General features: G+C 48.5%; 1 protein-coding gene and 1 pseudogene across 2 annotated transcripts; both read right to left on the bottom strand.

Annotated features, from left to right (window-relative positions):
* Positions 1–36,356: 36,356 nt before the first annotated feature.
* Positions 36,357–37,234, bottom strand: LOC119309124 (annotated as a pseudogene).
* Positions 37,235–45,889: 8,655 nt separating this feature from the next.
* LOC119307454 (VAN3-binding protein-like) lies at positions 45,890–50,393 on the bottom strand. 2 transcript variants are annotated; one of them, XM_037583531.1, is made up of 7 exons: positions 50,037–50,393; positions 49,495–49,608; positions 47,145–47,532; positions 46,750–47,055; positions 46,600–46,649; positions 46,457–46,514; positions 45,890–46,325 (listed from the first exon to the last, which is right to left on the bottom strand). In XM_037583531.1, exons 1-7 carry the CDS (start codon positions 50,313–50,315, stop codon positions 46,117–46,119), a joined length of 1,404 nt encoding a protein of 467 aa, XP_037439428.1. In that variant the 5' UTR covers positions 50,316–50,393; the 3' UTR covers positions 45,890–46,116. The 2 variants fall into 2 exon arrangements, with proteins under 2 accessions (XP_037439428.1, XP_037439427.1); XM_037583530.1 differs by having other exon boundaries at positions 47,145–47,538.
* Positions 50,394–72,089: the final 21,696 nt, after the last annotated feature.

Consider the following 72,089-nt stretch of genomic DNA (forward strand, 5'->3'; position numbering starts at 1 on the left):
ATTAGTGAACTGTTTCTAATTTATGAACATTTTTAATTCTCGTAAGCTTTTGTCAACTTATGAACCTTTTTATTGTGAAAAATTTCGAGAACTTTTTCTTTTAATCTGTGAACTTGTAATTTTTCGGACAGCGTGGCTGCAAATGTGAACCGCGTATGGGCTATTTAGCGTCGTGAGTTCGAATCCTCAGCTTAACAAGTTTTTATGGTTTTTTTTGGCTGCTGCAGTGTGTGTTCGTGGGCCGGCCCACCAAAGCGCCGCAGTGAGCGCCAGTTTTGTTCGGCGGCGCTGAACGCGCTGGATAGGAGGGAATATCCTATTTGACGCTAGTTGCGTCAAGATGTTGGGCAACCAGAGGCGAGCGATTTAAATGGGCGGGCCTGTTTAACACGTTTCACAGATTCCGGTTTTGGGAACCTTCTAGACTTTCTCAGCCGGTTTTTTCCGGTTTGGGGTTCCCAGAACCATTTTTTTCTTTTTTCGTTTTCTTTTCTCTTTACTATTTTCTGCTTCTTTCTTTTTCTGTTTCTGTTTAAAAAATGTTTTGAATTCTCAAAAAAAGTTCAGGATTTTCGAAAAATGTTCTTGATATTTGGATTTTTTTTGCTTTTTAGAAAAATGTTGTTGATTTCCATAAAATAATCTGAGGTTTCAAAAAATGTTCTTCAAATTACGAAAATGTTTCCGCTCTTTTCAGAAAAATGTTCTGGATTTTCAAAAAATCTTAGGTATTCTCAAAATTTGTTCCTCAAGTTTTTGCTTTTTAGAAAAAATTTGCGGATTTGCAAAAAAAATGTTCTGGGTTTTCAAAAATTCTTCTGGATTTTCAAAAAAGTTTCTTGTTTTTCGAAATTTGTTCTCAAAATTCATTCAATGTTCGTATTTTCAAAAATTGTTCATGTTTATGAATTTATTCAGGATTTTTTAAAAAGGTTCGCAGTTTCAAAGTTTGTTCTCAAGATTCAAAAAATGTTTGTGCTTTTAAAGAATTGTTCACGCTTCCAAATTTGTTCGGGGTTTTTTTAAATGGTTCTCATTTTCAAAATTTTCTTGTTAAGATTCAAAAAAAATTCATGCTTTAAATTTTTTTTGTGGTCCCAAATTTGTTTAGAACTTTTCAAAATTATTCTTTGTTTTAAAAAAATCAAAATTCAAAAAAATTTCGTGCTTTAAAAAACTGTGCACGTCTTCATATTTGTTCTCTGTTTTAAAAAACGTTCATGTTTTCAAGAAATGATTGAGAAATTCAACGTTTTTTTGTTTTGATTTTCAAAAGAGAAAAAAAGGAAATAAGCAGAAAAGAAAAAAAGAAAAAAGAGAGAAAAAGGATACTATCTGTTTGTTTACACAAGAAAAACAATTGGGCCGATGGGCTCCGTCGGAAAGACTACGGCCTAATTGAACGTCTATGTATTAGTATTTCCCAAGGTTTGTCTCAAAAGAAAAAGTATTTCCCAAGGTTGATTCGCCTTTAGTACCACCCGGCTTACATGGACGACACGCATGACATTTATAAGCTGGTTTCGGACGGTGGATTTGCATCCCGCGGAAAGGGTGATCAGCAATCTACAAATCTTATATATATATATGATTGATTGATTTCGGTAGCTTACTTCCCGTACTGCATGCATTTGCACTCCGACACGGCGTGTCCAGCTTTTTTTCCTTTTTGACATTTTTGCAATTTTGCTTACTTGGGCGGTGTACAAAATGTCTTGAAAGAAGACCATCGAACTGTACATGGGCAGTAGCTCAAATTTCGAGAAGAGCCATCGTACTGCATACATTCCACATGCTTCCAACGTCCAAGATCAGTGTCTCTGCTACTCTCTTGCAGCTCCTCCCAAACCAACTTTATACGTCTTTCTTGCATTCGTGGTCTGCATGCATCAGCAACAAAGCTAGTACTACAAGATTTCACTCAAAAGAAGGTTGTGGTAAGGCCAACTCCACCGCGCGACCCCAAACAGACGTCCGTTTTGTCCGGATTCTGTCCGTTTGGGTAGGGCAATGGGGTCGTGTCCGGCCAGTTTCCGGGATGCGGTGGCCGTGCGCCCAGCGCGCGGATGCATCCCGGCCGCATCTTGTCCGTGTGCACATTTCTTTGCAAGTCCTTAAACTTTTTTTATCATTCATTTTTGGTACATGACAATACATCATTACATTTTGACTAGTAAATCAAGGCCAAATAAAACAAGAACATAAGAATACATTTGAGAAGATACCCAACTTCCATAACTGCTCCCTTGAGTTGGGTTAGGGCCTTCTCGATGCACTCATTGTTGATCTGTGGAGGAGGCTCGACGTTGCACCCTCCTTTTTTCTTCAAGCTAGAAGTCGACGTTGCTTCCTCACACGTAGTATCGTGCCTTATTGCTTCTTCGCACGTAGTATCGTGCCTAGCCTCTAATCTAGCAACAAGGGCATTTGTCTCATCTAAAGCCTCTAGGCTAGCTAAAAGTGCACGAACATGTACTAAATTTCGCTCTATCAATATATCGATGTACTATTCTTCCCAATACCAAAACTTGCATCCATTCTACACAATAAAACTTAAAATTAGCACAACTAAGTCTAATTCGAGAGCACAAATCGAAGCTAAAAAAAGTGCATACCCCATCGTTTAAGCACTTGATGAACACCCATCCGGGATGCTCCGGCGTTGTAGACACGCGGCGCACGACCACCCTTGGGCAGTGGGCACACTTGATGAGGGGCAACGGTGCGCCGACGAGCTTTTGGGCAAGCACCGAGCCCGGCCGGCCGCCATTCGTGTATCTGCCGGCGGACCACCAACAGTGCACCGAGCGGCTAGAGGACGATCCACTGCCTGCATGTGGCCTTGCGGCCCTGCCAGGGCCTTCAGGCGAGGTGTCCGGCCAGTCCATGGTGCGGCCCGGCCTCCCACAGTCGGGCGAGCTCAAGACCGATCGGATCCGCCCCAAATCCGGCCGGCGGGTGCGCAAACCAGGTGGCCATGCTTGGGTAGCTCGGCGACGACGAGGGGAAGGGGCTGGGCGAGCGCGCGTCCGAGTTGCACGGCTGCAATGGCAGCGGGCGGCGGCGGCGACGAGGGAAACAGTGGGGAAGAGTGGAGAAGAGTGGAGTGGGATGCGGCCGGAGGGAGGGAGGAGGGCGGATATAAAAAGGCCCGTCCTGTGCCACCGACGGGCGGGCCAGGAAAGGACACGCGCAGACGGCCGGCGCGTCCGCGTGGTGTCCGTTTCACCCCCAAATGCGGCGCAAACTTGGGCCACAGATGGGTCGAAAGCGGACACAAAACGGACAAAAGTCCGTTTGCTCCCGCGCGCTGGGCCGCCCCGTTTGTCCGTTTTACCCCAAACGGACGGGTCCGGACAGGATGGGGTCGCGCGGTGGAGTTGGCCTAACTTTCATTTTGTGTGTGTGGTGTGTGTACGAGCCGCGGAGGACCGACAAGGGGAACTGGTCCTTCAGATCGACCAGAGGGCGCAAGCGGGGTCAGCAGGAGCGCGTCGCCTTCACCGCTGTCGTCCTCTTCCTGGCCCGGTGCCTCTCACGGCGTGCAGTCCGCGCCTCAGATTCGGGCGTCTGTGTCCACGCAGCGCCGATAGCGCAAGGACCTAACGGTTGCCGGGGACGCCATCTGGAGCAGGTAGAGAAGGGCGTGGGGGCGATCGGCCGAAATTGATGCGGAGCACCGGAGCTACGCAGATGCGACGAGCGACGTGGGATGACACGGAGCTAGAGCTTTCGCTTTTGTCCCTGTCCAGCCGCGCCCAGCGTAGCAATGTGGACGGCGAGCTCCTCCACGTTGTCCGGCTACACCTCGCACAACAACGACACCTAGTCGTTGTCGTCGCCGGGTCAGTCACCGGACGTTGCTCTGTTGTCGGAGCTCGACATGGATCGGAAGGGGCGGGACGGGGAGAAGAGGAGACTGAGAGTAGAGTGAAGTATGCTTTGACTATGGTCTAGGGTTCGCCCGGAGTGGGGATACTTGTGAGGTCCAGGTGGGCTGGTCCAACGTGACGGACGTGCCCGGACGCATCCGGGCCTCCCATAACTGCCCTAGATTTGGGCTGGGTTTGAGGGTTGCAAATCTGCCCGGATGTCCGGTTTGGGGAGGCCGATTGGGTCACGTTTTTGTGATCATGCACTGACTGGTCCTCCGCCTGGTCAGTTTGGGGATCCGACTGCAGATGCTCTTATCCACATACCTCAAACATCCAAGAAGATTAGCGCTAGTTTGTTAGAGTACTCTCTTACAGCTCCTCCCGAACCAACCTTGCATAGTTTTCTTGCATTTCTAATTTGCATGCATGAGGATAGAAGTTAGTATAATAGATTTAAGTTGTTAACTTTCATTTTTTATGTGTTCTTGCCAAAAAATAAAAAGCACAATCTGTGCTTCCACGGGAAGCTGGCTCGTCGGGCGGTCATCACTTAATTTTCACTTTTTTACTCTTATTTACATTTCTAACGCATTTAGTTCAAAATTTTAAATTTACTTAGAAAACTTTAAAAATATGTTAACCTAGAGTAGAAATATTGTTAGCACAGTTCTAATAAAATGTTTATAACTTTAAAAAGAATGTTCATGCCAATCAAAAAAGTTCCTGTGTTCCAAAAAAAGCATGCGAAACTTGCAAAAAAATGTGTACACCCTGTAGCAAACATGTTTGTGTTGGAATATTTATACTATTTTTAAAATATGTACATACTATAATATACACCCTCCATCCCATAATATAAGAACGCCTTTTAAGCTAAAACAGGTTTAAAAACATTCTTATATTATGGGACAGAGGAGTACGTGACTTTTTATGAAAATATGACAGAATTTCAAAGAAAGTTCATGGAATTTTTAAAAATGTAATTGACAATGTAAAAAAATTCCTTGTAGGTTAATTTTTTTATTTCCAATGAAAATATAGATGCATTTGAAAAAAAATCACCTGTTCAAAAAAAATGTACGTGCATTTTTTTCAAAATGTTTATCCAATGAGATCAATTCTTTTGCATAGTTTAGAAAAAAATTATGGGCATTAAAAAATGATCAACTGTACATGGTAAAATGTTACCGTGTATTCAAAAAGGTTTTTTAAACAATTATTTTCTTAAATGTACTACATCACGTGATTAAAAACTATCCAACATATATCCAAAAAATATTTGCCATGTGCTCTATAACTGTGCATTGTGTATTGAGAAAAAAGTAAACATGTGTTGAAGAAAAGAAAGCAGACAAAAACTGACAAAGAAACCAAGAGAAAAGCTAAAAAATCAAAGTATGATAAAGAAAAAACAAAGAAACCAAAGCAAAATGAGGAAAATAGAAAAACCATAGAAAACAAGTGATGAAAACAAATAAAACCAACGAAAAAATAGACCGGAGCAGCACAAACCTACAAAGTGTAGCGGACAAACCGTGTTACTGGGCTAGCCCGCTAGATGTGGAGGGCTTTTTTCTGAAAGCCATCTCTCTTATATTTTGTTTAGACACCGAGCCGGTTCTGCTAGTGGGCCCCGGCCGAATATGGCCCAATTTAACGCCTAGATACATTTCGAAAGGTTGATTGGCCTTTTGTACCACACGGCTTACATGGACGATGCATATGACGTTTATAAACTGGTTTCGGATGCACAATGGCATCCTGCTGCACGCGTGATCAGCAATCTACAAATTTTAATACTCACTCCGTCTCAAAAATTCTTGTCTTAGATTTGTCTAGGTACGGATATATTTAACACTAAAACGTAACTAGAATTTTGGGACGAAGGGAGTATTTAGGTATGATTGATTTCAGTAACTTACTTTCCGTACTCCATGCATTCGCACTCCGACACAGTGTGTACAGTTTTTATTTCCTTTTTGACATTTTTGCCTACTTAGGCGCACAGCCGTGTACAAAATGTCTTGAATAGAAATAGAGCGATGCAGTATCACGTAGCAATCAAGAAGAGCCATCGAAATGCACACGAGCCTCCCATCTCATCCAGTGTCCTTGCAAAGCAGTCGCCCCCGGCGCCGTCTCTCGAGCGCAACCAAGCTCAAGTTTTCAAGGTACTATTAGATTCCACATGCTTCCAACATCCAAGATCAGTGTCAGTGTGCTACTATCTGCAGCTCCTCCCAAACCAACTTTATACATCTTTCTTGCATTCGTGGTTTGCATGCATGAGCAACAAAGCTAGTACTACAAGATTTAGTTCGAACAAAGGTTGTGGCAACTTTCACTTTGTGTGTGTGTGTATGACAGAACGGAAGGAAGAAGCTAAGTAGTACTAATATATATAATAAAATGAGCAGTAACCTCAGTTCGACTGCACTGTTCTATTCTATTGTACTAGTTCAGTAGCTAGTAAAGATATTGCAGAACCTCTAGATGCCAATGCTTTTGCTTTGCAGGAGACGGCATCGGATCACGTCGGGCTTGCTGAAAGAAGCAGCACCGCTAGCTAGGTGATCTTTGCTAACTTTCAGTTAAGACTACTTTCTCATGAAAGGAATTCAACAGCAATCTTAGCGGATCATGCGTATCAACTAGCATATCGAATTTTCCTCCGTAGGATTTTTTTAAAATGGAGGAGGACTCCCGGCCTCCGCATCTGGACGATGCATGGAGCCATTTTATTAATTATTCACACAAGACCTTATAAAGTCATACAACAGTAAGACTGAAGTCACCGTCTAGACAACAAAACTATCGCTACTCCTATCCAATTGATGAAGAGATGCTGATAGTCTGGGCCTAATACCAAACAGACCTCGCAGCAAACCTAAACATCTAAGACCTGAGATCCAAACCAGGACGTCTACCGGGTATGGCATCCACCAGTCCGGCGTGCTCCTCAACCAGGACGCCTGCCGGGTATGAGGCCGCCGCGTCCACCTGCCACCAATTCATCTTCAGAGCTGTATTGCTGCACCTACCTTGCCCGGTCTAGCTGCTGCCGACGCCACCACAACGCCAGGCAGCGTCAACCTCCTGCACGTGTCCATCGCCATATATCTGACGCCAAGCCTCCATTGCTCCATGCCGCCAAGAACCTCCGCCATGAATATGTAGAAAGAAACACCGCTCCACCGAAGAAGCCAACCGATGGTCCCTCGAGACCGAGTGCATCTCCAAGAATGCCGTCCCCAAGGGGGTAACGACACATGAATGCCGTCGTCATCCGATCAACTGATTTAGGGTTTCCCCCGGAGGTATTGGGTAGGGTTGGGAGTTTCACCTCGATGATGCCTTCATGAAGGAAACGATGATAAGGGCATCATCATCACCGACTCCGGTGAACGACCGAATACCAGGTTTTCACCCGGATCCGTCCCAAGGAATCCACCCGACAACCTGTGCACCGTCTTGACTGAAGGAAATATGCCCTAGAGGCAATAATAAAGTTATTATTTATTTCCTTATTTCATGATAAATGTTTATTATTCATGCTATAATTGTATTAACCGGAAACATAATACATGTGTGAATACATAGACAAACATAGTGTCACTAGTATGCCTCTACTTGACTAGCTCGTTTATCAAAGATGGTTATGTTTCCTAGCCATGGACAAAAGAGTTGTCATTTGATTAACGGGATCACATCATTAGGAGAATGATGTGATTGACTTGACCCATTCCGTTAGCTTAGCACTTGATCGTTTAGTATGTTGCTATTGCTTTCTTCATGACTTATACATGTTCCTGTAACTATGAGATTATGCAACTCTCGTTTACCGGAAGAACACTTTGTGTGCTACCAAACGTCACAACGTAACTGGGTGATTATAAAGTTGCTCTACAGGTGTTTCCGAAGGTACATGTTGGGTTGGCATAATTCGAGATTAGGATTTGTCACTCCGATTGTGGGAGAGGTATCTCTGGGCCCTCTCGGTAATACTCATCACCTAAGCCTTGCAAGCATGTAACTAATGAGTTAGTTATGAGATGACGTATTACGTAACGAGTAAAGAGACTTGTCGGTAACGAGATTGAACTAGGTATTGGACACCGACGATCGAATCTTGGGCAAGTAACATACCGATGACAAAGGGAACAACGTATGTTGTTATGCGGTCTGACCGATAAAGATCTTCGTAGAATATGTGGGAGCCAATATGAGCATCCAGGTTCCGCTATTGGTTATTGACCGGAGACGTGTCTCGGTCATGTCTACATTGTTCTCGAACCCGTAGGGTCCGCATGCTTAAGGTTTCGATGACAGTTATATTATGAGTTTACATGTTTTGATGTACCGAAGGAGTTCGGAGTCCCGGATGAGATCGGGGACATGACGAGGAGTCTCGAAATGGTCGAGACGTAAAGATTCATATATTGGATGATATGGTTAGGCCAAGGGGTCAAGCCCATGAGGCTTTAGGTCGGTGCAAAAGGAGTTTTGCGGAGGCCAGGGGGCCAAACGCCGGAGACCCTGGCGTCTGGCCCTGGGCCAGACGCCGAGGCCCATGGCGTCTGGGCCAGACGCCAAGGATTGTGGCGTTTGGTCCTGGAGTCCGAGAAGGACTCTTGCCTTTCGGGCAAAACCAACTTTGAGGAGGCTTTTGCTCCATGTTTCGACCCCGGGGCTCAACATATAAATAGAGGGGCAGGGCTAGCACCAAAGACACAACAATTGATTCCTCGGATCTCTTAGCCGTGTGCGGTGCCCCCCTCCACCATAGTCCACCTCGATAATATCGTAGCGGTGCTTAGGCGAAGCCCTGCGACGGTAGAACATCAAGATCGTCACCACGCCGTCGTGCTGACGGAACTCTCCCTCGACACTCGGCTGAATCGGAGTTCGAGGGACGTCATTGAGCTGAACGTGTGCTAGAACTCGGAGGTGCCGTAGTTTCGGTGCTTGATCGGTCGGGCCGTGAAGACGTACGACTACATCAACCGCGTTGTGCTAACGCTTCCGCTTAGCGATCTTCAAGGGTATGTAGACAACACTCTCCCCTCTCGTTGCTATGCATCACCATGATCTTGCGTGTGCGTAGGAAATTTTTTGAAATTACTACGTTCCCCAACAGTGGCATCCGAGCCTAGGTTTTATGCGTTGATATTATATGCACGAGTAGAACACAAGTGAGTTGTAGACGATATAAGTCATACTGCCTACCAGCATGTCATACTTTGGTTCGGCGGTATTGTTGGATGAAGCGGCCCGGACCGACATTACGCGTACGCTTACGCGAGACTGGTTCTACCAACGTGCTTTGCACACTGGTGGCTGGCGGGTGTCAGTTTCTCCAACTTTAGTTGAACCGAGTGTGACTACGCCCGGTCCTTGCGAAGGTTAAAACGGAGTCTATTTGACAAACTATCATTGCGGTTTTGATGCGTAGGTGAGAACGGTTCTTGCTAAGCCCGTAGCAGCCACGTAAAACTTGCAACAACAAAGTAGAGGACGTCTAACTTGTTTTTGCAGGGCATGTTGTGATGTGATATGGTCAAGACGTGATGAGATATAAGTTTTTGTATGAGATGATCATGTTTTGTTGAAGTTATCGGCAACTGGCAGAAGCCCTATGGATGTCTTTTTGTTGCATAAGATGCAAGTGCCAAATAATTGCTTTACTTTATCGCTATACGATAGCAATAGTTGCAAGAGCAATAGTTGGTGAGACAACCATGTGATGACACATTGATATAGATCAAGATGATGAAGATCATGGTGTCGTGCCGGTGACGATAGAGATCATGACAGTACTTTGGAGATGGAGATCAAAGGCGCAAGATGATCATGGCCATATCATGTCACATATTTTGATTGCATATGATGTTTATCTATTATACATCTTATTCTTGCTTTGATTGACGGTAGCATTTTAAGATGATCTCTCACTAATTATCAAGAAGTGTTCTCCCTGAGTATGCACCGTTGCCAAAGTTCGTCGTGCCCAGACACCACGTGATGATCGGGTGTGATAAGCTCTACGTCCATCTACAACGGGTGCAAGCCAGTTTTGCACACGCGGAATACTCAGGTTAAACTTGACGAGCCTAGCATATGCACATATGGCCTCGGAGCACGGAGACCGAAAGGTCGAGCGTGAATCATATAGTAGATATGATCAACATAGTGATGTTCACCATTGAAAACTACTCCATCTCACGTGATGATCGGTCATGGTTTAGTTGATTTGGATCACGTGATCACTTAGATGACTAGAGAGATGTCTGTCTAAGTGGGAGTTCTTAAGTAATATGATTAATTGAACTTAAATTTATCATGAACTTAGTCCTAGTAGTATTTTGCAAATTATGTTGTAGATCAATAGCTCGCGTTGTTGCTTTCATATGTTTATTTTGATATGTTCCTAGAGAAAACTATGTTGAAAAATGTTAGTAGCAATGTTGCGGATTTGATCCGTGATCTGAGGTTAATCCTCATTGCTGCACAGAAGAATTATGTCCTTAATGCACCGCTAGGTGACAGACCTATTGCAGGAGCAGATGCAGACGTTATGAACGTTTGGCTAGCTCAATATGATGACTACTTGATAGTTTTGTGCACCATGCCTTATGGCTTAGAATCGGGACTTCAAAGACGTTTTGAACGTCATGGACCATATAAGATGTTCCAGGATTTGAAGTTAATATTTCAAGCAAATACCCGAGTTGAGAGATATGAAGTCTCTAACAAGTTCTATAGCTAAAAGATGGAGAAGAATCGCTCAACTAGTGAGCATGTACTTAGATTGTCTGGGTACTTCAATCGCTTGAATCAAGTGGGAGTTAATCTTCCAGATAAGATAGTGATTGACAGAATTCTCTAGTCACCATCACTAAGTTACTAGAACTTCATGATGAACTATAGTATGCAAGGGATGACGAAAACGATTCCCAAGCTCTTCGTGATGTTGAAATCGACGAAGGTAGAAATTAAGAAAGAGCATCAAGTGTTGATGATTGACAAGACCACTAGTTTCAAGAGAAGGGCAAAAGGAAAGAAAGGGAACTTCAAGTGGAAAGACAAGCAAGTTGTCACTCCCGTGAAGAAGACCAAAGCTGGACCAAAGCCTGAAACTGAGTGCTTACACTGCAAAGGAAATGGTTACTGGAAACGGAAATGCCCTAAATATTTGGTGGATAAGAAGGATGGTAAAGTGAACAAGGGTATATTTGATATACAGGTTATTGATGTGTGCCTTACTAGTGTTTATAGTAGCCCTTGAGTATTTGATACTTGTTCGGTTGCTAAGATTAGTAACTCGAAACAGGAGTTACAGAATAAACAGAGACTAGTTGAAGGGTGAAGTGACGATGAGTGTTGAAAGTAGTTTCAAGATTGATATGATCATCATCGCACACTCCCTATACTTTCGGGATTAGTGTTAAACCTAAATAAATGTTATTTGGCGTTTGCATTGAGCATGAATATGATTTGATCATGTTTATTGCAATACGGTTATTCATTTAAAGTTAAAGAATAATTGTTATTCTGTTTACGTGAATAAGACCTTCGATGGTTATACACCCAATGAAAATAGTTTGTTGGATCTCGATCGTGGTGATACACATATTCATAATATTGATGCCAAAAGACGCAAAGTTAATAATGATAGTGCAACTTATTTGTGGCACTGCCGTTTGGGTCATATCGGTGTAAAGCGCATGAAGAAACTCCACAAAGATGGATTTTTGGAATCACTTGGTTATGAATCATTTGATGCTTGCGAACCGTGCCTTTTTGGCAAGATGACTAAAACTCCGTTCTCCGGAACAATGGAGCGAGCAACTAACTTATTGGAAATAATACATACTGATGTATGCGATCCGATGAGTGTTGAGGCTCGCGGCGGGTATCGTTATTTTCTGACCTTCACAGATGATTTGAGCAGATATTGGTATATCTACTTGATGAAACATAAGTCTAAAATAGTTGAAAGGTTCAAAGAATTTCAGAGTGAAGTGGAAAATCATCGTAACAAGAAAATAAAGTTTCTGCGATCTGATCATGGAGATGAATATTTGAGTTACGAGTTTGGTCTTCAATTAAAACAATGTGGAATAGTTTCACAGCTCACGCCACCTGGAACACCACAACATTATGGTGTGTCCGAACGTCGTAACCGCACTTTATTGGATATGGTGCGATCTATGATGTCTCTTACTGATTTACCAATATCGTTTTGGGGTTATGCATTAGAGACAGCTGCATTCACATTAAATAGGGCACCATCTAAATCTGTTGAGACGACACCGTATGAACTATGGTTTAGCAATAAACCTAAGCTGTCGTTTCTAAAAATTTGGAGTTGCGATGCTTATGTGAAAAAAGTTTCAACCTGATAAGCTCAAACCCAAATCGGAGAAGTGCGTCTTCATAGAATACCCAAAGGAAACTGTTGGGTACTCCTTCTATCACAGATCCGAAGGCAAAACATTCGTTGCTAAGAATGGATCCTTTCTAGAGAAAGAGTTTCTCTCAAAATAAGTGAGTGGGAGGAAAGTAGAACTTGATGAGGTAATAGTACCTTCTCCCGAATTGGAAAGTAGTTCATCACGGAAATCAGTTCCAGTGATTCCTACACCAATTAGTGAGGAAGCTAATGATGATGATCATGAAACTTCAGATCGAGTTACTACAAAACCTCGTAGGTCTTCCAAAGTACAGTCCGCACTAGAGTAGTACGGTAATACTATTCTGGAAGTCATGTTACTAGACCATGATGAACCTACGAACTATGAGGAAGCGATGATGAGCCCAGATTCCGCAAAATGGCTTGAGACCATAAAATCTGAGATATGATCCATGTATGAGAACAAAGTATGGACTTTGATTGACTTGCTCGATGATCAGCGAGCCATGTTAAATAAATGGATCTTCAAGAGGAAGACGGACGTTGATAGTAGTGTTACTATCTACAAAGCTCGACTTGTCGCAAAAAGGTTTTTTGACAAGTTCAAGGTGTTGACTACAATGAGATTTTCTCAACTGTAGCGATGCTTAAGTCTGTCCGAATCATGTTAGTAATTGCCATATTTTATGAAATCTGGCAAATGGATGTCAAAACTGCATTCCCTAATGGTTTTCTTAACGAAGAGTTGTATATGATGCAACCAAAAGGTTTTGTCAATCCTAAAGGTACTAACAAAGTGTGCAAGCTCCAGCGATCCATCTATGGACTGGTGCAAGCATCTCGGAGTTGGAATATACACTTTGATGAGTTGATCAAAGCATATGGTTTAATATAGACTTTTGAAAAGGCATGTATTTACAAGAAAGTGAGTGGGAGCACTACAGCATTTCTGATAAGTATATGTGAATGACATATTGTTGATCGGAAATAATGTAGAATTATTCTGCAAAGCATAAAGGAGTGTTTTAAAGGAGTTCTTTAAAAGAAATACCTCAGTAAAAACTACTTACATATTGAGCATCAAGATCTATTGAGATAGTTAAAGACGCTTGATAAGTTTTTCAAAAGTACATACCTTGTCAAGATTTTGAAGTAGTTCAAAATGGAACAGTCAAAGAAAGAGTTCTTGCCTGTGTTGCAAATGTGTGAAATTGAGTAAGACTCAAATCCCGACCATGGCAGAAAATAGAAAAGAGAATGAAAGTCATTCCCTATGCCTTAGTCATAGGTTCTATAAAGTATGCTATGCTGTGAACCAGACCTATTGTATACCTTGCTCTGAGTTTGACATAGGAATACAATTTTGATCTAAGAGTAGATCACTGGACAGCGGTCAAGAAAATCCTTAGTGAGAACTAAGGAAATATTTCTCGATTATGGAGGTGATAAAAGAGTCCGTCGTAAAGAGTTACATCGGTGCAAGCTTTTACACCAATCCAGATGACTCTAAGTCTCAATCTGGATACATATTGAAAGTGGGAGCAATTAGCTAGACTAGCTCCGTGCAGATCATTGTAGACATAGAATATTTGCAAAATACATACAGCTCTGAATGTGACAGACCCGTTGACTAAGCTTCTCTCACGAGCAAAACATGATCACACCTTAGTACTCTTTGGGTGTTAATCACATAGTGATGTGAACTAGATTATTGACTCTAGTAAACCCTTTGGGTGTTGGTCACATGAAGATGTGAACTATGGGTGTTAATCATATACAGATATGAATATTGGTGTTAAATCACATGACGATGTGAACTAGATTATTGACTCTAGTGCAAGTGGGAGACTGAAGGAAATATGCCCTAGAGGCAATAATAAAGTTATTATTTATTTCCTTATTTCATGATAAATGTTTATTATTCATGCTATAATTGTATTAACCGGAAACATAATACATGTGTGAATACATAGACAAACATAGTGTCACTAGTATGCCTCTACTTGACTAGCTCGTTTATCAAAGATGGTTATGTTTCCTAGCCATGGACAAAAGAGTTGTCATTTGATTAACGGGATCACATCATTAGGAGAATGATGTGATTGACTTGACCCATTCCGTTAGCTTAGCACTTGATCGTTTAGTATGTTGCTATTGCTTTCTTCATGACTTATACATGTTCCTGTAACTATGAGATTATGCAACTCCCGTTTACCGGAAGAACACTTTGTGTGCTACCAAACGTCACAACGTAACTGGGTGATTATAAAGGTGCTCTACAGGTGTTTCCGAAGGTACATGTTGGGTTGGCATCATTCGAGATTAGGATTTGTCACTCCGATTGTCGGAGAGGTATCTCTGGGCCCTCTCGGTAATACTCATCACCTAAGCCTTGCAAGCATGTAACTAATGAGTTAGTTATGAGATGACGTATTACGTAACGAGTAAATAGACTTGTCGGTAACGAGATTGAACTAGGTATTGGACACCGACGATCGAATCTCGGGCAAGTAACATACCGATGACAAAGGGAACAACGTATGTTGTTATGCGGTCTGACCGATAAAGATCTTCGTAGAATATGTGGGAGCCAATATGAGCATCCAGGTTCCGCTATTGGTTATTGACCGGAGACGTGTCTCGGTCATGTCTACATTGTTCTCGAACCCGTAGGGTCCGCATGCTTAAGGTTTCGATGACAGTTATATTATGAGTTTACATGTTTTGATGTACCGAAGAAGTTCGGAGTCCCGGATGAGATCGGGGACATGACGAGGAGTCTCGAAATGGTCGAGACGTAAAGATTCATATATTGGATGATATGGTTAGGCCAAGGGGTCAAGCCCATGAGGCTTTAGGTCGGTGCAAAAGGAGTTTTGCGGAGGCCAAGGGGCCAAACGCCGGAGACCCTGGCGTCTGGCCCTGGGCCAGACGCCGAGGCCCATGGCGTCTGGGCCAGACGCCAAGGATTGTGGCGTTTGGTCCTGGAGTCCGAGAAGGACTCTTGCCTTTCGGGCAAAACCGACTTTGAGGAGGCTTTTGCTCCAAGTTTCGACCCCGGGGCTCAACATATAAATAGAGGGCCAGGGCTAGCACCAAAGACACAACAATTGATCCCTTGGATCTCTTAGCTGTGTGCGGTGCCCCCCTCCACCATAGTCCACCTCGATAATATCGTAGCGGTGCTTAGGCGAAGCCCTGCGACGGTAGAACATCAAGATCGTCACCACGCCGTCGTGCTGACGGAACTCTCCCTCGACACTCGGCTGAATCGGAGTTCGAGGGACGTCATTGAGCTGAACGTGTGCTAGAACTCGGAGGTGCCGTAGTTTCGGTGCTTGATCGGTCGGGCCGTGAAGACGTACGACTACATCAACCGCGTTGTGCTAACGCTTCCGCTTAGCGATCTTCAAGGGTATGTAGACAACACTCTCCCCTCTCGTTGCTATGCATCACCATGATCTTGCGTGTGCGTAGGAAATTTTTTGAAATTACTACGTTCCCCAACAGTGGCATCCGAGCCTAGGTTTTATGCGTTGATGTTATATGCACGAGTAGAACACAAGTGAGTTGTAGACGATATAAGTCATACTGCCTACCAGCATGTCATACTTTGGTTCGGCGGTATTGTTGGATGAAGCGGCCCGGACCGACATTACGCGTACGCTTACGCGAGACTGGTTCTACCAACGTGCTTTGCACACTGGTGGCTGGCGGGTGTCAGTTTCTCCAATTTTAGTTGAACCGAGTGTGACTACGCCCGGTCCTTGCGAAGGTTAAAACGGAGTCTATTTGACAAACTATCATTGCGGTTTTGATGCGTAGGTGAGAACGATTCTTGCTAAGCCCGTAGCAGCCACGTAAAACTTGCAACAACAAAGTAGAGGACGTCTAACTTGTTTTTGCAGGGCATGTTGTGATGTGATATGGTCAAGACGTGATGAGATATAAGTTTTTGTATGAGATGATCATGTTTTGTTGAAGTTATCGGCAACTGGCAGAAGCCCTATGGATGTCTTTTTGTTGCATAAGATGCAAGTGCCAAATAATTGCTTTACTTTATCGCTATACGATAGCAATAGTTGCAAGAGCAATAGTTGGTGAGACAACCATGTGATGACACATTGATATAGATCAAGATGATGAAGATCATGGTGTCGTGCCGGTGACGATAGAGATCATGACAGTACTTTGGAGATGGAGATCAAAGGCGCAAGATGATCATGGCCATATCATGTCACATATTTTGATTGCATATGATGTTTATCTATTATACATCTTATTCTTGCTTTGATTGACGGTAGCATTTTAAGATGATCTCTCACTAATTATCAAGAAGTGTTCTCCCTGAGTATGCACCGTTGCCAAAGTTCGTCGTGCCCAGACACCACGTGATGATCGGGTGTGATAAGCTCTACGTCCATCTACAACGGGTGCAAGCCAGTTTTGCACACGCGGAATACTCAGGTTAAACTTGACGAGCCTAGCATATGCAGATATGGCCTCGGAGCACGGAGACCGAAAGGTCGAGCGTGAATCATATAGTAGATATGATCAACATAGTGATGTTCACCATTGAAAACTACTCCATCTCACGTGATGATCGGTCATGGTTTAGTTGATTTGGATCACGTGATCACTTAGATGACTAGAGAGATGTCTGTCTAAGTGGGAGTTCTTAAGTAATATGATTAATTGAACTTAAATTTATCATGAACTTAGTCCTAGTAGTATTTTGCAAATTATGTTGTAGATCAATAGCTCGCGTTGTTGCTTTCATATGTTTATTTTGATATGTTCCTAGAGAAAACTATGTTGAAAAATGTTAGTAGCAATGTTGCGGATTTGATCCGTGATCTGAGGTTAATCCTCATTGCTGCACAGAAGAATTATGTCCTTAATGCACCGCTAGGTGACAGACCTATTGCAGGAGCAGATGCAGACGTTATGAACGTTTGGCTAGCTCAATATGATGACTACTTGATAGTTTTGTGCACCATGCCTTATGGCTTAGAATCGGGACTTCAAAGACGTTTTGAACGTCATGGACCATATAAGATGTTCCAGGATTTGAAGTTAATATTTCAAGCAAATACCCGAGTTGAGAGATATGAAGTCTCTAACAAGTTCTATAGCTAAAAGATGGAGAAGAATCGCTCAACTAGTGAGCATGTACTTAGATTGTCTGGGTACTTCAATCGCTTGAATCAAGTGGGAGTTAATCTTCCAGATAAGATAGTGATTGACAGAATTCTCTAGTCACCATCACTAAGTTACTAGAACTTCATGATGAACTATAGTATGCAAGGGATGACGAAAACGATTCCCAAGCTCTTCGTGATGTTGAAATCGACGAAGGTAGAAATTAAGAAAGAGCATCAAGTGTTGATGATTGACAAGACCACTAGTTTCAAGAGAAGGGCAAAAGGAAAGAAAGGGAACTTCAAGTGGAAAGACAAGCAAGTTGTCACTCCCGTGAAGAAGACCAAAGCTGGACCAAAGCCTGAAACTGAGTGCTTACACTGCAAAGGAAATGGTCACTGGAAACGGAAATGCCCTAAATATTTGGTGGATAAGAAGGATGGTAAAGTGAACAAGGGTATATTTGATATACAGGTTATTGATGTGTGCCTTACTAGTGTTTATAGTAGCCCTTGAGTATTTGATACTTGTTCGGTTGCTAAGATTAGTAACTCGAAACAGGAGTTACATAATAAACAGAGACTAGTTGAAGGGTGAAGTGACGATGAGTGTTGAAAGTAGTTTCAAGATTGATATGATCATCATCGCACACTCCCTATACTTTCGGGATTAGTGTTAAACCTAAATAAATGTTATTTGGCGTTTGCATTGAGCATGAATATGATTTGATCATGTTTATTGCAATACGGTTATTCATTTAAAGTTAAAGAATAATTATTATTCTGTTTACGTGAATAAGACCTTCGATGGTTATACACCCAATGAAAATAGTTTATTGGATCTCGATCGTGGTGATACACATATTCATAATATTGATGCCAAAAGATGCAAAGTTAATAATGATAGTGCAACTTATTTGTGGCACTGCCGTTTGGGTCATATCAGTGTAAAGCGCATGAAGAAACTCCACAAAGATGGATTTTTGGAATCACTTGGTTATGAATCATTTGATGCTTGCGAACCGTGCCTTTTGGGCAAGATGACTAAAACTCCACAAAGATGGATTTTTGGAATCACTTGGTTATGAGATGACGTATTACGTAACGAGTAATGAGACTTGTCGGTAACGAGATTGAACTAGGTATTGGACACCGATGATCGAATCTCGGGCAAGTAACATACCGATGACAAAGGGAACAACGTATGTTGTTATGCGGTCTGACCGATAAAGATCTTTGTAGAATATGTGGGAGCCAATATGAGCATCCAGGTTCCGCTATTGGTTATTGACCGGAGACGTGTCTCTGTCATGTCTACATTGTTCTCGAACCCGTAGGGTCCGCACGCTTAAGGTTTCGATGACAGTTATATTATGAGTTTACATGTTTTGATGTACCGAAGGAGTTCGGAGTCCCGGATGAGATCGGGGACATGACGAGGAGTCTCGAAATGGTCGAGACGTAAAAAGATTCATATATTGGATGATATGGTTAGGCCAAGGGGTCAAGCCCATGAGGCTTTAGGTCGGTGCAAAAGGAGTTTTGCGGAGGCCAGGGGGCCAAACGCCGGAGACCCTGGCGTCTGGCCCTGGGCCAGACGCCGAGGCCCATGGCATCTGGGCTAGACGCCAAGGATTGTGGCGTTTGGTCCTGGAGTCCGAGAAGGACTCTTGCCTTTCGGGCAAAACCGACTTTGAGGAGGCTTTTGCTCCAAGTTTCGACCCCGGGGCTCAACATATAAATAGAGGGGCAGGGCTAGCACAAAAGACACAACAATTGATCCCTTGGATCTCTTAGCCGTGTGCGGTGCCCCCCTCCACCATAGTCCACCTCGATAATATCGTAGCGGTGCTTAGGCGAAGCCCTGCGACGGTAGAACATCAAGATTGTCACCACGCCGTCGTGCTGACGGAACTCTCCCTCGACACTCGGCTGGATCGGAGTTCGAGGGACGTCATCGAGCTGAACGTGTGCTAGAACTCAGAGGTGCCGTAGTTTCGGTGCTTGATCGGTCGGGCCGTGAAGACGTACGACTACATCAACCGCATTGTGCTAACGCTTCCGCTTAGCGATCTTCAAGGGTATGTAGACAACACTTTCCCCTCTCGTTGCTATGCATCACCATGATCTTGCGTGTGCGTAGAAATTTTTTTGAAATTACTATGTTCCCCAACATTGACCGTCTTCAAAGTCCCAAATCTAGCCACCAAGATCCGGTGACTAACCGCAACAGCAGTGCCACTGTAGGAGCCCTGGCGCACCGGCCACTGTCAGAGTGTGCCACCACTGGAGCCTGGGAGGAGGGTTCCCACCCCTACCTCGCCAATCCGCGAGAGTCGCCGAGATGGATCCCGCGCGCTCGTCACCGTCTCTGATCCGAACCAATCCACAAACAGATCGCCGTCACAGATCCGCCTTGGACACGGACTGCACCACGCCATGCCGCCGCGGGAAGCCCGCCACCACCATCCAGGGCCGCCACCCAGGGATCCAGACAGAACATCGCCATTGCCACCGGCCCTGTTCCGCCGCCGACCGGCCGAGCCGCCGGCCACTGCGACCTCCGCCGCCATGCCGCCGACGGATCTGGGCAAGGATATCCATCCTCCCCGAGGGCACACGCCGCAGCCTCTTCACCGCGTACCTGATGAGATCTGTGTCGCACGGGAAGCCACGGAAGTCGCGTCCCCACCCCTCACCGGATGCCGCGCATGTGCCGCTCTGCCACCGGCGAAGGCCGCCGCCACGAGGAGCCCCGCACGCAGCCGCCACACAGCTAGACGTCGACCCATCTGCAGTCGCGCCATCGAGCCCGCCGCCGTCAAGATCGTCGCCGCCGCGTCGCCAGGATCTGCGCGTCCCGGCGCCTCCGCCCGGCCTGGCCGCCCCCGCAGGCCACGGACGCGAGGAGGGGAGAAGGCCCCGCCGCCAGCCACCGCGGGGGGCTTTGCCCCGGCGGCTCTGGCCGGCGGCGGCGGGGAAGGGGAGGAGGGGGAGGGCTAGCGGCAGGAGGTGGCGGTGCCGCCCGTGTCTCCCGCGGGAGGGGCGAGGCGGGGGCTAGGGTTCAGAGCCCATCCTTATCCCTATCGTATACTATCGCAGCAGCCGTGAAGCTTGTGTGGCGGCGTGCGTCGTCTGAATGACCAGATGCACAATCAAAATTTGATCTCTGCATTACTGTCACCAATTCGATGAAATAAGCCAAGAGTAGCTGCCTCCAACTCCAATCCTCCAAGACACCAGCTGATGATCAGAAGCCGTTGTTTGAGTAGTTTTTTTTGAGAAACTTGATGTATAGTAGTTGGACCGCTCAACAACGGCTCGTTCCTACCAGCCCGGTTTTTCCCATGGGCTCCGTTAGAATACGGCCCAATCAACGCGTACGTAGTTCCCTTCCCGCAAAAGGAAAACGCCTAGTACGTGATTCCCAGGTCGATTCGTGTTTAGTACAACACGGCTTGCGTACACGACGGGGACGACGTTTATAAGCTGGTCTCGAAGGCCCAACGGCATCCCGCGGCAGGCGGGATCAGCACTCTATAAATCTTTCTATGATATATGATTTAACTAGCTTAGTTTAGTGTGTTTTTGTCTATTTGTTTATCTCTACTTTTAATGTCTCAGTTGGTAGTCTCCGTTCCGGGTTTATTTTCATCCCACCTATCATGGTTTATTTTCGTCCTCCCTCCCACCTCCCACGTATCAGTGACCTCACCCCGGTTCCAGCGCCGAACCAAAAAAAAGACGATGCCTAGGTAGCGATGCCTCCAGCCTCTAGCGAGCGAGGCCTCCACGTCAAAGAAATCCTACGAAAATAAACCTACGAAACAAAACCGTCGAAAAAAAACACGAGCGAGGGCTGCGGGGTGCCCTCGAGCGAGAACCACGCGGCCGCCCTCGCGCTCGCAGGATCGAGGCCTCCCCTCGATCCCTGCGCTACCTCCGTTCCCTGCCGCCGATCCCTTCCCCGCCACCGATCCCTTCACCGCCGCCGATCTCGTCGCTACGATCCCCTAGGGAGCCGCCGCCGATCCCTTCGCCGCCGCCGATCTCGTCGGTACGATCCCCTAGAGGAGCCGCCGCCGATCTCGCCCGATCTCCAACCGCCACCACGCGCCCCGCTCGGCCTCTGCGCTGCCGCGCGCCTCCTCCTTGATCCTCAGTCACGGCAGGAGGCGTCGACTAGGACGTGAGCGTGGGTCGCCCCCGCCGCACATGAAGCAACCTCGGACCGCTGCCACGACCGGCCACTCCTCCTCTGATGGACGCAAGTGCAGGCCGCCGCCAGCCGCTCCTCTGATGGACACAAGCGCAGGCCGCTCCTCCTCTGTTGCCCCATGTACGGTGCCGCCCTCCTCTATTGTCGCGCGCCTGGCCGCCAACCTGATCCGTGAGCCAGAGAAGCTAGTAAGTTTCCTCCCTTCGTCGTTCACCCCACGCATCGGCCACAACACAGGTGCCTACGGAGCTTCAACTGGAACAGGTAGGACATATACACGAGATCATATGCTGCAGAGTTTAGACATGCTTCTTTGTTTTGTGTAGAGCAGTATGCGAGAGGGAGAATGCACCTTGGGTGCTCCCGTTCTGTATACAACAATATATAGTACAAGTACATGGCGCAATGGTGCTCAAAGAGAGAGAGAGAGAGAGGGGAGTGGAGCGACGTGCGCAGGAGTGGAGATCGTGGCGAGTACGTGGGCTAGCACGTACGTGCATGCGATCGCCATGCAGCTGCTAACACCCCGCCGCAGCTGTAGCATCCGGTGGCCGGATGCATAAGCTGGACCCGAAGTCGTGGAACGCTGGCGAGGGGAGCCCCTTGGTCAGAACGTCGGCGAATTACTGCGTGGTCGGGAAATGGAGAACACGGAATTCGCCAAGGGCTACCTTCTCGCGGACGAAGTGGATATCGAGCTCGATATGCTTCGTGCGACGGTGGTGAACTCGATTGGCGGCCATGTAGACGGACGAGATGTTGTCGCAGAACACCACCGTGGCCTTTGGCAGGGGGACACGGAGCTCGCCGAGGAGTTGCCGGAGCCAGCAGCACTCCGCAACCGCGTTGGCGACAGCACGGTATTCGGCCTCAGCGCTCGAGCGCGAGACCGTGGCCTGGTGCTTGCTGGACCAGGACACGAGGACGTCACCGAGGAACACCGCATAGTCGGAGGTCGAGCGGCGCGTGTCCGGGCAACCGGCCCAGTCAGCGTCAGAGTACGCCACGAGGTCGAGGTTGGAGGAGCGTTGGAGATGCAGGCCGAGGTCCGTCGTGCCACGGAGGTACCGCAGGATGCGCTTGACCAGGGCGAGGTGGGCAGCGCGCGGATCGTGCATGACAAGGCAGCACTGGTGCACGGCGTAGGCGATGTCAGGGCGCGTCATTGTCAGGTATTGGAGTGCTCCGACCAGGCTTCGATACTCCGAGGTGTCTGAGACCGGCGCGCCGTCCGTGGCGGACAGCTTCGAGTGCGTGTCGATGGGAGTGGACACGGCCTTGCAGTCGACCATGTTCGCGCGCTCCAGGAGCTCCTCGGTGTAGCCATGCTGCGACAGGAAGAAGCCAGTGGCACTCCTGGTGACAGCGATGCCCAGGAATTAGTGAAGGGCGCCCAGGTCCTTCATGGAGAACTCCGTCGAGAGCTGCTGTTGTAGACGATGGAGTAGAGCTGTGGACAACGCGACCAAGATGATATCGTCAACGTAGAGTAGCAGGTAGGCCGTCCCGCCGTCGTGGTGCAGCACGAACAGGGACGGATCCGAGCGGGAGTCACGGAAGCCGAGTGTGCGGGCGAACGCGGCGAACCTGGCAAACCATGCGCGCGGTGCCTGCTTGAGGCCGTAGAGCGATCTGTCGAGGAGGCAGACGTGATTGGGGCGGGCGGCGTCGATGAAGCCAGCCGGCTGCTGGCAATACACGCGCTCGGTGAGGTGACCGTGGAGGCCGCCACGGTGAGCACGGCGCGGATCGTGGCCGCCTTGACGACCGGCGAGAAGGTCTCGTCGAAGTCCACACCGGGCCGTTGTGAGAAGCCCCCGACCACCCATCTCGCCTTGTAACGCTCGAGGCCGCCGTCAGCTTTGAACTTGTGTCAGAACAACCATTTTCCGGTCACAATGTTAGCTCCAGGGGGCGAGGAACGAGGCTCCACGTCTGGTTCTGCATCAACGCCGAGTATTCATCCTGCATCGCAGTCAGCCAGTTTGGATCACGCAGAGCAGCCCGCACGGACTTGGGTACGGGAGAGATGGAGGGACCGACATTGGTGTGGAGATTTTGGTGATACTTAGGGTTAGGGAAGAACTTGCCCGCTCGGGCTCGCGTGACCATGTTGTGGGGCGGGGCGAGTGGGGCGGGAGTTGGTTCGGTTTGGTGATCCGGCGGGGAAGTGCTCGGGGAGGCGGAGGGTGGGGAGTTAGGGTTTTGGGAGGTGGATGGAGGTGGTGGTGTTGTGTGGTGGGGAGGGGAGGCGGCCGGGGAAGGTGATGATGGCACGGGTGTGGCGGTGGGCTCGCTCGGGGCAGGGAGGGGGAGTGTGCGTGAGGGATTTTGGACGCAGGGCCGCCGAGGAACAGATGGGGGGACGACATGATCGGTGAGATCCGGCGCCAGGGAGGGGGCACGATCGGTTTGGGGTTGCTGAAAGGGGAACGTGTTCTCGTCGAACACGACGTGGCGTGAGATGATGACTCGGCCGGTCGTAGAGTTTAAGCAACGATAGCCTTTGTGATCCTGTGAGTATCCGAGGAAGATACAGGGGACCGAGCGCGGTGCCAGCTTATGTGGGGTGACCGCGGTGATGTTGGGGAAGCACTGGCACCCGAAGACCCGCATGTGAGAGTAGTTGGGGCGGACGCCGTAGAGTAGGAAGAATGGGGTGTGTTGATGACGGGGGCGACACGGCCTATGGTTCAGGAGAAACGTAGCTGTCTGAAGAGCTTCCGCCCAATATGAGTATGGCATGGAGGCGTGCACGAGCAGAGCGCGCATGATGTCGTTTAGAGTGCGGAGAGCATGCTCCGCGCATCCGTTTTGCGGCGATGTATAAGGACAGGACATGCGCAAAACAATGCCTAGAGAGGAGAAGAATTGGCAGGTAGCATGATTTTCAAACTCCCGCCCATTGTCTGTTTGGACCGTCAGTACAGGCAGGTTGAAGTGGGTGCAGACGAGGCGTACAAAGGTACGTAGTGTGGGCAGAACATCAGATTTGTGCTTGAGGGGGTATGTCCACATGAAATGACTATAGTCATCAACAACGATTAAGTAGTACTGACAACCAGACAAACTAAGCACGGGCGAGGTCCATACATCACAGTGTACAAGCTGAAAAGGGAAATACGAAATATGATCCGAAGAGCTAAAAGGTAGACGGTGACTTTTTCCTAGTTGACAGGCGGTGCAGATGGCGCCGGGGGCGCCAGTTGTGTTGATGGAGGCGCGGTGAAGGGTGCAGTCCAGCGCATCGTCACCAAGGTGGCCAAGACGCCGGTGCCAAGTATCGCGCGTGACGGCGGGAAGGCATGTGGTGCTTGGGACCGGTGCGATGGGTGGAGAGTGTAGAGCTCGTCCGGTGAATCACAGCGGAGGATCTCCGCCTTCGTGCTTCGATCCTTGAAAGAAAAACCATAGTCATCAAATTCTATGTTAACTGGGTTATCACGCGCGAGTTTCTTAACGGAGATGAGGTTTTTGATTAAGTGTGGAGAGACTAGGATGTTGCGGAGAGCTAGGTTGTGAGAGGCGGTGGGGATGGTGTGTTGGCCTATGTGCGAGACTGCAAGCATAGATCCATCGCCAACTATGATATCAGGTGAAATACAGGGTTGGGATGAAGTGAGTATACCAGAGGAGGAAGCCATGTGGGATGTCGCGCCGGAGTCGAGGATCCATTCGCCACCAGAGCTCGACGACGCCTGTCCTTGTTGCACACTGATGGCGTTGAGGGCCTGGACCAGAGCAGCCTGATCCCAGGCCTGTGGTGGCGCCGCGGGAGGCGCGGCGTGGTTGAGGCCGTAGATCGGGTGCGGGGGAACAGCCCCGTACTGCCAGTGTGCTGGTGGAGTCGAGGCAGGTGGCGGTGGCACGCCGTACTGAGCTGCAACGCCGGCGAAGGGAGACAGGCCGCCGGGGCGCGGCCCAATGATTCCAGCACCAGGAGCGTGGGGGCGCCACAGCATGGGCCAGGTGTGGACCATACCCGTCCAAGGCGCCGGGGCAGGAGAGCGGGGGGGAGGCGCAGCCCCGCCGTGCTGAGGGGGCCCGCCCCCGCCGGAGGCCCTGCCCCTTCCTCTGCCGCGGCCGCCACCACGGCCACCCCCGTCGGGGCGGTTGGTGTTGTCGTTGCCCCCGCTGGAGTTTGGAGACGTGGTGTGCGCGCGGCGTGCAGGGCGACGTTGTTGGGGGTGTCCTCGGCGTGGCGGCTTTCCTCGAGGAGAAGGAATGCACGACAGCGAAGGAAGGTGGGGAAGGGAGACTGCATTGTGAGTATGGGGACAGCGTAGCGAAACCTGGGATGGAGACCGCGAATCATGTTCAGGACTTGGTCGCGATCGCCGACGTGCTCGCCCAAGTCTACCAGGCGATCGACGCAGTCCTTGAGCCGAGCGAAGTAGGAGAGGATGGAGGAGGATCCTTGCTCGATGCGGAGGAATTCGGTGGCGAGGAGGACGAGTTGGTGCTCCTGGTTCGTGAGGAAGATTGCGCAGATCGCCTCCCAAACCTCAGCAGCAGTAGCTCTGTGGCGATGCACCAGGCCGAAGATCTCGGGGCTATCTCGGTTGTAGAGCCACGAGAGGACGTGAGCGTCGTCCTGAAGCCAGGCGGCATCCGCCCGCCGGGGCGGACCGGTGATGTGGTCGGTGACGCCGGCCTTCTGGAACTGCACCTCGAAGAGGGTGCGCCACTGGGAGAAGTTGGGAGGGTTGAGGCTGAGCACGAGGGGAACGTGCTAGTTGATGAAGACCGCGGCCAACGACGACTGGCCCGGAGGTGCCGTGGAGGAGCTCGCGTCGGCGTCGCGGCGAGCGAGGAGCGCGCCCTGCGCCAGGGCGTTGGGGGTGAGGAGAGGCATGGTACGGATCGGGCTCGGGGTGCCGCCATCGAAGGGTGGTGGAGGAGGCGGTGGAGGGGGTGGCGGAGGGATCGCCATGGCCGAGCGGGAATGGCAGCGGAAGAGAGGCTAGTGGATGTGCCTGGTAACTGATACCATGTAGAGCAGTATGCGAGAGGGAGAATGCACCTTGGGTGCTCTCGTTCTGTATTCAACAATATATAGTACAAGTACATGGCGCAATGGCGCTCAGAGAGAGAGAGAGAGAGAGAGAGAGGAGTGGAGCGACGTGCGCAGGAGTGGAGATCGTGGCGAGTACGTGGGCTAGCACGTACATGCATGCGATCGCCATGCAGCTGCTAACATTTTGGAATATGGAACAGAAGAACAGATACATGACAAAGAACACATATAAAGCTTCAGCATGTCGAATTCTAAAGCAACTAATTTTTCTGTTCGTTGTAGTGTCCTTCTGTCAATGGCATTCTGAAGTCCATATTGACTGTTCGATCAAATATGTAGCTAGGACTTCTGTGTTTTTATTGACGTGGTGGAGTTGGAGTTCAGAGTAGTTATTGATAGGACTTTAGCTGCAGTTGAAGCAACAAAATCATTCCACCTGTGCACATGCTTCCATGTGCCATTTCTCACCCGACTCGCGGTCTAGGGTTCCATGTGGTCAATCAGCTCTGTTAGTGTCACACAGCCGACCTCCAAAACTCCCCTTAATCCATTTTTCTTTGTTTTTTTTATTTCCATCTTCGGAGGGAGACTTCCTTCTTGGCCTTGTTGGCTTGATTTCTGATTAGTATTTCTGATTTTTGAGCTCGATTAGAAGAGACCACGATGAAAGTTCGACTGTAGTTAGTTCCGTGTTCTGACAAATAAGTATAGTTAGTCTTCAGGTTGCCTCATCCAAAAATCCGAATACATCACCAGTCAACTCAGTTTTGGAACTACAGTTTACATGTGTATTTTGCTGTTGGGGGATTATGTTTAAGCTTTCATTTTTATCCCAGCACTGGATTGAAGTGGTATTTTAATAGTATTTTTAGTGGTGTACAAGCTATTATTATTTGTTGCAATAGGGATTAGTGTAGATTGGTAGAAAAGAATATCATGTTGGTCCATATTTAATTCAAAGGTAGGACTTCCTTAGTTATATTTGCTGATAGCATTGAATTTGCTACCAAGGTTCAGTTTGCAGTAGCTCAACTGTAATGTGTTGCAAACTGTGATGTGGGAAATACCTTGTTTTATATATTCTTTTTATATAGGTATAGGTATATATGTTACTTTGATGATTTGATCGGCTATAGTGAATGGTTAGTCATTCAGTCCATTTGCATGAACTTTAGAACAAAAATGCAGTTTCCATCTTTTATGACATTTGGCTTGGTTGTTGTGTAGAATGTATGGTTAATGTTTTCCCGTGATTATTCTGGTGTGGAACTATAAGCCCTTCAGAAGTTCACCTCTAACTTGCTTTATAAATATACTTGCTATTCTTCGAGTTAGTACATGTGTAGGGTACTTCACAATATCAAATTATACACTTTTAATATTATATATCAGTGAAGAAACAATACTCCACCCAATAGCTTGGCTGTAGAATTAACTATTGGTCGATGCAATTGGTAAAACATAATTGTTTGTTTCATTTACTTGCATTGTCACCCGTAGCAACACACGGGCAAATCCTATCGGTTGGTCCTATCAATACGAAGACCCAACATGATGCCTTTGGCTCTTCTTTATCTTTTTCTCCTCCTCGCCAGAAGCTGCACACAAGCGGTGAATGAGCAGACTCATGGTGGCCATAGTAAGAGAAGGGGCCGGTGACGATCTGGCGGTTGACGTGATGGTGCATATCACCCTTATCAACTTGTCCATGGAGAAGGAAGCATGTACAACACATTGCTTGGACGCCACAACCGCCGATGTGCTCCCACTCCTCACACGGCGCCCACAATCTTTATTTGCAAGGCAATCAAAAAAATTCAGCATGAAAATTTCTAGAAGGACAAGTATCTTTGTGAGCAACATCTTTGTCACAGACTAGAAGAATTTCCTATGCATTAGTTGAGCTCTAATCAGGTAGCTTTAGCTTGGATTATGCATTAATGGGATGCCACATGGTGCGAACTAATTTCTCATTATTGTACCGTTGTAAAAAAATTGTGTTAGGATGTAAGAGTTCAGTGTCATTCATGTGAATTCCAGAGCTATTTCTCTCGCTAAAAATTGTGTTATCCATGTGAATTCCACTAGATATATCATGCATACACATAAAATTTGCATATTATCAAAATTCTGGCAATAAGAGGTCAATCAAATAACCTTCATGGCTTTGGTTGACAAGAAAGGCAATTAACTTAATTTACACCTTGAAGTTAATTGCACACGTTTCATACTCAAAGAGATGGATTGATGGGGTGAGGGAGGGAGAGCAGAGAGCGTGGTGGTGTTGCTGGTCCGAGCGACCATAGAGGAAGGTGCAGTCTTTGATATTTCTTTTGCATCTTGAAATTTGTGGCTTGAAGTGAACCTGTGTTTTTGTGCTTTGTGGTCCTCGCCGATGGCAACTGGTTCATCGATCTTGGAGGATGGGTTGGGAGGACTGGGACACTGGCTCAAGGTCCACTTCCCATGAAGGACTGAAAGGTGCTTCTTAGTGTTCACAACCTTGAGGGCCGCCAGCTTGTCTTCTCTGGCGTCTTTGAAGTGTACTCAGACCAATGATAGGCCAACGTCAGCGTCACAGTGAGCAGATGATATCTTCCATTCTTGCACTCGGCCAGGGATCTGATTCAGTCGAGTCATCAGCGACTCGAGATCTTGGGAAGTTCCGCCTGAGGCCAGAGTTCAGCATCAACCCGCGTCATCGCCGCCTTCAATCGGGCCAAATAAGCAACAACACTATCCATGTGTGATTACAACCGCAGCAAGTTCATCGCGACATCATCTTTAACAGGACAATTGATGGGGTCGAGACCCTTCTCGACCCGCTCAGTCTCAGTCTCTAAGTCCTAGCAAAGTTCTGCACAATCGGAAAAAATGGTGAGTCGACAGTATGACAGGACGTTCCAATCGATGGTAACTAATCAGTCGAACGATGATACCTTCAAGCTTCAAGACCAGTTTTGCAGCAAGTTGTCCCAGATAGGACTCCAGCTCGCCCGTCTTGGCTTTGAGGCTTCCGACTTCATTGGTTAAGTTCTCCTTGTCCTTCTTCAGTTGCTCAACCTCCCGATTGGCCTCAGAGACAGCAGTCTTCACCTTCGAGTTCTCCTCTTCTAGCTTGCTGACTGAATCCAGCTTCTTGTTCGCAAGCACTGTCTTCTCTCGTGCCTCCTTTTGAGCAGCAGCAAGATCCTGATCCTTCTTCTCCAGAGCCTCCTTCATTTTCTCTAAAGAAATAACATTCTTTAGACGAGCTTGAAGTTGACGGTTTTTACTACGCACATCTGTTCGAGTGAAGTCACTCGGTTCAAAGAGACTAAAAAGAGAAACACGGTGGAGTATGGGTCACAAGCTGGACAGTCGACGATTCATTACCTCCCATGATAGCAGCTTCATCCTGAGCAGTCTTGAGGTTCTTCTTAGCCAGCTCCAGATCAAGATCGAGGCTGATTTGCTTCTTGTTCAGTTCAGAAAGTTGAGCTCCAAGATCACATGACCTCTGTGGTCAGCAAACAAGATACGTCAGTCAGCAGAAACAAAAGACAACCACAACAAAAGTTACTCTAAGACTACTGTCAAATCAAACATTCAACAGTAGTCTCAGGGACTACACCCACTGGGTGCACTTAGCGTGCCCCCACTGGTTTGGATCAACACTCAGCATGGTCTGCCCAGCTCGAGTCAAAAAAAAAGCGAGTAGATTCTCAGACCCCAGCCGACTGCCAGCAGTCGACCGTGGTCTCAGGGACTACACCTAGTGGGTGCACTCTACGTGCCCCCACTGGTTCGGACAAACACTCGACTCAGCATAAGTAGAGTGGAGTGAAAGACCTATTAAACCCTAAGGCAGGCACACCCCAGTGGGTGATCGAATATGAAACACAGACCCATGATAGTAGATGCACATATGGGCAGCGAAGCAACAGCGGCAGTTTTTCATGATTCAAAAGTTCAATCGGGAGTTAACTGACCTTAACATTGGTTTGCAGAGTGGTGCTAGCATTATAGGCCACCTGACTGGCCTCGTGCATCACCTTCACTTGCTCCATCACAAGGTTCACCTGGCGAAGAGCCTCCCTGGCTGCACTCGGCGAGTCGTCTGGAGTTTGGTACGTAGCAAAGAGTGATGGTGCCAAAGCAGTCAAAGCAGCCACTTGGTCGGACGCATGGAGTTGCACTGGAGCAGCAGGAATCTGAGCGGTCGACCCTGATGAACGATCAGTCGTCAGCGGGTCGGCGAATGTGACGTTGGTCCAAACCGGATCTCCGGATCGCTCGACCACCGTCTCAAGCACCGGCGTCGACTGAGGGACCTGAACCTCAAGCGCTCTCCCGCTCGAGCCCTTGACTCTCCTCCTCCTCTCCTTCAGAGGCACTTCATCATCATCATCATCATCTGGAAGCACGACAATATCTCGTGGAGCTGCGGCAAAAAGAAAACATCGGAAATTCAACTGACCGACAACTCAATCAACAAAATAAGTTTTAGTCGAGTGGACTTACCAGCTCTGGAGGTGGCCGCGTCAACGGTTTCCTCATCTCCTGGGGCCTTGTCAACGTCCATGTCAGTCGCGGTAGAGGTTGGGCTAGAAAAGTTCACGATCCATTCGGTCAGAACAGAAGAATCAGTCGGTGAAGGAAAACAAAGAAAGGATACTCACCAAGAGGCAACAGGAACATCCATCTTAATCCTGGGCAGAGTCTTCCAAGCTTTTGGAGGAGCAACCTTGGGCTGTTTGGTGACTTTTTCTGTCGGCTCAGGAGTCGACGTCCGAGTGCGCTTCTGCGTTTGAGTGCTTGGGGCCACGTTCTTACTGCGCCCACCCGCTGGATCATGGAGTAGCTTGGTTCAACGTTCCGAACGAGGCGGCGAGTCGACCGGCTCTTCATCGTCCGACTCGTCGCTCTCCTCTTCGTCTTCATGGTCCGAAGATTCCCATTCACCACTCTCCTCCATACTGTTCTCTCCCTCCTGGCCTTGCTCTAGAACTTGATCACCATTGGGCATCGAGTACATCTCAGTATAAACCTACAAGACAAGAAGTTGAGTAAAAGTCAGTCGGATTCAAAGGCAGTCGGAATATGTACCCAAAAACAGTCGGTAATGGAGGTCACTCCTTGTCTAGCTGGTTGCTGTCACTGAAAGGGTCGACTCTCCGAGCTCCTCTGGGATTGTCCTTGTTGCCTGTAATACTCTTCAACCACATGGCCACTGTCTTAGCCGGTACTTCCTCTGGGTGAACCCGAGTGGTGTCGTCGACCCTCGAATACATCCACATAGGGTGGTCACGAGCCTAGAGAGGCTGGATGCGCCGACTGAGGAATACCTCCAGCAGATCCATGCCAGTGACGCCTTGATTGATCAGTTGGACCATCCTCTCAACTAGCATGTTTGTTTCCACGCTCTCAGCAGCGGTCACTTTCAATGAGGAAGGAGTCTGAACACGATGAAAGGTGAAATGGGGAAGTCCAGTCGACTGGCCTAGAGTTGCTCGGTCCTGGCAGTAGAACCAGGTCGACTGCCAGCCCCTGACCGACTAAAGAAGGGTCATGGAAGGGAAAGAGCTCCTCTGCCTCTTCTGGATATCCAAACCCCCACACATCTGAATCACATGTGTTTTCTCGTCACTCGTGTTTGCTTTCTTCACTGACTAAGAGCGGATGGTGAAAATGTGCTTGAAGAGGCCCAAGTGCGGTCGACAACCCAGAAAATTCTCGCACATGGACACGAATGCAGCAAGGTATGTGATGGTGTTGGGAGAAAAGTGATGGAGTTGGGCTCCGAAGAAGTTCGGGAAACCTCGGAAAAAGGGGTGCAGAGGGAGCGAGAAACCCCGGTAGACATGGGTGGCGAGCAGGACACACTCACTCGGTCGCGGTGCAGCTCCGTCTCCCCCTCCGGCAACCGCGCGGCACCCTTGGCGATCAGCCCGGACTCCACCAGCTTATCCAAGTCATCCTGCCGGAGCGAAGATCGGATCCAATTGCCCTGGATACAACCCGGCGGCAATGCCGAGCGCGATGACGACCCACGATTCTGGTTCTTGCCTTTCGCCGCCTCCGTCGCCTTCTTCGCGCGTTCCAGCGCCGCCGTCTTGTCCTTCACCATGGTGGCGGGGCGGCGGCGTCGAGAGCGGAGGAGCCGTATGCGATGGAGAAGCAGAGGAGAAGAAGAGGAAACAAACGCGCACAGTGCAGGCGCCTTGGCTCCGTCGCCTTATAAAGGCCCACTTTCGAGTGGCTGATGCGTGGGCCCAGGTGATCCTGTCAAATCCCGTAACAGTCACGCGCTGGGTACATGGTGAAAAAGGTGACACGGAGATCGAGGAGCTCTTGTCTATCCATCCCGCTTACCACGGCACACTCCGTCCCGCGCGCTTCCCTGGAATTTTGAATCCCATGAGATTCGGGATACGCCGTAACCAATCGCGCCAAAGGTTCCGCGCCCAAAAACAACACTCGATAGGTGACGTTATAAATTCACTCGACGACTTTCTGAATTGATCAAAGCGACTGAAGCGAAGTTGAAGTTCAACCATGAGCCTTCCGTCCTGCATAAATACTTGTGAAGCGCAAGGGTCGAAGCAAGATCAACTTCAATCTTCTTTCCACTCGGACATTAATCCATTCGGGGGCTAATGATGAGGATACAGACCTAGGGTAGGGTCATAGGCCTGACCTATATGCCCTACCCAAGGTCACTACCCTAGAAGCAAAGAAGCTCAAGAGACAATTGGGAGTGCCCAATAAGGATGTCGAGTGCAATCCACTCGACCAAAGAACCACTTGGGTACCCCTCCTTCCCGAAGTCACACGACCAGTCAACCACTCGACCATATAAGAAACCACTCGACCTACTGAAGACCAGAAGTCACTCAGAACAACAACGGGCGAGTATTCACTCCGTAGTCTTTAAAGTCATTAAAGACACTTAAGGCCGGCGTTACCAGTAACGCCTCAATCTTTATGTACATTCAACCCTCTGTAACGGGAGATGGCTGGGGTCCTGGCGAACTCTATATAAGCCACCCCCTCCTCTGGCACAAGGGTTCGCACACCCTGTAACACACACGCATATAATTCAGTCGACCGCCTCCGGGCACCGAGACGTAGGGCTTTTACCTCCTCCGAGAGGGGCCTGAACTCGTAAACACTTGCGTACATCCTTGCCGTAGCTAGGACCTTGCCTCTCCATATATACCCCCTATACTTACTGTCAGACTTAGTACCACGAAGGCAGCCGGAGGCGCCAGAGGAGGCAAAGCTGCAGTTGCCGGCAATGCAGCCAGAGCCGGGCACAGAGATCTCCGACGACGAGTAGCTAGGTGATTGATGTAGTATGTAGGTTTATTTCGTTTGCATGTCTTTGTATGAATTTAAGAATTTAGTATGAGATGATCCAAATGCAACTAGTGAAATTTGAGATGTGCCCGACATATCCGCCTGTAAGATGCTCTTAGCTCGCCTACTATTCCGGCGTCTTTCAGAGTCCCCTTTGCTAGATGATCTTTGCTAACTTTCAGTTAAGAGAGAGTACTTTCTCCTAAAAGGAATTCAACAGTAATCTTGGAGGATCAAGCGTATTCAATACTGAATTACACGTATAGATGGCCCTATCGTATACTCTCGCAGCAGCCGTGAAGCGCATCGTTTGAATGACCAGAAGCACAATCAAGATTCGATCTCTGCGTCACTGTCACCAATTTGATGAAATAAGCCAAGAGCAGCTGCCTCCAATCCTCAGAAACATCTTTCCAGCCTCACGCACGTATCTAAATCCAGGGCTCCGCCTCCTCCTCCTCCTCCAAAAAAGGAAGTTAGGGTTCGTGCCTCTCGCCGGCGCCGGCGCAGGTCCGCCTCGTCTCCGGTGGCCCTAGGGCCATGGAGGCGCGGTGGATCCTGGCAAGGGCCGGCGGGAGGGCTCCGTTTTTAGTCGTGTTTTCAATCTTGTTAGGGTTTGTGTCCTACTCAGGAAGGCGAGACGACGGCGGCTCCCTGAAGATGGAATAAAGGTCTCCCCGCCTAGCCCCCGTTCCGGCGGTGCGTCTAGCATCGTTGGTGGGCGTGTGGAGGTGTGTCTCCGGCAGATCTATCTTTGGTGGATTTGCTCGGATCTCATCGCTGTTCATCTATGTGCGTGTGTCTTCGGTTGGATCCTTCCGATCTACGTTATTTTTCATCGGCGGCGGTTGCTGTTCTGGGGTGCTGGTCCTATGGGGCCTTAGCACGACGACTTCCCGACTGTCTACTACAACAAGTTGTGCCCGGCTCCGGTGATGGAGGGGCGATGACGGCGACGCGCCTTCGGCTCGCTTCGGTGCTTGTAGTCGTCGCTAGGTGGTTTATGGATCTGCATGTAATTTTTATTTCTGGTGTTCGTTGTACTGCCATGATTAAAGATGAATAGATTGAAAGTTTTTCCGAATAAAAAAAAGCTGCCTCCAATCCTCCAAGCCACCCGCTGATGTATCATACAGTTTTTTTAATTATTTTTGAGAAACTTGATGTATAATAGTTGAACCGCTCAACAACGGATCCTTCCGAGCCAGTTTTTCCTATGGGCTCCGTTAGAATACAGTCCGATCAACGCCTACGTGGTTCCCTTTCCGCAAAAATGAAAACGCCTACTTTGTTCGCAGGTCGATTCGCGTATAGTACCACACGGCTTTCGTGCACGACGTCGACGCCGTTTATAAGCTGTTCTCCAAGACACAACGGCATCCCGCGGCAGGCGGGATCAGCAATTTACAAATCTTCTTATATATGATATGATTTAAGTAGCATAGTTTAGTTTCCGTACTGCATGCATTTAGCACACCGACACGGTGTGTTCAGCTTTTTTTTCCTTGTTTGTTTATTAGGATTAGGAGGGTACAAGAGCCCAGTTCACTTCCACTGTAAGATCAATACTAGTACTGTAATAGTCTACTTTTAATGGAGCAGTTGGTGAATAGTCCGCCGGTTATTTTTCGTTGGTTTTTTTCGTCCTCCCTCCCACCTCCCAATTTCGTTGGTTTTTTTCCGTCGGTTTTTTATTCGCCTCCCTCCTACTGGCCGGACAAACCCAACGTTTATTTGGTAACACAATGAATTCACATATAATGATTGATTTATTCTTTGGTAACCCAACTAACGGATAGTAATCAATCTTCAAATACCAAAACCAAACGTACAAGGCAACAATCAATTCATTTTTTTTCTGACCGGTTATTTTTCGTCTCCCCTCCCACCTGCCTTTTCGCTTCACCGCCCACATAAACCCATCGGATTAGTTACCATATAAAAAAATTAATCATAATCAATCAAGCATTGATGAGATATTTTCTTACATTGATGTGATTTCCATTTCTTATCATGAATCATACACGTCAAAAAAAGGTACGGCGTGCGAGGATCGTGGGCACATGCCCTACAAATCTGAAAATGTCTATAAAAATTAAATTAGAATCAATTAAGCATCGATGGTATATTTTACTTGCTTTCATGGGATTTTTGTACACGGTACCATTAACGCGTTCCTCCCATCGCTGCCCTCCTCACGAGCCTGGACGGCCAATCCTCTCGACGCCTGCCCTCATGTGTCCTCGCGCCGCCATCATCTTCTTCTCTCCGATCTCCTTGACTAGGAGGACTCCTCTGTGCTCCAGGCCCTGGACGACGCCGGCAACTCCTCGATACTCCGCCCGCGCCGTCACATCCGACGCATGCGAAACTCCAGCTGATGCCACGGGATCCACATCCTACGCTCGTCGGCCATCTTCCACTTCGGCTGCTGTGTGGTGCCGCCGCTGCGGGAGGCAACCTGGCAGGAGCAGACGTAGCCATCCTCGTGCAGCCCGACCCATGCGTCTAGCTCGGCGTCGAAGTAGCCTCGGCCTCTGAAAGGCAGCATCCACTCCCCATGGCGCCTCCACTTGCAGCTCCTGGTGTCGACGGAGTACGTGCCGCAGACCGCCCTGCTCCACGAGGACACGAATATGGTGCGCCCGTCCGGGTGCAGCGCGTAGGAGAAGATCATCTCGTCCTTGGTGAAGGGCATTGGCATGCTTCTCCACGACCAGTCGGTGGGCAGCAAGTCGTCATCTTCCGTCGACGGCCGGCTTCGCCATCGCCTCAAAGGACACAGGCCGCTCCATGAAGTGGAAGGCGAACACGAACAGCGTGTCACCGTCGCCGGAGGTCAGGAAGGTGTTGGAGCCACAAAGCAGTGCGTCTGGAACGGGAGGGCCGACAGCCAGTCCGGTGGTGTCAGTGTCGTAGAAGAGGGTTCCGGCATGTATGTTGCTCGTGGCGATGATGTAGCCGCCCAGGGCTGCGAACTTCATGGCACGGCCACGCTCAGGTGACACTAGCCGGAGGACAGGGGAGGCGCTGAGGCCGGGACTGTCGGCATCGATCTTGCGGATGGTGAAACCCTTGTGCCAGTCGTCTAGAACCAGATAGAGGCTCTTCTCCTTGTTGCCGCTGCGGTTGTGGTAGTAGTTGGCCTCATCCTCCTCGCCCTGCCTTCTTTGCTTAGACATCCAGCCCCCGACTGACTGAATTAGTGAATTCTGAAGTATATACCAGAAAAACACGTACGCAGACGAAAACACTCGAATAGATTGGATGTAGCTGGCTAACCACGGTTGATGTAGTATCGATCTACTAGAAGCAACACGGATACGCGCAAGCAATTGATACACATGGGCATGCCTCGTGCCCGCTGATCTTTCTATTGGTCTCTGGGTGTACTGTTTATAGGGGTGCAGGGTAATACGTATATATAGCTATAGCTAGGACGGAGGAGGATTTGTGGTCTATGGGGACATATACACCCTATATGGGAAAAAATAGTAATTCAACAAAGAGTCAAAAATTCCTGAAAATATTTTTGAAATAAACTTGACCTTTTGCTGTACCCGTGAGAAAAAATCCACACAAAAAAATATCCCTTTGACTTCTTTTTGGAAAAGACAAATTTTTAGCTGAAATGGTGTAAATAATGACCTATAATAGCAAATAATTTTTGTCTTTTTTGCTGTGATGTCGACTTTTTTTTGTGAAAGTGTATATACCAGTGCAAAAGTAAGTCAAGTGTTTTGTCAAAATAGTTCTTACCTATTTTGACTTTTTAAAAAAATATTTTAAAAAAAAATCCCATATAGGGTGCATATACAACCAGGAACCATTGGGTATTTCCCTAGCTAGGACTTGCAACATAACCGATTCGGGACGGAACTACTGATCCTACTTGGTGATGGATTCCTGCACGAGCCGGACATGAGACGTGCTTTTTTTCTTGAGGGAAACGCCGCCGCAGCCGCCGCCAGCGAGTAACCCTAGGGCAGGGCGCTAGGATCCCCAGAGCAGGGCGGGCAGCAAGGAGCTGCGCAAGGAGGCCGCGTCGGTCGTTCCCGCCACCAGCGCTAAACCCCAGGTATTTACGTTCCGTGTCCTCCCCGCACTCTACGCTGATACATCAGCGAGGAGCTGACGGTGGAAATGCTACTCCTCCCCGAACTCTAAGATGCTTGATTCGATCTCGTGGTGTGGAACCATTAAGGTGGGCAAGGCTATTGAGTTTGCTCCTAACGCCGGCTTGGGCGATGGGTGGGACGAATGCGAGCAGCGGCCAATGGCGGACATGGACTCAAGCCAGCACAGGTCCACGCCGGAGCAGCGCACCTGATGGTCTTCACTTGGTAGGTGGCAGCGGTTTCCGCATCAAGGTATGTGCTCTTTTTTACATTCTTGTCATGTCTGATTGAGAATCGTTGTATTAGCTCATGGGCGCCCGTACCAGCAGTCCAGATTTGATTCGCGGTCAGCTCGGGTGTTGTGGAGCACAGGGAAGGAGGAGAAGGAGGGCAGGTGTTTACAATTCGGTGCCGAGGGAGATAGTCGAGATGGTGGCGCAGAATTAGAGGATGCCAGGTGACCAAGAGACACCACCCAACGCCCATCTATGTAGTGAGGAGTGTGGTGTTTTACAGTATGGTAATTGGTAAAAGTTTTTGGTTCTATAATATCAAAGTGTGTGTGTGTGAGTGTGAGTGTGTGTGTGTGTGTGTGTGAGAGAGAGAGAGAGAGAGAGAGAGAGAGAGAGAGAGAGATCATTTGGTGGTAGCAAGTTCAAGTACTAGTTTAATCGCGGACAAAAAATAGTATAAAGATAATGCATATTACATAAAAATAACGCTGAGAATTTAGATATATTGTTTGTCACGAAGCTGTGGCTGGCCGATTTACATGAAATAAATTCCCTCAGTTGTGGTGGTAAATATAATACACATAATCCATATTGTTATGCACTATCGTATGTGTGAAATAGATGGATTATGGTCCCATATCCAATAAGATGGATATGTGTGTGTGTTATAGAGAGAGAGAGAGGGTGAGGGGGAGAGAGAGTGAGGAAGAGGTACGAAGAATGTGTGTGTGTGTGAGGTTTTGATGGTAAAAAAGATCGCCAGTGTCACTTGATATGTATGAGAATATTAAATGTAATATTAACATGATTAATATTGAACGCTTAAAATTAATGTGGCCCCGTTACAACGCACGGGCGTTCTTTTAGTAGTACTAGAAGAACGCCCGTGCGTTGCAACGGGGCCACATTAACTTTAAGAGTTCAATATTAATATTCTCATACATATCAATCCTTCTTCTCCTTCCGTCTGCCACCGAGACAGGGACCTAGACTTTGTGCTGCTCTTATTGATTTCAAACCCAGACGAGATGGGGTGGTGGGAGGGGGGACGAAAAAACCCAGACGAAACAAAGGAGAAGGAGAGCCTCATCAGTAGCATCATGGTGAATTTCAAACCTAGCGTTGTGCTCCGCCCAACGAACATGGACGCCGCCGCCGGCGGCCCAGTGGAGCTCGAACCCGAGAGACTCTGCTGCTTGCTGGGAGGGGTCGGGGAGGGTCGGAGCACATGAGCATTGACGTGAAGACAGAGTAGGCCGGGGAGATTACTGTGCACGCCGCACAACGACTTGGACCTCGGAGGGCCTTAGCTCTGTCAGGAGGAGGTCCCGAGTTCCTGCCGAGGACAGCCTGACGGGGGAGACGCACGGCCGCTCGCGCTGCCCGCAACGCGACCACGCCCTGCCCTAGGGTTCTGCGACGGCGGCAGCGTCGTCCACAGCCACACCCTCTCTGAGTCCTGCCCTGAACTGGGGTTCCGAGATGGCGGCGGTGGCGGAGGTCTCTGAGGTTGGAGAGGGGCAAGATGTAGGACGGCGGAGGCTGGAGCCTGGAGCGATGGCGGCGTTTCGGGATTGCAGGCAGGGGGACGTGCGAGGTGAGTGTTTTTTTCACCGGGTTATGTTGTGTTGCCTGCACGGATATATAGGAGAACAAAATAGGTGGATTATAATTCCTTCCATTGTATAAGTGCTGGGAAAGGAAGCGAGGGACAAAAATCAATCGAGGGGCCTTTAAGAGTAGAGATTAGTTAATTGGATTTTTCTTTAAAGTCTGTTATTTGTTTTCTTAAAATTTATTATATGTTTCCTAAATCAAATTGCATTGATGGGATGGATCGATTGATTTGGATAGTCTATTATTTGTTTCCTTCACATCCATTATATGTTTCCTAAAGCAAATTGCATTGATGAGATGGATCGTTTGATTTGGATGGATCGATTGATTTGTTTCCTTAAAATTGGATTTTTTTTAAAGTCTGTTATTTGTTTCCTTAAAATTTATTATATGTTTCCTAAATCAAATTGCATTGATGGGATGGATCGATTGATTTAGATAGTCTATTATTTGTTTCCTTCACATCCATTATATGTTTCCTAAAGCAAATTGCATTGATGAGATGGATCGTTTGATTTGGATGGATCGATTGATTTGTTTCCTTAAAATTGGATTTTTCTTTAAAGTCTGTTATTTGTTTCCTTAAAATTTATTATATGTTTCCTAAATCAAATTGCATTGATGGGAGGGTGACGCATGGAAAGTTATGATCCGTTAAGATTTTTTTCGTTGTGTGAGAGGGTGACGCGAAACTAAACCGATGGGGTAGGGGAGGGACGAAAAAAACCAGCGAAATGAAACGGGTGGGAGGTGGGAGGAAGTACCAAAGAAGTACCAAAAAAAACCGGGTGAGGTGGGACGAAAAAAAACCTGGAAGCGAGACTACCAACTGCTCCATTAGAAGTAGAGACTAGATATCAATGCTTTTGCTTGATTGGGCATCCGCGATGATCACGTCGACTTTGCCGAAAGAAGCAGCCACCGTATCTACTCTGTTCATCTCACACTAGTCTTCTCATCTACGGAATTCTCGTGTCAGTTCTGAATCCATTGACACGACGTTTTCTAAATTCAGTTTTCATCCTAAATTGCAATTTGTGTATGTTTCATGTGCGAAGGCTCAAGACAGTAATTACTACTCCCCTTCATTCCTAAATACGTATAAGTCTTTTTAGAGATTCTAATATAGACTACATACGCAAAGCAAAATAAATGAATCTACACTTTAAAATATGTCTTATACATCCGGATATAGTTCGTATCGAAATCTCTAAAAGAACTTATATATAGAAACAGAGGGAGTAATTAACAAGGCGTCTATGTTCATCGCAAAAGAGGCCCCCGCGTCACTCGACCCGGGCGAACCGGGGGAATCCAGCCGCCGCCAGGCTCAGCACCCCTCCTCCCACCCACCACGGCGTCGCCACCGTCGGAGGGCCGACCGGCAAAGCCTCGTCGGGCCCTGGGATGGCGGCAGCGGGGCCGTTCTCCCACCCTTTCCCATCGCCCCTACCCTATCTTATCCGTTCCTGGCGGCGGCGGCGGCCTCCCTCGAAAGCCCGCCGGCGGTCTTTTCACCGGCCTGCTACTGGCGCGGTTGGTCTCGCCCCGGCCGCGGCTCCTGGTGCGTCGTCCCGGTCCGCCCGATCTGGCCATGGCCTGGTGCGAACCGGATGGTCATGGTTACCTTCTTCTCCATTGTGCTGCACGGCGGCGTGTGTGCGGGTGGGGGGGGGGCTGCTTGTTGCTTGTGTAAGGGACGCGGTCCTATGGTTCTTCTTACTCCAAGATGGTGTTCTGCTAGATTTTGGCCCTCTTTGATCTGTCCATTGGCGAGTTCTGCAATGCTCCGCCGGTGATCTCCAATGGGTGCTTGCCCCTGTAGATTATTGGACCAGATGGGATTCGTTCGTGTCCGTCCTATTTCAGCCCAAGTGACTTCAGAAGGGTGTGATGTGAAGCTGCGTTGTCTGTTGGTATTATGGGACATGTCGGTATTTCGATTTCCGAGGTGAAGACAATGGCGGAGAACATCCTGGTGGCTGAGGTCTGAGGCCTAGTAATGGCGGATCGAGTCTTCGAGGCGGTGAGGACTTTGATTGCTGATTCGTGACTCGTAGCAGCGGCATCGGCAAGTGGAGGCGGCAGCACAAGCAAAATACAGAGTCTTAGCTTTCAGGGTGAAAACCCAAGGCCTGGCCTTAACTGATTCTGCCTGACAGTATTCTTGTTGAAGGCATTGTTTTGAGAGTGCGGATTTTCTCCAGGGTAAAAATCTAAGATCTATGATCGTGCACTGTTTCCTTCTTGGAGGTGTCGCTTGTAGAGAACTTGAACTCCGGATGTTGTCTTGGCGGTGGTTCGTGCTGCAGCTACAAGAAATTGATCACTATAGCAAGATCTTTTTTCTTTTCTTCTTCTTTTTGTATTTTGGTTGTGTGCATCGTAATGTCTTTATGACATTCCGTTGTTACAGAGATTGGGTGTAATTGATATGTCCGCGATGTTAATATATTCCCTTTGTCAAAATGTTTATCGCAAAAAAAAAACAAGGCATCTTTGTTTTCTATGCTTTGATGTTGCAGTCTTCTTTGGGGAGGGCCGTTTTGGCTCTTGGGAGCATATGCTCCCGAATGAACAGTAAATGCAAAATAAATGGAAAATAAAATTTAAAAATTCTGAAATTTTTCATAGATGTTCTTGTTAGTTTAACTCTTGTCAATTTTCATGTGAAAAGGGATGATGGTAATTCTTCGGTGAAAAAGCAAAATTAAGTATAACATTTGGAGGTAACATTTGTCGTTCGACTTATTATTTTTTACAGATCAAAATACTTAAGCTTTCCTTTTAAAAATTTGCAGGTAGCGTTTTGGTGTGACAATGATCACATCTATTTTTTTTAAAAAAATTGACATTTGAAAATGAAAATTCATGGGCACGAGCATATGCTCCCATGAGCCGAATTGGATTTCCGTCTTTCTGTTCTTCGCTCAACAACGGCTCCTTCCTGCCGAGCCGGTTTTTCCTATGGGCTCCGTTAGAATACGGCCCAATCAACGCCTACGTAGTTCCCACGTTGGTTCGCGTTTAGTACCACACGACTTGCGTGCAGGACGGGGACGACGTTTATAAGCTGGTCTCGAAGACACAACGGCATCCCGCGGCAAGCGGGATCAGCAATTTACAAATATTCTTATATATGATTTAAGTAGCTTAGGTTAGTTTCCGTACTGCATATGCATTAGCACATCGACACGGTGTGTTCAGCTTTTTTGTTTTTTTAACTCCCAACGTACTGCGTGTGCTGATAACTGGAAACTTAGCAGTAACACCAGACTGTTGTACTACTACGGTTCAATGGCCTTGCTCGTAAAGATACAGCTGCAGTAGTACTGTGGTAGTACGATGGCAATGCTTTCGCTTTGCAGCATCCGGCATCCGCGATGATCACGTCGACTTTGCCCAAAGAAGCAGCAACCAACCGTATCTACTCTCTTCATCTCGCACTAATCTTCTCAACTACGGAATTCTCGTCCCAATTCTGATTCTCTTGACATGGATGTTTTCTAAATTCAGTTTTCATCCTCGTCCATTAGGAGTATTACTTAACACAAGGCTGACCAACACACCCTTTGTAAAAAGAGCAATTCTAGGAGAGTCACAGCCTCCATAATGCATACTCCATGATGTTTTGAAGGCAGCCGAAGCAAAGCGCAAACTTCCAATCATCATAATACTACCTCCATCTCAAAATAAGTGTCTTAACTTTGTACTCCTTGGACAGAGAGAGTAGTTTCTAAAACCACCATAATAGAGGCTTTGAACTTGATTTCAACATCGATTATCTAGTACGATCCCAATTTATATTTTTTGCTATGATTTCAACAACATAGTAATAATCTCTAAAACGATTTGAAGTATACGAGTATCACCAAAGAACTAGCTATGGACAAGGGTGCGTGGAAGCTTGCTATCCATGTACCAGAGCCATGAGTTGGTCGCGAGATCTTATGGGTTTCACCTCTAGCCTATCTCAACTTGTTTGGGACTAAAGACTTTGTTGTTGTTGTTGTTGTCGTCGATTTGAAGCATCGGAAACATATATATTTCTTCACCAACTAGTTCGGACTCTTCCTTGATTTTGAGCTGACCTCGCAAGCGGAGGCTGCTTGGGAGGCTTCCACTTCCGCCCTTAGGCGGTCAACAAACTTCTCGGCATCCCGATGCTGCTCCAGGTAACGACTTTGAAGCTTGCATCAGCACGACACCCATTTCTGCAAAGGCCATGCCCGATAACAGATTCAGCGTTACGGTGCGCGTCCTTCTCGACCCACTCCCAGAAGTCCCAAGCCCTCTCCAGGAAATGCTTGTCGCCAGAGAAAGTTCTGTGTGGAGGGGTGGGCCGCCGCAACATGGTCGATGGGGTGAGTCTGGCAGCAAAGGGGAAGATGAGTGCTCGTCGGCGAACGTGAAAGATGGACGAGGAGTGTCACTGGTAAGTGGGGTGGCCCGGTTTCTATACCCTTGAACATGTGCGCTCTAGCGAGAAACGGGGATAGAATTGGCGGGCGCGGGTGATAAACTGCTGCGCCATTGAAAGAAGTGAAGGCGGCAGGCATACTGGACATGACTGGGCACGGGAGGAACGAAACAAACCAAAACTTTTCTCCCGGGCAGGCGGTTGTATTTGGAGCGCGCTACAGAAAATGTGCAGGTCAAGGCCGATATGGCGACTCTGATAGACCGTTTTTTCGAGCCCTAATCATGAAGTTAGTGATTACAGTGATCGGGGCAATATGGCGGCTCTGATAGAGTAGCTCCAATTTAAACCAAACGGCGACAATGGCCAAACTTAGGTCGCCTACTATTCCGGCGTCTTTTTAAGTCCCTTTGCACTACCATACTGCATTCTCATTCCAGCATTACGGCCTCTGTAACCACAAATGTATCATTCTAACCCTCAAAAACCAATCACCAACCAGGACAGCAACCGGCATGAAAGCCCAGGCCCTGGACTGCTAATGCTTATGATTCAAACAAAATGGAGTGGTCCTGCCCAAAACTACCCAACAACAGCCTCATTCAGAGCAATACCTGGTCCTGCAATCCCTGCATGATCCACAAACAGTTGTGGGTGACAACGGAACGGTCCTCCAGCTCCATGCCATCATTCATAGGTTTAGAATAGATGCAGAGTTGTTGCTGCAAACCTCCTACACTACAGAACCAACAGGGCTCCAATCATCTGCATCCAGAAAAGAGAATGGCCCCAGCAATTCAATTCAAAGAGGCAGCAGACAAGTTGGTCTATGTCCTGGCTGGCTGACACCTCTACTTAGCATGCTGATCTTCAGCGTCCAGGAGCTAGATTGGATTAGATTGGTAAGGTACCCATGGCTTGGCAACCCAGCCCTTTTTTGCTTTCACTTTTGCTTTTGCTTTCACCTTGCAGACAGTAGATTCTGCCCAGCCTACAAAGACAGAGGCTGAGTAAACCTTTGTAGTACAGTGACACACACAGCCATGTTGAGATGTTCTTCCTGTTCCCAAGGTTGTTTAGAGCATCTCTAGCATAGCCGTTAAAACTGCGTTCTCTAAAAACAGTATACGATATCTCTTAAAACGAATGGTACGATTTATATGTGGGCAGAACAGATCCTGTATAAACCAATTGAATTTACAAAAAGGTCCCTGTAAAATAGCAGCTCACGTAGCGGTGACAGCTCAGGGCGGTGGCCGGACCTGAAAGTTCTCTCGCGCCAACGGTTATTTATTTTACAGGTCCCTGTAAAAAGAGGGATGAATCCTCTAGATATAGCAGAATCGGTCTGAACTATGCAGGATCCAAAAAAATAATTAACAGACGAGCGATTTTATAGGATCTGTTTGGGATGAAAAATCGCCGCTATATCTATGGTTATTATAGCAGGCAGCCCGGTTTGCAGGATCTGCTAGAGATGCTCTTAGATCGAACATGCATGAGGCTACCACGGTTCAATTAGAAACTACCGGTGCTTGGATTTTTGTACTGCCTGCCATTGCCCATTTGCCACACTCACTCAAGTCTAGACGAGAGAGGAGAAGAAACTAAAACTTACAGGAGATCGGAACAAAGAAAACAATAGCAAGAACTACAAGAACACATTTCTAACAAGGTCAATCGGATCACCATGGGTTGCGCAGCTCTTGATGACGGCGGCGATCATGCGAAGCGCTTGAGGCCTTCGACGATGGCGAGGAGGCGCGCCACGCCCTTGGTCCACATGTCGTGCTCCCTCTGGCTCGCGCACTCGAACTCGATCACCCGGTGCTCCGCCGTGCGCAGGCCGAAGTAGCGCCGGTGCTCGCCGCCCTCCAGCAGGTGCCGCCCCGGCCACGCCGCCAGGTCCCTGCACACGTCCACCACCACGCCTGTCGGGGCAACTCCGGCGTCAGTGGATGTCACCGGTGACCATGACAGGGAGACAAAACCACACGGCTAGTACAAAGCTATAGCACGCCATGGCTGTATATGTACTGTAGGAGATAGCTTGTGCACTTACTCTTCTTCTTCTTGGTTATGGTCCCGGCGACATGCCTGCTCTTCAGCTTCAGCATCACCTGCAAAATTTAATGGCCGAATTCACACATCAGTTAACAGAATTATTATGCAATAGGAGATCAAGAACAATGCAAGGAGATGTACCACGCCCGTTCGGTTGATGTACACTGATACGACCTTCCAATGCAACGATCCTGCACATGATCGGCAACATCAGTGAAGATTCAGAACAGCATCTGTCGCCGGAATGGACCGGCGACCGGCGATCATTCGACGGCCGGGGGAATGCAGTACCTTTGCGGGTGCGCTTGAGGAGCTCGGTGCCGCGGGCGAGCAGCTCTTGGCAGCAGATGCCGAGGAAGTTGTTCTCGTCCTGATCGATCGCCGGCAGGTCGTCGCTGAAGCTGCTGCTGTTGCTGCTGCCCATCTCCTGCACCTTGTGATGCGGCTGCTGCTGCAGCTGCCTCTGGGCGGCGCCGTGCTTGTGGCCGTGGCTGTGACCTCCCATTCCCATGGAGCCCTTCTCCACCGGGATCACCGCGGCGACGTTCCACGCCTCCTTCTGCACCCTCGCCCTCAGCGTCGCCGCCCCTCGTAGCGCTGCCGATCAAGAAACGGGAAAGCAGTCATGCCCATGTCTTTTCTCATGGCCATTGTGATCAAGAATTCGGCTGAAATGATGAGTTCACCAGTGGCGGCGGCGGCCGTGATGGTGACGATGTCGCCGGGGGTCCTGGCGTTGACCGCCGAGCCGACGGCGGCGGCGAGGTGCTCGCGCTCGGCGCCCATGGACTCGGCCGCCTCCACGCACTGCGCGGCGACCAGCGTGGCCGCGGACGCCATCGCCATGTCGGTGCGCGCGGCGCGATCGTCTTTACCTCCCGACCCCGCGGTCGCGGCGGCCGCGGCGGCGACGGCAGCGGCCACGGCGGCCACCGTGACAGCGGCGTGGACCTGCGCGTTGTGCGCCCTGGTCTCCTCCTTCCTCTTCTCCTTCTTGTCCTTGAGCCACCGCCCCACCGTCTTGCTGCCGCCCCGCGGTGGCTGCGCCTTGGGCGTGCTCACTGCTCTGCAAAACTGCATCTTTTTTTTGCCAGAAAATACTATTAGCACCATTACGAATCAAAATTTATCTAATATTATAACTGAATCCATAAATAAATCAAACAAAACATACCAAGATGATTAAAATGACTCGTATAGTATCAATCAATATTCAAAGTTGTGTTGTGAACACTTTTTGTCAGTGCCCAAAGGAAGTTGTTTAATTGGAGAACAGTGTGTGCCTGTGTGGTGGTTCCTAATTAAAAGCACACGCTGTAGCAATGATTCTTGCACTGCCAAGTGTACACAAATCATTGTGCCTCCATAGGGTTAATCTAGGGCATAGATCTAGTTGATGAATTGCCGAGGCGTGCCATAGGTTAATGCACACACCACTTGCACAGGACATAATCATGGAGGCACTCTGTGGGGAACAAACAAGACTCTGTGACAGAAGCTAATACTCTAATTACATCAGATAAAAAAGAGTGCATCATTAGATTAGAAGAGAAAGCTGGGGACATGAGAACACTTGATTAGGGATGAGAAAGGCAGCTTGCTAAAGGTCAAAGTGAAGATGGGGCAAGACAAGGGCTGCATCCATAGGCCTGCAAGCTACAGTGCGTGCTGCTTTTTATCCAGAGAGAGAGAGAGAGAGTGAAGTTCAAAGCTCAGTGAGGCACTGGACAGGTTGCAGTGTTTGCTTGTGGAAGGAGGAGACCAGAGTGGCAGAGAAAGGGCAGAAATGGCAGCCAGAATCAAAGCTTCTTTTGCACAGCAAGCAAGCAAGCGCCGAAGACCATCAAATCAAGAGGAGTGGAGCACCCCCTCCTCCCTCTCTCCCTGGTCAGAGCTACAAGAGCACTGCACCCAGGACAGAAGGTCACACTCACACCAGCAAGCAAGCTCATCTCTTCCTTTCTTCAGTTTGAAATAGTAGTGGCCATGGTGATGGACACAGAGGGCCAAATTGCCAACCAGATTTGCCTTAAAGATAGTATTGCTGAATCATTGTGTGGCATATGCTTCTCAATTCTCATCTGCTTTGCCTCAGAAAAGAAAATCTCGTCTGCTGGACCATGACCCAAGCTTGACTTGACTAGATGGTACTTATACCACAGTGCACACTGAATTCTTTCAGTTCACTCACACTTGCTTTGTGTACTCATCAGTAAAGTGAAGAAATAATCTTCTCTAAAGAAACACAAGGGCATGAAGGATTATCAATAGATAGATGCTTTCATCAGAATTTAAAGCATCCACGCACTGGGTCAGGTGATGTGGCCCAAACACCAGGCTTTATTTGCCTGTGCAACAAAGTCCCTGATTCTTTCATTAATCATACTACTCACTAATGTCTGTTAAATGCCTACCAAATTACAGCAGATGGCATGATCCAGTTGCTAGAGTAGATATAGTGTGTGACTAAAGTTTTCGTTCTTGTTTAGCATCTATTGGGTGGAGATAAAGGCACATCGTATTAAATTCATCTACCGTATCCGTTTTGTGCAAGAAATGTCTGCCAGCCTGCAACCAAAAGCAGTGTTTTTGTCCCAACCAGTCTGACAGGTTGTACTACTAGAAAACAGAAGAAATTTACAGCTACCCTAATAAAAACTTACAAACTTGTTGCTATCCAAGATTAAAATTAGGGAACTCATAGTGTGTTCCACACCCAAAAAGAAAGAGACAAAAAACATATGCATTTCCAAGGGAGCCTAGAACTAGAACATAGCAGCAGCCAAGTAACCAGCTCACTCAAAATTCACAGAATGATTAAAAGGATTATCTGCCCTTTTTGTTTCAGTGAGTTGCAGTCAACACAGGAGTACAAGTAAAATCACCTAAAAAATAAGTACTCCTGTGTTAAAAAGGAGTAGATTATAACTAGCCTGTCCTTTATTTTATCCAAGTAAAAAGGAAATTGGCAGTTCATCATCACTTCATCTAAAAGAAGAAAAATGCAGAGGGGGAGGATGGGATAGCACAATATACCCTGCTGTCGTCGACATCCGGCGAGACGGGCGGGCTGTCGGAGAAGGAGCCGCCGCCGTTGAGGGGGCCGCTGCTGTGCGAGAGGCGGCCGGAGGTCAGCGGCGACACCTCTTGCTGCAGGGGAAAAGAAATGTTAATCGGCAGTACCTGATCTCTACTCAAAACGCTGCCTAGTTAACTGCAGTAACTAATTGAGAGAGAAAAAAGGTTGGTCTGATCAAGATCGATGATCTGACGATTGAAAAATGGGTTGTTATTTTCCTGCCGGAGAAACAAAACAAAAAGACTCATATTTGGATGTTTCTTCTTGTCCTGACGAGTACAGGGGAGCCCATGGATCAGGTGGCATTCGATTCGATAAAGCAGCTACTAATTGGTCAAATAAAAATAGGATGCCATGAACAGATGAAATCAATCTGAAAAAAGGATAAGAAATGATCCATTTTTTGGGGAGAATGAGAAGGGCTGAATCCCAGCCCAATTAAAAAAAGACCGATTTCTTTTTTCCGTAAAAAAATGAGAGGGAGTGACAAGAAACGCACCGAGTGGGACATGATCCGGTCCATGATGAGCTGCGAGGTGGCCGCGGAGGCGAAGGAGAAGGAGCTGCCGGTGCCGGTGCCGGCGCTCGCGGCGTCGTCGAGCTCCCCGGCGATGTCCTCCGCGATGGCGCCGGCCGCCGGCGCGGCGGCGAACGCGCGGGAGACGTCGGCGGCGGACGCGCTCCAGGAGCGGGACAGGAACTCGAGCGGATCGCGCTGCGGCTCCGGCGGCAGCCGATCCCCGCCGCCCCGCGCGCTCGCCCTGCCGGAACCGTTCATCGCGGCGGCGGTTGCCGGGTGCGTGCGCGTGTGTGGGGCGCGCGGAAAGGTGGTGGGGAGGAGCGAAGAGGAGGTAATGCTGCGGCCTGATGAGAGTGCTTGGCTTTTGGGGGAGTGGGCGGTTTTATACATACACAGTGTGTGTGCGCGTCGACTGTCGAGATGAAGAGAGGGGTTAAGTGTGTGGGCATAAAGTTGGTGTCTTATTATTTGCAAGCCTTTTTCCTGGCATTTTTGGATGATTAGAGTGGAAATTCATTAATATTACATGTGTGTTTTTTTTTCGAGGGTATGCCATATGTATAAAAGAGATTTGTGGCTAGTCACGTGGTCACAAGTCGACCAGGACACTGCCTCCACTCCACACACAACACTCTATATGCTAGTCAACTACATGCTCCACTCCAGTCGCGCCGACCTGTTTCCAGGTAAACAGTTCCTGAAAGATGGCCTCCGTCACGACGTGCCGCTCCTATCAAAGACTCTCGCATTTCTCTGCTTCCACAGAGACCAGCAGATCAACATAATCACTGTGTCAAAGCCTTTTCTGCACGTTTGTCAATCCGCCTCCTCGCCTCGCACCACCAATCAGCAATTTGGGACTGCGTCGTGGGGCAAAGATTTAGGTCCACTCCGATCCTGCTAAAGCAAAGAAACCACACATGCCTAGCGTACACGCACTGTAGCAGGATGTGATCCACCGTATCCTCATCCTGGTCATAGAGGTAGCATGGGGAAGTTTGCTCTTGTAGCCCATGCCTAGCTCTCCTATCCGAAGTCCAAAGGCGATATTGCACCGCAAGCCACATGAAAATCCGACAGGATAGCGGCACCCAGCATTTCCAGATGGCCGCGAAAGAGTGAAACCGAATCCCTCCCATACAAAGCATCCTATACGCCGAAGCTGCTGAGTAGACACCGGACTCGTTTCATGCCCAAAGCGGAGCGTCTTCCAACTCCGAATCCAAGTGAACCTCCATAAGTAGCTCCCAGAGCCGAATGAACTGTGCTAGAGCGTCAGTATCTAGGATCCCGGTAATGTCATCTGTCCAGGCGTGCAAACAAAGCCCCTCTCTGACAAGTCGTTTATTTGCCACCTGCGTCCTGACTCTGGCAACCACCAAGGGAGCAATCTCAGTGACCGTGCCTCAGTTAAGCCATCTATCTCTCCAAAAAAGGGCGTGCTCTTCATTCCCAACACGCCATTGGACTAGACTCCGGAAAGCGAGAGTCACCTGCTTATCCGCGGTGAGGTTTAGGCCCTGCCAGGGCCTAGATGGATCCGTCCTCCTAAGCCACTCCCATCTGAGTCTTAGAGCGATACCGTGCTTGTGTAGATCAATGATGCCCAACCCTCCAAGCTGCTTGGGGCGACATACTCTCCTCCAGGAGACCACACACTTGCCACCGTTTACCACTTTCGTGCCAGCCCAGAAAAAAGCGCGTCAGCCCTTATCAACTTGTTACAGGGTCCACTTCAGCGCCTCAGCAACCATGAGGTGGTGTGTTGGCCTTGTTGGGGAACGCAGTAATTTCAAAAAAAAATCCTACGTACACGCAAGATCATGGTGATGCATAGCAACGAGAGGGGAGAGTGTTGTCCACGTACCCTCATAGACCGTAAGCGGAAGCGTTATGACAACGCGGTTGATGTAGTCGTACGTCTTCACGATCCGACCGATCCAAGTACCGAACGTACGGCACCTCCGAGTTCAGCACACGTTCAGCTCGATGACGATCCCCGGACTCCGATCCAGCAGGGTGTCGGGGATGAGTTCCGTCAGCACGACGGCGTGGTGACGATGATGATGTTCTACCGACGCAGAGCTTCGCCTAAGCACCGCAACGATATGACCGAGGTGGAATATGTTGGAGGGGGGCACCGCACACGGCTAAGGAACGATCACGAAGATCAACTTGTGTGTCTTGGGGTGCCCCCCTTGATGAAGTCATGTACCTAGGGTAGGGTCATAGACCTGATCTAAGTACCCTACCCAAGGACACCCTCAGAAGAAACGGCCTTCCAGTCGACCAAGAGGGACTTCACTCGACGGACTCGAAGGACTCGACCATGAAGACTCACTCGACCACCAGAAGAACAAGAGGCACTCTGCACCGCAACGGTCTGTAATTAAGTAGACTTTATGGCATTTAGGACACTTTATGTGAGGCGTTACCAGTAACGCCTAGACTTAATGTACTTTAAACCCTGCATTACTGAGGGCCGAAGGGGTCTGGCAGACACTATATAAGCCACCCCCTCCTCAGTGTAAAGGGTTCGCACCCCTGTAATCCATACACACATAATCCAGTCGACCGCCTCCAGGCTCCGAGACGTAGGGCCGTTACTTCCTCCGAGAAGGGCCTGAACTCGTACATCCCTTGTGTTTACAACTGCTACATAGCTAGGACCTTGCCTCTCCATACCTACCCCCACTCTACTGTCAGACTTAGAACCACGACAGTTGGTGCCCACCGTGGGGCAGGTGTCTTAGCGATTTTTGGAGAAGTTGCGATTCTTCCGAGTACTTTCATCATGGTTGCTGGTGGAGTTTTGGTCGAGGGCCGCGAGATCCGTCTCGGCGCTCTCACCTTCATCGCCGACGACTCCGCTTGGCTCCAGGAGGCTCCACTCGACGTTGATGCGCTCCCCGTCCGCGGTGTGACGCATTTTCGCGCATGTGTCCGCGGCGTTCTGCTGCGGCAACCGTCGACTCCATATCGGTCGACTCCACTATCGATCACCTTCCCGGTCTCCCGCCAGCGCAAGCGCTCTGGTCGGTCGAGGCTCCAGCGATGGGTGAGGCACGCGGTGGCTCGCCAGACGGCCACCACCCAAGTTGCGGCAATCGAGCCTGACGAATCTCTCTACGGCCTGTTCGATCTGTCGACTGGCTCCGTAAAGACTGCATCCGAGTGTGATAGCAGTGATCCAGCGGCAGAGGTCTTGGTGGTCAACGGGCCTCGCAGCCCTCCCGGTTTCCCTCGCGAGGACGGGGTAGACGGTGGAGGCGACCCCGTTCAAGTCCACGAAGAGTATCAACCCGATCCACTTAATTCCCTGCAGAGGGAAGAACTTCGCCGCAGGAACATGGATGCCCTGCACACTCCCATAGCGGGAGAAACCCCCGAGGCTCGCGCCTTGGAGGAAGCACGTTTGGCCAACTTGGCTGAACGCGCTCGTCTGGAGAACCTTCAGCGAGCACTTAATGAGCGCGCGCGGCAACGAGTACCCAACTCCAATCGACGTCAACTCTTCTCGCCGACTCAGGTATACCGAACCCCGATTCAGAATTTAGCAGCTGCAACCCGTATAGCAGAGTCCATTCAGCCCTCTTAGTCAGAGGCTGGTAGAGGCCTGATGCAGATCAGAGATTTGCTCTGGGCAGCAGGAGATCAGAATTCAGCCGTGTCGCAGTCACGCAACAGAATTCACAGTCGATCCGTCGCTGCGAATACGGTTCAGTCGGCTCACAGCCCCAGATCGCCTCCGCGGCGTGAAGGACGCGAGAATCGACGGGACCAATATGGTGACCGATACGATCGTGATGATAGGCGTCGAGTGCCCACTCCTCCCCCGAGAGGTGGGTCTCACGCTCCTCGGCAGCAAGATGACAGGCGTCAACTCAGTGTGGGGCGAAGAGCTCCGGTCAACCCCCGGGAACCAGGCTTCGACGCGCGATCCATCATCGTGCAAGGCTTGGTCGACCGGAACAGAGCTCATCGAGGCGGCCCTGACAGAGATGCGCCCACAAGCAGTCGAGTGCATGTTTCTGGTCTGGAATGTTTCAGCAGGGCTATCAGAGCCGCGGTGATTCCCCCCAACTTCAGGTTGGCAACTGGAGTAAGCAAGTTCACCGGTGAGTCTAAGCCTGAAACTTGGCTTGAAGATTACCGAGTGGCTGTACAGATCGGCGGTGGGAATGGCGAGGTGGCTATGAAGCACTTACCGCTCATGTTGGAAGGTTCTGCCAGAGCATGGTTGAATCAGTTACCTCCAAGCAGCATTTACACTTGGGAAGATCTTTCCTGAGTGTTCGTCAGAACATTTGAGGAAATTTGCAAGCGACCAGCTGGATTGACAGAGCTGCAAGTTTGTGTGCAGAAGACGAATGAGACTCTAAGAGAGTATATTCAGAGATGGATCACTTTGCATCATACCGTGGAGAACGTGTCTGATCATCAGGCAGTCTGCGCCTTCAAGGATGGTGTTAATAACAGAGAATTGAGTTTGAAGTTTGGTCGAACCGGAGACATGACCCTGAGTCGGATGATGGAGATTTCCACCAAGTACGCCAACGGCAAAGAGGAAGACCGACTCCGAAGCGGCAAGTACAAGCCGAGTCAGTCGGAAAAGGGAAACACCAGTCGGAAGCAGAAGCGGAAGGCTGAACCAGCAGCTCCTGGAGAGGCTCTGGCCGTGACTCAGGGCAAGTTCAAAGGGAAACCCAAAGGATCCTGGAACCCCAAGAAGGTGAAGGACAAAGAGGGAAATGACGTGATGGATATGCCGTGTCACATCCACACGAAGAAAGATGAAGAGGGTAATATCATCTACCCGAAGCATACCACTCGGCAGTGTCGACTCCTGATCCAGCAGTTCCAAGGAAAACAACCAAAGGACAAGGAAAAGGAGTCGGACAAAGCCGAAGACAAGGAGGACAGTGAGGGAAGATATCCTCATGTTAACTCCACTCTGATGATTTTTGCGGATGTGGAAAGCAAGAGCCGACTGAAGGTTATTAACCGTGAGGTGAACATGGTCGCCCCGGCGAAACCAAGTTATCTGAGATGGTCCCAAACTCCCATAACATTCGACCAGTCTGATCACCCGACTCATATAGCCACCCCCGGGAGGCAAGCTTTGGTGGTCGACCCGGTGGTCGAAGGCACTCGACTCACGAAGGTGCTAATGGACGGTGGTAGTGGACTGAACTTGTTGTATGCGGACACGCTTAAAGGAATGGGCATTCCGATGTCCCGACTGAGCACCAGTAACATGAGTTTTCACGGAGTCATACCAGGAAAGAAAGCCGAGTCACTCGGCCAAATAGCTCTGGACGTGGTGTTTGGTGATTCGAAACATTTTCGCAAAGAGAAATTGACGTTTGAGGTCGTGGATTTTCAAAGCGCTTACCACGCTATTTTGGGGAGACCAGCTTACGCAAGATTCATGGCTCGACCATGTTATGTGTACCTCAAACTGAAGATGCCCGACCCCAAAGGAGTGATCACTCTCACTGGTGATCGGAAAAAGGCAGAAGAGTGTTTCCAGAAAGGCTCAAAGATTGCCGATTCCCAGGTGACAGCGGTCGAATTTGAAGAGTATAAGCAAAATGCAGATCCGAGTGATTTGCTGCGAGCCAAGAAGCCGGCCACGGAGTCAGCATTCCAGTCGTCCTGTGAGATGAAGCCCGTCCACATTCACCCAACCGACCCCAATGCAGCTCCGACCCATATCTCCACAACACTCGACCCGAAATAGGAAGAAGCGCTCATCCAGTTCCTCCGTGAGAACTGGGACATCTTTGCATGGAAGCCAGCTGACATGCCGGGTGTTCCCAGGGGACTGGCTGAGCATCGCCTTAGAGTCGACTCAGCAGCAAAACCAGTCAAAGAACATCTTCGACGGTCCGCCGTCCAGAAGAGAAAAGCTATTGGTGAAGAGGTGGCTCGACTATTGGCGGCAGGATTTATCCGAGAGATATACCACTCCGAGTGGCTCGCCAATGTCGTCATGGTTCCTAAGAAGGACAACTCACTCCGAATGTGCATCGATTTCAAGCACATCAATCGGGCCTGCCCGAAAGATCATTTTCCTCTCCCTCGCATTGATCAAATTTATTGACTTGACTGCGGGATGTGAGAGATTGTCTTTTCTAGACGCCTATTCCGGGTACCATCAGATCCGTCTGTACGGACCCGACGAGATAAAAGCAGCTTTCATCACTCCATTCGGATGCTTCTACTATATCACCATGCCATTCGGCCTCAATAATGCCGGAGCCACATTCATGCGAATGATTCAGAAGTGTTTGCTCGCTCAAATCAGTCGGAATGTGGAAGCGTATATGGATGATATCGTGGTCAAGTCGCGAAAGGGTTCCGACCTGCTGACTGACCTCGCAGAAACATTTGCCAACCTCAGAAGGTATGATATCAAGCTCAATCCATCAAAGTGCACATTCGGAGTTCCTGGTGGAAAGTTACTCGGTTTTCTCATTTCCGAACGAGGAATCGACGCTAACCCAGAAAAAAATAGCACTATACTCCGAATGAAACACCCTATGCGGGTGCACGATGTCCAGAAGCTTACTGGATGCTTGGCCGCATTAAGTCGATTCATCTCATGACTCGGTGAAAAGGCATTACCTCTTTACCGACTGATGAAGAAGGCAGACAAGTTCGAGTGGACTCCAGAAGCTGATGCAGCGTTTGCCGAGCTAAAAGCTCTGCTCTCCACCCAGCTGGTGCTTGCTGCTCCAGTCAGCAAAGAGCCTCTGTTGCTTTATATCGCAACCACAGGACAAGTCGTCAGTACAGTGCTTACGGTCGAGCGGGAAGAGGAAGGAAAAGCCTTTAAAGTTCAGCGCCCAGTGTACTATCTGTCTAAAGTTTTGACTCCATCGAAGCAACGATATCCTCATTATCAGAAGCTTGTGTATGGGATCTACATGACCACGAAGAAGGTTGCTCATTACTTCTCTGATCATTCCATTATAGTCGTCAGCGACGCTCCACTTTTAGAGATTCTGCACAACAGAGATGCAACTGGTCGAGTGGCGAAATGGGCGATTGAACTTCTTCCCCTTGATATCAAGTTTGAGGCAAAGAAAGCCATTAAGTCCCAAGCAATAGCAGATTTCCTTGCCGAGTGGATCGAGCAACAGCAGCCAACTCAAGTTCACTCGGAGCATTGGACCATGTTTTTTGACGGCTCTAAGATGTTGAATGGTTCCGGTGCTGGGGTTGTCTTGGTTTCCCCCAGAGGAGATAAGCTCAGGTATGTGCTCCAGATTCACTTTGATTCCTCCAACAATGAGGCAGAGTATGAGGCCCTTTTGTATGGGTTGCGCATGGCCATTTCACTCGGCGTCCGTCGCCTTATGGTCTATGGCGACTCAGATTTGGTGGTCAATCAAGTGATGAAGGAGTGGGACGTGAGAAGCCCAGCCATGACTGGATACTGCAATGCAGTGAGGAAGCTGGAAAAGAAGTTTGAGGGGTTAGAGCTCCATCATATACCCCGACTGAAGAATCAAGCGGCTGATGATCTGGCAAAGATAGGTTCCAAGAGAGAAGCCATTCCGAGTGGTGTGTTCTTGGAGCATATCCATACTCCATCAGTCAAAGAAGATCCTTTCACAGAAGAAACTCCGCAGCCCAAGAGTGCCACAGATCCGACTGAAGTAGAAGTCCCAGCAGTGGTCGACTTGGTCATGGAGGTTGTAGTGATCACTCCCAACTGGACAGTTCCATACATCACATATATCCTGAGAAAAGAGCTCCCGGAGGACGAGGAAGAGGCTCGACAGATCGTCCGTCGATCCAAGGCCTTTACCATGATCAAAGGACAGTTGTACAGGGAGAGCGCGACTGGAGTTGGTCAGAAGTGTATAACGCCAGAGGAAGGTCGAATCATCCTTGATGATATCCACTCGGGGACCTGTGGTCATCATGCGTCCTCTCGGACCATCGTGGCTAAAGCATATCGAGCCGGATTTTACTGGCCAAGGGCAAATGAGATGGCAAAGGAAATAGTGGACAAGTGCGAAGGATGCCAATTTTACTCCAACATGTCACACAAGCCTGCGTCAGCTCTAAAGACTATACCACTCGTCTGGCCCTTCGCAGTATGGGGATTGGATATGGTGGGCCCCTTGAGAACAGGTCGAAGCGGTTTCACGCATGTACTGGTGGCAGTCGACAAGTTCACCAAGTGGATTGAGGCGAAACCAATCAAGAACCTTGACACCGGTACTGCTGTTAGCTTCATCAGGGAACTGATATTCAGATATGGGGTCCCGCACAGCATCATCACAGACAATGGGTCGAACTTCGACTCGGAAGAATTCAGGGATTTCTGCACTTCTCAAGGCACACGAGTCGACTACGCTTCGGTCGCCCATCACAGTCGAATGGACAAGCGGAGCGAGCCAATGGCTTGATCCTCAAAGGGTTGAAACCCCGACTGATGCGTGACCTTAAGCATGCGGCTGGAGCATGGGTCGACGAACTTCCCTTGGTGCTTTGGGGTCTGAGGACCACGCCTAATCGGTCGACCGGAAGAACTCCATTCTTCTTGGTCTATGGAGCTGAAGCGGTCTTGCCGAGTGATCTGCTCCACAATGCTCCTCGAGTTGAGCTCTACAACGAAGCTGAAGCGGAACAAGCGCGGCAGGATGCAGTCGACCTTTTAGAGGAAGAAAGAGATATGGCTCTAATCCGATCGACCATCTATCAACAGGACTTGCGTCGCTTTCACGCTAGAAACATGAAGAGTCGAGCCTTCCAGGAAGGAGATTTGGTTCTCCGAGTGGACCAGCAGAAACAGCACAAGCTTGCTCCTTCTTGGGAAGGACCCTTCATCATCACCAAGGTTCTCCACAACGGAGCGTACCGTATCTACAACGTCAAGCACAATATCGACGAGCCCCGGGCTTGGAACGCGGAGCTACTCCACCCATTTTACACTTAAATTTTCACTCAGATGAGTTGTAATAAAAGTACTTCTGTAGTCCATGTATTGCAAGATAATAGTGTCATAATTTCCCCAATGATTTTTGTCACTTTTATTTGTTCAGTAAAATTTCCCCCTTAGTGGGTGACTTAGCTGCGAGTCCGGTTCGCCTAAGTTTGTAAAAAATCCTTACCGAGTGGTGAGCCAGACTCTCACTCGGGGGCTTAGCTGCGAATCCGTTTCGCCTAAGTTTCAATAAAATCCTACCGAGTGGCGAGCCAGACTCCCACTCGGGGGCTTAGCTGCAGTCCAAGTACTCACCTAAGTTTCAATAAAATCCTACCGAGTGGTGAGCCAGACTCCCACTCGGGGCTTAGCTGCAGTCCAAGTACTTGCCTAAGTTTCAATAAAATCCTACCGAGTGACAAGCCAGACTTTCACTCGGGGGCTTAGCTGCAGTCTAAGCACTCGCCTATGTTCAAATTCAACATGCGGTCGCAAGGAGGACGAGGTGCAGGTCGACTGCGACCCTCTCCTCTGAGCTACGCCACAAGTACAATGTGCGGTTGCAAGGAGGACGAGGTGCAGGTCGACTGCGACCCTCTCCTCTAAGCTACGCCACAAGTACAACGTGAAAACCTTACCGAGTGGAGAGCAAACCTCCCACTCGGGAGCTTAGCTGCAGCCCAGTGCTCGCCTAAGTTATAAAAAAAATCCTACCGAGTGAGGAGCAAACCTCCCACTCGGGGGCTTAGCTGCAGCCCAGTGCTCGCCTAAGTTATAAAAATCCTACCGAGTGAGGAGCAAACCTCCCACTCGGGGGCTTAGCTACAGCCCAGTGCTCACCTAAGTTATAAAAAATCCTACCGAGTGAGGAGCAAACCTCCCACTCGGGGGCTTAGCTGCAGCCCAGTGCTCGCCTAAGTTATAAAAAATCCTACCGAGTGGAGAGCAGACCTCCCACTCGGAGGCTTAGCTGCAGCTCAGTGTTCGCCTAAGTTTTTGAAAATCCTACCGAGTGGAGAGCATGTTTCCCACTCCGAGGCTTAGCCGCAGCCCAGTGCCTGCCTAAGTGAATTGAAGAATAAGTCGACTGCAGTAAGCATCTCGCTTTAACCCTGCAAAAGACATTTCAGACCAAAATCAAGCATATTCAAAACGTCGAATCCAAGTTCGGATAAAACCTAACGTAACCAAAAGTGCTCAGGCGTTAGGCCTGTTAAGGTTTGTCGGTTACACAATCACTCGGCATACCGAGGCAAATTTAAAGTGTCGAGCTCAAGAAGTTTTTTACCCCTCCTGTGGAGGGCTGGAAGGTGCAACAAACTCATCAAGATCAATTCCGTCCGCGATCCGAGTGGCAGCAGCGATGAAAGTCTCCATGAAAGACCGGAAATCATGCTTCTTGGTGTTAGCCACCCGAAGAGCCGCCAGCTTGTCCTCTCGTGCATCCTTGCAATGGACTCGGGACAAACACAGAGCGACATCTGTACCACACCTGGCAGCAGACTTCTTCCACTCCTGCAGTCGACCAGGGACTGTGTTTAGTCGAGTCATCAGAGACTCGAGGTCATTTTGGAGTGTCTCCCTGGGCCAGAGCGTAGTGTCAATGCGGGAAGTGGCGACCTTCAACCTTGCAAGATAGTCAATGACAGTGGCAACACGAGACTCGAGCCGGAACACGTTCATGGCGACTTCATCATTCACCGGAGAGTTGATGGGGTCCAGGTTTGGTTCCAGTCGACCAGTCTCCTCTTCAAAATTTTGGCAAAATTCTGCAAGTACAATCGCCGAGTCAAAGCAATGGTCAAATGGAAAGATCACTGTAAAAATGATTGTTTGGCGCAAAGGATTACCTTCGAGCATGAGGAACAACTTCTTGGTGAGTCCACTCAGATAGGCCTCCAGATCATCCTTCTTCCCAGCCAACTGACTGGCCTTGCCATTCAGAGCAGCTTTGTCGCCTTTCAGTCGACTGACCTCCTTGTTGGCAATAGCAAGAGCAGCTTTCATATTGGTGTTTTCTTCTTCAAGCCTGGTGACCGAAGCCAACTTCTTGTCCGCGAGCTTGGTCTTCTCTAAGGCTATCTTCTGCATCTCAGCTAGCTCAAGGTCTTTCTTCTTCTGGGCCTCCTTCACTTTGCCTACAAAGTTACAACAAGGTCAGACTTTGAAACAAATAAGGGGCAAAAGCAGTCGTCGAGTCCTCACCAAACATACCTTTGCTCTCCTCCTTTGCCTTCGCCAAGTTCTCCTGGACCAGCTTCAGATCAAGCTCAAGTTGGATATGTTTGTTCTCCAACTCCGTGTAACGAGCCTCCAGGTCGCAGGATTTCTACGAAGAACTAATCGACAAAATGTCAAAGATAATTCACTTCCGAGTGACCGAGGCAAAAACACACGTTTCTAAGACTTCAGCCGAATTCAAACATTCGACCGAAGTCTCGGGGACTACACCCAGTGGGTGCACTCAGCGTGCCCCCACTAGTTCTATCAAGAAAGAGTCGACCAGTCGACCACCAAAAAAAAACAGGAGTTGCTCTTCAGACTGTAGTCCACTGCCAGCAGTCGACCACAGTCTCGGGGACTACACCCAGTGGGTGCACTCAGCGTGTCCCCACCGGTTTGAGAAATCCATTCGACCCGGTCGAATGAAGGAAAAATTTATAAAGCCTATGGTCGACTGCCAGCAGTCCACCATAGCCTTGGGGACCACACCCAGTGGGTGCACTCAGCGTGCCCCCACTAACCCGGAATTTCAATCGACACACCCAGTGGGTGTAGGACCGCTACGGATTTCAGAAAGAAGAATTTTCAGATAGCATATCCTAACAGAACATGCGATGATCGACTGACCTGGACGTTGCTTTGAAGAGCAGAACTGGCGTCATAGGCTGCCTGGCTAGCCTCCCGGATGGCCTTCACCTGCTCCATCATGACTCCCGCTTGGCGTATCGCTTCTTTTGCAGCACTGGCTTGGTCCTCTGGGACGTAGTGGGTCGAGAAGAGCGAAGGCTGCGCAGCACTCGACGACGCGGGAAGAGCACTCGTCAGCGGCACCGCGAAAGATACAGTGTGCCGAGTGGTGTTCTCCTCCTCCGCGACCAGTGTCTCGGGCGCGGTCACGTCCTGAGCCACCCTGCCAGCAGACGCTTTCCTGCTCCTCCTGTGCTTCAGCGGTTCCTCATCGTCGTCGTCGTCAGGAAGAGTGATAATGACATTGGATGGGGCTACAGAAAAGAATCAGAATTAGAGACTAAGAGCCGATCGACTAGAAGACGGAATTACGAGTCATACCAGGTTTTGAGGTAGCAGCATCTTCCATCTCATGGTCGTCACCCCTGGCCGAAGTATCAGAAGTAGCAGCACTGCAATTCCAAAAATCAGTCGGTTAACTCAAGAGTCGACCGAAGATAAACTCATATAAAACAAGAAGACTCAAGCAGCATTTTTTACCCTAATATGGTGGGAATCGACACCTTCATCTTCGGCAGGACCTTGGCCGGCTTCAACAGAGCCACCCTGGATTGCTTCGGAGCCTTTTTAGTCGGCGCCGGAGAAGTGGTCCGAGGGCGCTTGGTCGACTGCACGACAGTCGCCACCCCCTTGCCGCGTTCAGTCGCAGGGTCATGGACAAGCTTCGATCGCCTTTCCGAGCGCGGCGGTGCAACGTCCTCCTCCTCCTCTTCGTCCTCCCCATCGGAGTCGTCATCATCATCATCAACAGCAACATCTAAATCCCAGTCTTCCTGGCTTTCGCCCCCACTACCTTCCTCCTCTTCAGTCGGCGTCTGTGCTCCATTAGGCATCGAGTACAGTTCAGTGAAGGCCTGACAGACAGCAAAATAAAGATCAATCGACCAATTTACACTGAAAGCAGAATGAGTACGGCAAGATTACAATTGGAAACAAAGTGGGCGTACCTTGTCTGGAATGCTAGAATGGTCGAGTGGCGGAATCCTCCTGGCTCCTCGAGGGTTGTCCTTGTTGCCAGTGACCGCGGCCATCCACCTCTCTAGTGTGGCATCGTCGACTGATTCTGGATGGACCCTAGTTTCATCCTCGGTTCCACAGTACAGCCACATGCAATGGCCTCGGTACTGAAGAGGTTGGATGCGTCGCCTAAGGAAGACCTCCAGAAGGTCCATACCTGTCACTCCTTCCCTGACTAGCTGGACTACACGCTCCATCAACATCTTCACTTGAGCCTTCTCCTCAGGGAGCACCTTCAAAGAAGAGGGTTTGCTTGCTCGGTCCATGGTAAACGGAGGGAGACCACTCGACATTCCCGGCGTCGACTCGTTTTGGCAGTAAAACCAAGTCGACTGCCATCCCCTGACCGACTCGGGGAGAGTCATGGTCGGAAAAGTGCTCTTGTTTCTCATCTGGATCCCCAGACCTCCACACATCTGAATAACCTTGGTCTTGTTGTCATCTGGACTCGGCTTTTTCACTGTCTGAGAACGACAAGTGAATATGTGCTTGAACAGACCCGAGTGCGGTCGGCAGCCCAGGAAGTTCTCACACATGGACACAAAGGCAGCAAAGTAGGCGATGGAGTTTGGATTGAAGTGGTGGAGTTGCGCCCCGAAGAAATTCAAGAAACCGCGGAAAAATACACTCGGAGGCAGAGAGAACCCGCGGTCAACATGGGTAGCCAGAAGAACGCACTCACCCTCTTCCGGTTGCGGTTGCCACTCGTCCCCCGGGAGCCTCGCCGCCCCGTGTGGGATCAAACCCTCATTCTCCATCTCCGTCAGATCCTTCTCGGTGATAGTCGACCGGATCCAATCTCCTTGGACCCAGCCGTGCGGCAGACGATATCTCGAAGAAGACCCGTCCCGACTGGTTGCTCTCCCTTTCGCCTTCGCCTTCCCGGCGCCGTCGCCTTCTTCGCGCGCTCTAGCGCCGCCGTCTTCTCCTTCACCATTGTTGCCGGTGAAGCGTGCGAGGAGCGATTGCGTGGAGGCGAGAGCGTGCGCAGTGGGCGGAGGCGGAGAGGGCAGAGGGAGAATGGAGAGATACTGTTCAAAAACCCTCGCCGGACGCCTTTATAAGAACACTTCCGAGTGGATGATAGGTGGGCCCTGGCGATCCAATCACATCCCGAAACAGTCGCGCGTACGCGATACGTGGCGAAAAAGGTGGTGCGGGAATCGAGGCGTCTACGCCCTATCCCATCCGAGCGCCGCGGTCCGCCCCGCTTCGCGCGCTTCCCCAAAATTTGAATCCCACAAAATCCGCGAACGGCAGATCGATCTGTCAGACGAAAGATTTCCTACGATCCGTCGCTCGGAGATTGTTAAGTTCAAAAGTTCACTCGACGAGAGGAAATAATGGATCAAGGCGATTGAAGAAAAGTTGCTGATTATCAACGAAAAGATTATTGGTCCAAGGCGATACATATCCAGAACACAAAAGCAGGTCGGAAATAATATCAACTCCTTCCTCACTCAAACCTCAATCCATTCGGGGGCTAATGATGAAGTCATGTACCTAGGGTAGGGTCATAGACCTGATCTAAGTACCCTACCCAAGGACACCCTCAGAAGAAACAGCCTTCCAGTCGACCAAGAGGGACTTCACTCGACGGACTCGAAGGACTCGACCATGAAGACTCACTCGACCACCAGAAGAACAAGAGGCACTCTGCACCGCAACGGTCTGTAATTAAGTAGACTTTATGGCATTTAGGACACTTTATGTGAGGCGTTACCAGTAACACCTAGACTTAATGTACTTTAAACCCTGCATTACTTAGGGCCGAAGGGGTCTGGCAGACACTATATAAGCCACCCCCCTCCTCAGTGTAAAGGGTTCGCACCCCTGTAATCCATACACACATAATCCAGTCGACCGCCTCCGGGCTCCAAGACGTAGGGCTGTTACTTCCTCCGAGAAGGGTCTGAACTCGTACATCCCTTGTGTTTACAACTGCTCCATAGCTAGGACCTTGCCTCTCCATACCTACCCCCACTCTACTGTCAGACTTAGAACCACGACACCCCTGCCCCCGTATATAAAGGAGCAAGGGGGGAGGAGGCCGGCCCTAGGAGGAGGGCGCGCCAAGGGGAGTCCTACTCCCACCGGGAGTAGGACTCCTTCTTTCCTAGTCCAACTAGGAGAAGGGGGAAAGGAGGGAAGTGGAGAAGGAAGGGAGAGGGGGGCCGCGCCCCAAACCCCTTGTCCAATTCGGACTGGGCTTGGGAGGGGCGCGCGCCACCTCCTGGTTCCTTCCCACTAAGGCCCATTAAGGCCCAATACTCTTCCCCGTATTCCCGTAACTCCCCGGTACTCCAAAAAATACCCGAATCACTCGGAACCTTTCTGATGTCCGAATATAGTCGTCCAATATATTGATCTTTACGTCTCGACCATTTCGAGACTCCTCGTCATGTCCCCAATCTCATCCCGGACTCCGAACTCCTTCGGTACATTAAAACTCATAAACTCATAATAAAACTGTCATCGAAACCTTAAGCGTGCGGACCCTACGGGTTCGAGAACTATGTAGACATGACCGAGACACGTTTCCGGTCAATAACCAATAGCGGAACCTGGATGCTCATATTGGCTCCTACATATTCTACGAAGATCTTTATCGGTCAAACCGCATAACAACATACGTTGTTCCCTTTGTCATCGGTATGTTACTTGCCCGAGATTCGATCGTCGGTATCCAATACCTAGTTCAATCTCGTTACCGGCAAGTCTATTTACTTGTTATGTAATGCATCATTTCGTAACTAATTCATTAGCTACATTGCTTGCAAGACTTATAGTGATGTGCATTACCGAGCGGGCCCAGAGATACCTCTCCGACAATCGGAGTGACAAATGCTAATCTCGAAATACGCCAACTCAACATGTACCTTCGGAGACACCTGTAGAGCTCCTTTATAATCACCCAGTTACGTTGTGACGTTTGGTAGCACACAAAGTGTTCCTCCGATAAACGGGAGTTGCATAATCTCATAGTTGTAGGAACATGTATAAGTCATGAAGAAAGCAATAGCAACATACTAAACGATCAAGTGCTAAGCTAACGGAATGGGTCAAGTCAATCACATCATTCTCCTAATGATGTGATCCCGTTAATCAAATGACAACTCATGTCTATGGCTAGGAAACTTAACCATCTTTGATTCACGAGCTAGTCAAGTAGAGGCATACTAGTGACACTATGTTTGTCTATGTATTCACACATGTATTATGTTTTCGGTTAATACAATTCTAGTATGAATAATAAACATTTATCATGAAATAAGGAAATAAATAATAACTTTATTATTGCCTCTAGGGCATATTTCCTTCAGGCCTTGCTCTCATGACTTGATTTACCAGGATGAGCCGTCCGGGCCTAGTGACTAGGCCATGCTACGAGCCAGGCATAATATGGAGAGCCGCGCCTACAATTGGCTGCCATTCATTCCGCTTGAGTTGCTTGATGCTTAACTGTAGGCCCAGGTACTTGCACGGAGAGGAATCGATCTTCCATGGTAGAGCATTCTTAACCAGCTCCATGTCCTCCTCCTCGGATCTTATAAGAATTGCCGCAGACTTAGCAAAGTTCACTTTCAATCCCGAAGCTACTCCAAAGATGCCAAGCAGATCCTTCACCAACTGCAACTCTGGTCTGGTAGGCCTAATGTAGAGGACCACGTCATCCGCATACAGGGAGAGCCTCTGCATCGTGGTACAACTGGCAATGGGGCTGAGGATCCCCTGCTCATGCGCCTTGATGACAAGCGAGGTGAGAACATCCATAGCAATGATGAAAAGCAAAGGGGAGGATGGATCCCCTTGCCGAAGCCCCTTGGCATGCATAAACTTTGCGCCCGCACAACTATTTACCATGACCCGTGAGCTAGCAGACGTGAGCAAAGTGCCAATCCACGAGATCCTTCTGTCCGAGAATACTTTTGCCCTCAACACCTCAAAAAGAAAGGCCCACGAAAGAGAGTCAAATGCTTTTGAGATATCGAGCTTGAGCATTACTCCTTTGGCCTTCCTTTGATGCAGCCGGCAAGCCATTTGTCTAACAAGCAGGAAATTATCATGGTTGCTTCTCCCCTTGATGAACGCCGATTGGTTAATATGAACTAGCTCTCCCATGCGAGGACCGAGTCTATCTGCCAAGAGCTTGGAAGCAATCTTCGGAAGGCTATGCACAAGACTTATAGGGCGATAGTCAAGTGTCGTGGAGGCCTCCGGGTTTTTCGAATCAGTGTAATCAGCGCTTGGTTCAACCTGCCAAAACCTCTCCCATTTCCAATGAATAGCTTGTGCAACACCGCGATAATAATGTCCACTTTTATTATCTCCCAAGCCTTCTGGAAGAAGAGGCCAATGAAGCCATCCGGCCCCGGGGCACGATCCGCCGGCATGCCCTTGATCACCGCCCATATTTCCTCCTCACTAAAGAGATGATCCTGCTCCGATAGGTCAAGTCTAGCAAAGCACGTCCAAGTCCAGAGTAAACTCGCGAGAAACCTCCTTCCCAAGCAACTCCTTGTATGTCTCATGAAACACCACCTCCATCCCGGCTTGGTCCGTGACAATGTGCCCATCCACTAAGAGGGATAGGATATAGTTCTTCATCCTTCTGCCATTCGCGACCAAGTGGAAAAGCTGGGTATTCGCATCCCCCTCCCGAAGCCAAGTAATACATGATCTCTGGTGAGAGATCATTCTCTCCAGTGAGGCCAGGCCTAGTACGAGCTATTTGAGAGTTCTCCTGAGCCACCTCTCCTCCTCCGTGAGTAACAGGGACTCCTGAGCACAGTCGAGTCTTAGGATGACAATGTTGGCCACAACAATTTGCATCTTGATGTTACCCACTTTCTTCTGGCCCCAAATCGCGAGCGCTTTAGCCATGTTCCTAAGGAGGGTGTCGAGTCTCCTGAATGGGTCTGTGATAGTCTCGTCACAAGTCCAAGCCTCCTGCACCACCTCCATGAATCCCTCCATCTTCACCCAAAACTTCTCGAAGCAAAATCTCCTCCGCGGCCCCATGTGATCATCCAATGCCAAGTGCAGGGGGCAATGGTCAGAAATTGCTGTGGATAGAGCCTGGAGTAGGCAATCTGGGTGGTCGAGCTCCCAGTCAATGGAAACAAAAGCACGGTCGATCTTAGTCATCGTGGGGTTCTCGCGCTCGTTACTCCACGTGTAATTGCGCTCATGTAGGAAGAGCTCCTTGAGAGCATTATCATCAACAAAACTTTTGAACCGCCTCATCATGCGCCTATCGATCAAAGAATTGTTCTTATCCGTCGCATGAAGGTTTAAGTTGAAATCCCCTATGAGCAACCATGGCCCAGGGCACAACAATCTACGCTCCGACAGTTCTTGCAGAAACTCAATTTTCTCACCGTCCTCCTGAGGACCGACATGCGTGTTTTGAGGTACTAGTAACTGCACAACTGAGGTGCTCACATCACAATTATTACTAGAAAGTTTGAAACGCACTCCGGTCTGAACTTTCAAAGCTAAATATGATTTCATTTTATTGGAATTTACTGTCCTTGTTATAGTCTTGTATACGATTGTTACGGAAATTAGTTCAGCATGCCATGTAGTAGAAATTTTCTTACCCCAGTTTCATGTTCAGTTGTCGATGATACTAAGCGACAAACCTTTATTCTAGGAAAACCGAGCGACAAACCTTCAAGGCGAAGAGGTGGACAAAAAGTTAAGGACTCCCTTTACGGCTCCTTTCATTCAAAGGATTTTCACAGAAATTTTGAAGGATCGGAATCCTTAGGATTTTTTCATCTGTTGGTTGTTGGATTCATTGGATTGAATTCTATAGGAAATTTTTCTAAGGGGTTTTTTGTACTACTTTCCATAGGATTTCTAGCATCCAATCAAATCTCTTTTTAAAAAATCTTCTGTTTTTTCTATGATACCATCAAACAACCCAAAATCCTATAGGGTTGATATAGGCATGCCATTCTAATCCTATTTTTCTTTCATATTCCCTTGTTTCTAGAATCGTGTGAATCAAAGAGGCCCATAACTTTTGTTGATAAAAGGATTTGAGGGCAGACAACGGGTTTTTTTGAAGCTGTGGGTATCATCATGTTCAACTCGTGCATGATATTTATCCCCTTATTCATCAAGGTGAACATTCTCTCGGCAACCTTGCAAAAGCTTGCCAAAAGGATATTGAGGCAATCAATATGCAAACTCCATGTTTCCAACTCAATGTTGTACAATGATGCTTCATTGCCCTTTTTGCGACTGGTTGCACTTCCAACGCAATGTGAACGATATTATTGCTTACGGTCTTCGTTGGTTGATGCCAATCTCCTTGGCGTCGAGGTTGTCTAATTTGGCACTATGAAATTGCTTCAGACGATGATTCCTGCATGACCTCCGAACGATACATCCTCCTCAACTGCGCTCCTGCATGCACCACTTGTTGTTCGCGCTGCCACGTAAGAATCGTGTAGGCATCGGCCGGCCATTCATCATGTGTATAGCAACCCTCTAGGGACTATCCTCCTTTGCGCCAACCGAGGACTTAACAAATGTTAGGATAAATAGGTCGTGTGGACAATATTTGACACCACTAGCCAAATGTGCATTTTAGTATTAGTCTTGTTGGCACACCAACCGCCAGGAAAATGATGGTATTGAATGAGCCATGGAGTTAGTCACAAAGCCGAAATGCTAAGGTTGAGGAGAGTGCTTGGAGTTTATAGATTTGTGTTTGCAGTTGAGTGCCGAGATGGAGAAGGGAGGAGCTAACATTTTGGGCATAAAGATTATCTTTTCAAGCAGCTTTAGATCACGAGGGTGAAAATTCACAAACACGTGTATGTTTTCATGTGATTCTTCTAATAACGGTGTTTTAACATAGTTTAATAGTATAAGATGAAGCGAGGGAGGGGCGATTGTGTTCTAATCTTGCCAACCATGTTATTTTCTCGACAACTCTTATTGTTGACATGTCTTAACTCCAAATTATGTTTCTTCTATCAATCAAGTTCCTTCTCCGCTCCTCTCTTCTCGCATCCGATGGTCTTCTATCTTCGGGGCTTCATGGGGCTTGTCTCTAAACCGCCACGACACCCATTAGCAATTGCCATCAGTGTCGAGGTTAACTCCCAACAAGTCTTCCCTCTTCACTTTACTCATTCCCCTTGATATTCCTGCATCATTGACAACTTTAGTCATATGACACTCCAGAACCATGTTTTGAAGGTTTAGATTGTAGTTTTATGGCTTAATGATGGTCATGGTTTACATTTTTTTTGGTAAGTGGGGTCACCATTTTTTTAAGAATGCATTGATATCATATGAAATAGAATTTTTCTTACCATGTTTCTTGTTCTAGTTGTTGGTAACGCCGAACGAGAAATTTCCATTGCATAAACGAAAGTTAATGACTCTCTTTAACATCTTTTAAATTAGAAAGGCCAGGGATGGATCATATTTTTGTGGTTGATCCTATATGATTTAATATTCGGCCTTTTCATTTCTTTACTTATTGGAAAAGAGAGTTTGTGGTCATCTGTTCTCCGCCACCTCAAAAATAATACTACATGATTAATGCATGATGACAAGTGAGAAATTTCCATTGCATAAACGGAAGTTAATGACCCTCTTTAATGCATGGTGTCCTCTGGCTCGGCCATGGCTATAATTATCCCTCGAAGAAGTTGGTAAATGCGTGAACAAGAGCGCATGGTATACTTTAAATTTATCCTTTTTGCTACTTTGTATTTTAGTCCTCCAACTATATCATATATGTATATTAGGTCATGCATCTCACGCACGAACCATTGGACATGCCAAACATGAAATTTATTAATGTATTTGGACTTCATGTTATTCACAAATAAATTTTTGTTTTGACATAAACAATCAAACAAGCCCCTGTTGTGTGAAATATGCAACTATACCTTTTTTTCATGGTAATACGTGTCTCATTCATATCATAAAGATTAAAGTACAAGTCACGTAAGGACCGGCATGACAAAACTGAAAAGATAGCAGAACATCTCTGAGCTTGACACCAACGCCCATTACCTGCCTCCGGCACCATGACAGCAGCCACCGAAGAAAAGAATGATGGATCACCTCCTCACCCGAGCTCGACGCGGCTCCATCGCTGATATGCAGCTTTGCGGACCTTCAACGTGGCTCACTAAAAGTTAAACCCTTACCGTTGAACGAATCATACCGGAGCAACACCCCGGACACGCCATCGAACTCCAGATCTGGCACCCCACCGCAACTAAGGGCATGTACAATGGTTCATAAGATAGTCTTATCTTAAGTTTTGCATGTAATCTACAGATGACAAAAAAGAGAGTCTACAATGGGTCATCTCTTAGCCTTATCTTCAATAATTAGCAATTCCTAAAACGTGATGAGACATATTGTGCTAAGAGATCATCTCTTGTCTTCTCTTAAAAGAGAAATAAGAGAAGACAGGCCTTTTCTTACGAGTTCTCTCTTCTTCACCTCATCATTTATCCTACGTGGCACTCCTAAGATAGCACCATTGTACATGCCCTAAGACGTACCTTGTTGAACCATTTTCTTCAGGTGATCACGTAGTCAAGTACCTAAGTAAGTAGCGATACGGTGTACCGAGTTATTTTATTTTATAGATCTTTCTCTAATTCTTCGATTCCATCTTTTTTTCTTTAATAAACCTCGGAATCTAATATGGTTTATGACGTGGATGTAGTCGGTAGAGATGAGAACTTTTACACTTTGCCGCGAGGTTGCACAAATTTTGGCTTGACGCTCATGCTCATAAAAGAAGTGGATCCACTCGATATCTCAAGTTTTTCTTTTATTATTCGGTAGCAACTCACAGTATTTAGTTGGTTACTATTGAAGTTTGTCCACACCTACGCTTATTTGTCCAATCATTCACAACACTATGCATGTTCTCACTAAACTTCGACTATGGAATCTTGCCGGAATGATGCCGAGAAGGTAGATAAGAAAACAACATGCCTCAATGTTGAAATATTATACTGTATTTATCAGGTTGCTGTCACAAGTAAAGGCCTAGGCTCCACAATGCGAGGAATTTTATTCCTAAAGAGAAGCCTACTATTTTATCGCTG

This window comes from Triticum dicoccoides, chromosome 5B, assembly GCF_002162155.2.
Source record: "Triticum dicoccoides isolate Atlit2015 ecotype Zavitan chromosome 5B, WEW_v2.0, whole genome shotgun sequence".
In the NCBI taxonomy this organism is placed as follows: domain Eukaryota; kingdom Viridiplantae; phylum Streptophyta; class Magnoliopsida; order Poales; family Poaceae; genus Triticum; species Triticum dicoccoides.

Bases quoted from the DNA above. Each gene is read 5' to 3' on its own strand.
- LOC119307454 (XM_037583530.1), bottom strand. From the start codon at position 50,315: ATGAACGGTTCCGGCAGGGCGAGCGCGCGGGGCGGCGGGGATCGGCTG. The intron at 46,515-46,599 runs GTACATCTCCTT...TAAATTTTGCAG, and splicing joins ACATCAACCGAACGGGCGTG to GTGATGCTGAAGCTGAAGAG. The intron at 46,326-46,456 runs GTAAGTGCACAA...TTGCCCCGACAG, and splicing joins CATAACCAAGAAGAAGAAGA to GCGTGGTGGTGGACGTGTGC.